This window comes from Aristolochia californica, unplaced genomic scaffold, assembly GCF_029961685.1.
Source record: "Aristolochia californica isolate CCGP_79_NKW_82.1479 unplaced genomic scaffold, dmAriCali1.0.hap1 SCAF_10, whole genome shotgun sequence".
Classification (NCBI taxonomy): Eukaryota; Viridiplantae; Streptophyta; class Magnoliopsida; order Piperales; family Aristolochiaceae; genus Aristolochia; species Aristolochia californica.
In genome coordinates, this window is record NW_027181771.1 from 30,918,828 (window position 1) to 30,989,279 (window position 70,452).

Here is a 70,452-nt window from a genome sequence, read left to right on the forward strand (position 1 = left end):
TTGTGTTAGTTAAAACAAATTATTGTAGTCACATTTTTCGATGTTATGGTGCAGTTAGCAATTCACCTACCACAAAAGGCATTAATATATTGTCTTGTGTAATATCGATGAGAGGTAATTAGTGGTTTCTTATTGTATAGTTGCACATGTCTTACTTTTTTCGTGTCTGTCCTAACTTGTGTCATTCAAATAGGTTTCTACACAAGTTGAGAAATACAGTATGAAATAAAGCTTGACCTAAAGGCTCCTCTATTAAAGCATATATTTATAATGAAACATCAATTTTTTATTTAGTATACTTGGATTGGGTGAAAAGCATATTCAACTGGTTTGATCAAAATTATGATAAGGATCCTAGGTGCGAAGGATAAGATGTTAGTTTTCTCACACACAATGTACTAGTTGGAGATGACCTCAACTGAATACAAGAAGATGGTTTGGGTTAGATTGAATGATTACAATGATATAAAAGAATATCTCTTATAAACAATTTTCCAAATCCATGAACTTTTATATATGTGTCGGATAATATCCATAATGCAGATGATGAATAATGCACATAGAGATCTTCTTGTTTAGGAAAGAGTGATGGGTGTGGACAAACTACATGAGATGTTGTCTGCAAAGTAGTTAACAAATAATGTTAGGTGTATACTAATGTCAATGTATAAAAAATAGTGTGATTTCATCTAATTATATTAATTTTTACCTATCATGTGGAGACATCAATAAACCAAGGTCCATTTAGTTTACTTAATTTTTTTTAAAAAAATTCCATTTAATTTCTTAGTAAAACACTAATAGGCTTTTATTTGAAGATTTATTTGAAGTGTGTATCCTAATAAAAATATTTCTAATTTTTCCTAAAATACAAATCGAGAAGGTACATGAACGATGACCACACCCTTCCCAGCCACTTGCTCGGCTTCTAATGTTTTACCCCCCGTTTCGTTTAGCATTATTGTTCTTTCATTGCGAGTCCATTTTCAACGAATTAAGAAATATATTTGTTGATAGGGAATCTCGAATCATCCCCCATCTTCTACATACGGTCAGCGCCTCCTTGCTCATTGGTTTATGAGATTGGATCAGAGGTTCCTTGGCCGCGGCCATGGCTGCTTCTGACCAGTACTCACCCAGCATCCTCCAATTCATGGACGATCTCTGGTTCCGCCAAAACATCGTTCTGAAGACAACAAAGGGGATTATACAGGCACCCACATCGGAAATCCCATCGCCATCGCCGCCGCTGCTGCAGCTGCTGGTGTCATCTCCGGCAACACTCATGCAGCAGAGCAAACTACCGCTCAACTACGACGTCGATACTTCTTCCGATTCCAAGGTAATAACGAATTTCTGTGGGAAGAATTGTCGAACTGTACTTCAGGAATTGTTGAATTTACAGATACTAGGCCATGATTAATTAACGACTGAAAACTGATGAGCAATGACGATTGGTGATAAATTATTAGGTGGAGGAGCCAAAAACACCCGAGAATTCTGATTTTGTTATAAAGCACCGACGGATACATCTGAAACCAGCGTCTTCCACGAGCAAAAGCGTATCCTTGTCTTCGTCGCCTGGTGCGCAAGCGCGAAGGAGGAGAAGACTACCGACGATGAGCAGCTGCAAGACCTTTGCGGAGCTGGAGAAGGAGGAGGTAAAAGGGTTCATGGATCTGGGTTTCATCTTCAAAGAGGACGAAGAGCCTGACCATGTGACGAGTGTGATTCCCGGGCTGCTGAAACTTGGCGAGAAGAAAAAGATAATAACGAGACCGTATTTGTCAGAGGCTTGGCTAATCAACAGACCCAACTCTCCGTTGCTGAATCTGAGGATGCCACCGATCTCGGAGGCATCAGGAGCGGACATGAAGAAGCATCTCCGTTTCTGGGCAAGGACGGTGGCTGATGAGGTCCTGTAATCACCAATAGTAAAATTCAGTCTGAACATGGAAGGTATTTAGGGTTGATCTCAGTGGCACAGAGGGCGCTGCAAGTCGGAAGAATGGAGGCCGAGAGTAGGGACTCCATGTGAGCCAAAGGTAAAGATCCAAGTAACTAATCACTTGTAATCAGTAACTGTAAAAACTAAAAAGTGAGGATGCTTTTCAGAAAGGACGAATTCCAGATAAGATCGAATATTTGTTTGATATTTCCGCACAGACGTGAAAAATAAGACAAAACTGATCGATCATCAGAACTCTAAATCTTTGAAAAAAACAATCATTGTGCTGCGGTCTCCTTCCTTTTCTAGTCTGTGGCAGAATGATTCCGGCTAATACGGTGCAGCCTGGTATTGAGCCAAGAAAACTTCGAGCAAGATAAATTCTTCTATGAAGGGGCCATGGTTGATATGGTACCTGCCTACTCTCGTCGGGCTTCAACTTCTTTTTCAATATATTTAAGGGACATTTACAAAAATACCAAAATAAAAAACTTGTTTAAAAAATACCATATTTTAAAAAATAGGCATTGGTCAACATGCCACGACAGCGAAATAGGTCTACGTGGCATCATGTCATTTTTTTATTTTAGAGTGAAATATTTTACAACATTATCATTATATTTTCCCACTCAATAAACCAAAATGAGATATATTATGTGGTTCCAATGATAACAATATATTTTCTTTAATTAATCATTATATTACGATAAAAATGATTGTATTTGGAAGTTTAAGTGATCCAAACCATGACTACCCTTGTTATTATATAACAGTCTCCGTCTTCTTTGCACCGGACACTATCCCCCACATCTTTTGTGCTCTCAAGAGCGGGCCTAGTTACTGGACTGCGGTGGTTCCCGATTCATTGGTCGATAGCCTTCCTCTTGGTGTTCATAGTATATCATAGAGGATTTCCAACTTCTCTTCCTCTTCTTAGCTAGTGATGATAGAAGATCCACATTTGCAAATGTTGCCAAAAAGAAGGTTCGAGTACACTTGATTGACTGAGTTTTGACAAGAAGAAACGCCGACTGTGAAGCAAATCAGTGACAAAATCAGCTCTGAATGACGTCGAAGGCCGATGTTTTAGTTTTGGAGGTTGGGGATGTTGAAGGCAAGCTTTTCCTTTTTCTCTATCAAATGAAGATGATGCAAATTGTATATTGATTGGTCCATGAAAGATAGAATACAATGTTAGACACAGTTCAAATATGACTCATTCTTAGGAAGTTGTTTTCCTTAGATGTAGGAAGAAGTGGATAGTTGTAACTGCCCACTAGTTACAACTTCTCCTCTTTTAATGAGAAAGATGAATTAAAGTTCCACAAATCTGGTCTAACAAAGAGAATGTGGCTTTCCATAGAGGAACCTCTACATAGACAAACCAATTTATGTTCTTCTGGAAATTGATTGCCATGACTGGAGGTAAGTGACTGTTTACATTTTCCTTTACAAATTATGAATTTCATGTTATATTTAGAAATCCATTTAGTCTAATATTTGGTATAAGAGTGGAAGTTATAGTAAGCTTATTGACATTAAGTTCTTAGCTATTCGATAATATATCAAAACAAACAAAGTGGTTGTGGAACACATCAACACTGTATTAATGATTATTGATTTATTGACAAAGGTCTACCTACCCATTGCTTATAAGGGACATGTGGGACTTAGTTCTATTATGTAATTTTATGTGATTGAGATTCCTTTTATGTTTGTATCGCAATTCTTCTCTTATTTAGTTGTATACATGAAGTTTAGAGAATGACATTGTAAGTTGATCCTGAATGAGCCTTTGAGAGTACATTCATAAAGATATTTGTCACATAAGGTTCTCATTCAAAGGAGACACACAAAAGATCCAAAAATTACTGAACTCTCCCATCTAGACGTTTGGGTAAAACTAGAGAATGTCCCACTCATCCTTTATATGGAGACAACAATCGCAAATATTGGAAACATAGTTGAAACTTTTATGGAGAGGGATGGGGATATTTCAGGTTCAAGGAGGGATGGTGAGAGCAGAAATGAAGGAGGATGGGCGAGAATTTAGGACAACCAAAAAATCGTTGAAAGAAGAAATCAGTGACAAAAATGAAATGAAGAAGAGAGGATTGGTAACTTAAATGGGTCTGATACTAGGAAGTAAGTAGCAGGAAGGCAAAAGCAAGTAGATAGTGGGCATATGGGCTAAATTGTTAGTAAATGTCCTAACTTGGCCTTCCCTTTGTTCTTTGTTGAAGGGAATTGAAGTATCTATAGATGGGTTTTTGGGAGTGTATGGGCATGTGTAGGGAAGCGAGACTTGCCTAAAGACCCTTATATGCAAGCGTTTGGGTTGTTGAAGTAAAAAATTGGTTGCTCTTGTAATTTTCCATTATTTTCTTCTATTTTCTTGGATTCCGCTTTATAAGGAGTTTGTTAGAAAAATAGTGAAATTATGTTAGTCACCATTATTTTGATGATAACAAAGTGGGTAGATTAAAAATATGCTACTAACAATATTATCAATGTATTTTAGACACATGTCTTCCGACACAAATATTATGAGGTCTATGGCATAAGCTCAAGACGAAAGAATAATCAATCAAGTTGGCAAGTCAAGAGTGAAAAAAAAAAAAAAACACATTGAAGATTATTACTGAAGAAGAACTTATACAAGGAAGAAGATTGAAAACTTGAAGACCTAGAAACAAAGTCAAATAGAAAATATCAATAACTCTAGCTCTATAAGTAGATAGCCAACCAAACTTCAATTCCTAAACATATTTATGTTATTGAGCTCTAGGGAATGAAGTATTTTCAAAATCATCTTTTAACCGAATGCATACAAATATTTTCCAATGGTAAATCTCTTAGAATGCAATACAAAATAAATTATACGACATGATCGATCATAAAGAATGCTACAAAAAAGATGTTTTAAAGCATGATTGATCAATCAAACCAATTTGACTGATCAATAAGTTTCGTAAAAGTTTAAAAACTCTTGGATTGATGACCTGCTCAATCAATAGGCTTGGGGAACCTTAAAATATGGTTGTTGTACATGGTTGATTGATCATACCTTTTCAATGATTGATCAACATATTTTGCAGTTTGTTTCTAACAAGCAAAAAATGACTAGTTTGGATGAGAAACTTATAAATAAGCCCCCAAACTCTTAGAGGATCAAAAGTTGAGCTTATATACCAAATCTCTAGAAAAAAAAATTTGAGCTTCAATTAAGATTTTACCCCTTTGAAAAGAAAAGCCTAAGAAATGCCCAAATCTTCCAATCTTTCTTCTAATTCTTTGTATTCAAAGTTCTATCAAGTTCCTACACATTTCATCTATTATGAATAACATTTGGAGGCTTGAATCTCACTTGGAGAAGGGTTATCTCACCAAAAAGAAATTTTCAAATTTGATTTTATTTCTTATATTTTATACTTTCTTTGATATAGATTATCTAGTACCTTAAAACTAGAACAAATGGTCTTTTAGAGCCTGGAATCTAAAAAGCGAGTACCTACTAAAGTTAGAATGTAATCTATATTGAATCTCTAGAGACAAATCAATTTGTGTAATTAGAGACTACAAACAGCTTAAAAAGTGCATGAAATCTCATTGAATTTCAGCAAATAGCACAAATTAATGGAGTTTTCTCGAACAAGGGTTCTTGGGCAGTGACTACCATTAGGATAACATCAAGAAAAAAATCATTGTCTCCTATGACTTGTGTTGTTGACTTAGAGTTGAATATCATCTAAATTTTGATGATAACAAAACTTAATAGTGCTGATAATTATAAATTTAGCATTTAAGATATTTTTCCTTCTAGAGACACAATTTTCAAGGTCTTTGTAAATGAACCAATAAACACATCTCAAGACCTCAAGTTTAAAGATGTGTTAAGTCATCTTGAAGAAACACCTACATAAAGAATGGAGACTAGAATCAAGTCAAGTAGTTAAAACTCAAGAACTTGTCCATGTAAGAGAATTATCAACAAAATTTCAATCCAAGGTAAAAGAAGACTTTTAAGAGCTTTATGGCAAATACTTTTCAAGACATGTTTTTCAGATACATATTAATATTTTCAACTTGTTAGAAACCCTTAGGACCAATTTTATCATGCTTAGAATCCTAGTTTAGAAATTTGGCAATTAGATTATTAGTCATACTACTGGTAAGGATCAGTCATCCAAAGTGGAAACTGGCAAACAATATAAAGAGTGATTGATAATCTAGGGTTATCTCAGAATGAGCCAAAAAGCATGATCTATTCACCCCACTAAATTGATCGATCATACCTAGTCCAGCCATTGAAAAAACATAAGGCATATTGATCAATGCCGTGTTTGATTAATCAGTTAGACAAAACCATACCTTTGAGGGGCATAAAGCATGATTGATTAGACTTCTTATAATGATTGATTTTACTTAGTTTTGCTCTAATAGAGCTTCACCGAATGATCGATTAATCATATCAACTTATTTTTTTTAAGGCTTCAAATTGCATTAATCAATCAATAAACCTAATGACTCAAAAAATAATGTTGTTACACTCAATTGATTGATCATAACTTTCTATTGATCGATCATTGAGTGTTTCAACTTTATGTAAATGGCTATAGATGACTAGTTTAACAAGAATTCTAATAAATACCCCATAAAACATGCTTTAGACAATTGATTGAACATTTAACTTGAAAATTTTAAGCATTCAATAGCCACCTACTTGAAATCACTTTTCAAACCCTTTTTTGAGAGAAAACCTCTATCTTTAACAAATCTTCATCATTTCTCTCAAAAATTTTGAGCATCCTAGTTAATTCAAGCTCTTCTACACTCTCTATTGTGTTGATAGATTACAAATTTGGATCTTGCTAAGAGAAGATTGACTCTCCCTTATGCAAAAGGTGTAAGTTCACCTTTTTTTGGGTATATTTTTTTTCCTTATCTTATAGGTTCATTAAGAACCTGAAATCTAGATAGGAAGGCTTGCTAAAGCTAGAATCTAGTTGTACAATTTCATGGGAGATTTATAAAAATCTAGTATTGAGCATTATATGAGGCTTAAAAGATAGCCAAATCTCTTGTGTATAATTATCCATCTAATAGAGCTTATTAGTAAAATTTCCTAACAAGGGTTCTTGGGTGGTGAATATCAATAATAAAAATTGTCTCTACTCAAATCTTGTAATGTGTGCATATTTATTTAATTGTGACTTTAATTTTTACTTGAGCAATAAAATTTTAAATTGCAATATCTCAATTCACCCCCTCTTGAAAAGCTACCTGAGTGAATAATTGGTATCAAGGCAAGCCATTAAATTTCTAAAATCAAAATCTCACTTGATTTTATCATTTAGATTTCATGGTTTCTCAAAACAAATTGCTTATTCCCAAAGGACAATCAGTCAACTAACCCCCCATGTTTAATAAAACGAACTACGGATATTGGAAGGTAAAAATATAATTTTTCCTCTAATCCATAGATTTAGACATTTGGCATATGAGCAAGAATAAGCCATTTGAGCCACAAAAGTTTGAAAATGGTCACTTGATCTCAAAAGAGTACAATGATTTAATATGAAAGATAATGACCAACTTAGCACAAACTCAAAGGCCATAAATTTGCTCCTATGTGTCTTGGGTCCCAATGAGTACAATAGAGTCTTCACCTGTAAGACCGCCAAAGAAATTTGGGAAAGTTGGAAGTGGCCCATGAAGGAACTACAAGGGGAAATGACTCTAGGATTAGTTTACTCTACACCCAATATGATGAATTCGAAATAAAATTGGGAAAAATAATAGCTAGCATAAACTCTAGGTTCATCCACATAATCAATGAGTTAAATCATGGGATATGATGAAGATTGCCATTTGCAAATGAGAACTTTAAAACAATGAGCTCGAAAGAGGTACTTGGCATCCTCCTCATTTATGAGGTGAAACCAAAAGAAAAAGATGAAGAGCAACCCAAAAGAAGAAACATTAATCTTAATGCCAAACCCGATGAAGGGTCTAGTGAAGACAGCTCCAATGAGGTAAGCTTTATTATCTAGGCATCTTCAAAAGATATATAGAAAGAAGAAGAATTTTAGGAGAAGCCAATTGAAGGGTCAAAATAAAAAATCGCTTAAGAAATCTGGTGTTTGTTATGAGTATGGTAAATCAAAGCATAGAAGAAACATGTGCCTAACCTTAGGAGGCAAGTTACCCATTCACAAGCAAAGATCCAAAGAACAAGAAGAAGAAAGTGTTGCTCTTAGCTTGAGATGCAATGGAAGATGAATCTAGCCTCTTTGAAGAAGAAGAGAGTGATGTGAGCCTCATGACCTTAGAAAATAAGATTCCACTACTTTGGAAGAGGTAAGCGATTCTGACTATGAGAATGAATTAGAACTTTTACTTGAAAAACCTATTTCTAGTCTAAATGAGTATAAGGCAAAATGCAATGCTCAAAGATATGAGATTGCCAAGCTCAAAAGTGAGTTTGTTGCCTTGAAGGAAGATAATGAGAATCATGTGGCTTATGCTTCAAGGCAAAAAAGTGTGATAATTTTTTTTTCTTGTGATAGATTGAGTTTTGAGAAAAAATAAGAACACACCTAGGAAGAATGTGGACAAGAACAAAAAGAAGCTAAAGCAGAAGTTCAGTCCCATTCCTCACATCTACTGTTGCTATTACAATGAATTGGGTCATTATGCTCATATTTTCTAAATTAAGAATGCAAATGGTATAAAACAAAAGTGGGTACCCCAAACAAACGATAAGGTTGTGATAATTCACAAGTCCTTGGGCAAACAAACTTGGATGCACAAATAAATTAGTGGAACAAATGTTTTCCCATAGGGACCCAACTTCATAGGATCTCTAAGGGGTAGTCTTTTTTGTGTTTGTAGACATGCCTTTGAGCTAAAATACAAAAGAATGTATGAATTTTGGATATTGGGTGTTCGAGGCACATGATTGGTGATAAGAAGAAGTTTAAAGAACTTGCACAGAAAGATAGAGGTCATGTTACATTTGGATGGCAATAGTAAATGTACCATCAAAGGAATTGAAAAAATAGGTACCTCCAACTCTCTTATGTCACATGTATATTTTGTTGAAGGTTTCATGCATGATTTACTTAACATTAGTCAATTTTGTGATAAAGGGAAAAAAATCATTTGAATAGGACAAGTGCTTTGGAAAGTGAGAATGATGAACTAGTTCTAGAAGGACATAGAAATAGAAATCTCATTGTTGTGAACAAAGTTAACTTACTGTCAACCAGTGTTGTTTGTTTAGGTAAAAAATTGTTGAGTCTTGGTTATGGCATAAGAGGCTAGGACATATAGGAATAAATTCCTTGAATAGATAAGTAAGGAAAAAAAATTTGAGAGGACTACCAGATAAAGCTTTTCTAAGGCATAAAGCTTGTGATGCTTGCCAACTTGGAAAGTAACACAAAAAATCGTTCAAAGCCAAAAATATAGTCTCTAGCTCTTGACCTCTACAACTAATCCATATGGATTTAGTTGGGCTTACTCGAACCTTGAGCCTAAATGGAAAACATCTCACCCTAGTGATTATATATGACTATTCTAGGTTCACATGGGTAGATTTCCTAATTCACAAGGATGATGCATTTCCAACCTTTACAAAATTATGTGTGAGAGTTGTTAAAAGACACCCACATGTATAGGGGTGGTATGACTAGTAAATAAAGAGAACTCACATAGAGATAACATAGAATTTTAATTATGCAAGTTGGTGTATGTCATCTTATATCATTTTCCTTTTGAAGGGAAGGACATTGTAGTAGTTGTAAACACCTTTCCAAAACTATAAATACAACCTCAAGGTATGGGGTAGAGCATTCAATCCTCTTCCACTTAGCTCAAATTCGTCCTTACACCTCTCTCACTTTTCTTCTTCTTTCTATCCTTTGGTTTTTTCTCTCTTCTCTCCTAAGAGCTAGAATTCTTCTCTTCTCTCCTTCCCTTGAGGTCTCTTGTGTTTTTGTGTTGGCCCTAGAAATCAACAAGAGTTAAAAAAAAAGAACAAGGTTGTAGCATTGTCAAGATTAGGAGTGATCATGGAGAAAAAATTTAAAATTTACACTTCGAGGATGTACACAATATGGTATAGACCATACATTTTCAGCTCCTCGAACTCCTCAACAAAATGGTGTTGTTAAGGAGGAAAACAAAACTCTAATTGAAATGGCAAGGGCTATGTTACAAGCATACAATTTGCCACATAGACTATGGTCTGGGCCGTAAACACAACTTACTACATCGTAAACCGAGTAAGCATGAGGCTCTTCTCAACAAAACTCCTTATGAGTTGTACATAGGCACCCTTCCTAACATAACATAATTTAGAACCTTTTGGATGTAGAAATTTGTACTCAAAGAACCAAGGGAAAATAAGGGAAGTTTACTTATAGGGCTGATATAATAATATTTCTAGGTTATTCATCTCATAGCAAAACTTATAGAATATACAACAAGACTTCTATGAGAGTTGAGGAGTCAGTGCATGTTGAATTTGACGAATCTAATTCATCAAATCCAACCCCAACCCCAACTCCAATTTCTAATGACGAAGAGGAAAACCCCTTTGACTCATCCATGAAATTTCAACCCCAAGAACAAAATCTTGGATGAGAACCCAAATGACACAAATAATTAAGAAGAGACTCCTATGTAGCCAAAGAACATTAGGCTCATGGCAAATCACCCCTTAGAACAAACAATTGGTGACCCTCAAAGCAGAATTGGAACAAGAATAACAACTCGTGAAGCTATGTCCAATAATACCTTTGTTTCTCAATTAGAGCCCAAATGCTTTGCCAAAATGAAAAAAAGGATAAGTTTTGAATTATGGCATTGCAAAAGAAGATAAATCAATTTGAAAGAAACCAAGTTTGGACCTTTGTATCTACACCCAAAAATCAACAAGTCATAGGGACCAAATGGGTTTGTATGAACAAAGCCAATGAAGAAAATCAAATTGCAAGAAATGTTAGTTACCAAAGGATACAACCAGAAAGACGAAATAAACTTTGAAGAAACATATTTCTAGTGGCATGACTAGAGGCAATTAGAATCCTATTAGCCTATGCTTATCATAAGAAATTCAAGTTGTACCAATAGGACATAAAAAATTCATTTTTAAACTAGTGCATTCAAGAAAAAGTTTAAGTAGAGTAACCTGAAGGATTAGAAGACATGAACAAGTTTGATCATGTATACAAATTGCACAAAACTTTATATGGGTTAAAGCAAGCTCCTAAGGCATGGCATGAAAGACTCAGTAAATTTTAGTAAAAAAATGGCTATAAATAAGGTAGTGTGGATAAGACTTTATTTACCAAGAACCAAGATCAAAATCTGATCATTGTCCAAATCTATGTGGACAATATCATTTTTGGTTCCAAAAACACTTTATTATGTTAAGAATTTGCTAATGTGATGAAGAATAAATTTAAATTGAGTTTTTTGGGTAAATTCACATTCTTCCTTGGACTTGAAGTTATGCAAATCAAGAATGTGAAGTTTCATAAATCAGTTCATGTACACTAAAGGATTAGTAAAAATATTCAATATTGAAAATCTAAAATACCCATGAGTTTGTCTTTAAAGCTTGATTCGAACAACACAGGTAGGACCATACATAAAAACAAAATTTAGAAGTATGATAGGTTCCCTACTCTATTTATCAGCTAGTAGAGTAGATATCATGATTCCAATATGCCTATATGCTAGATTTCAATCTAATTTTAGAGAATCTCACTTAGTGGTCATGAAAAGGATTTTTCAATATCTACTAGAAACTCCAATCTTAGGACTTTGGTACTCCCAACTCCTCTACCATCACTACTGAGAGATTCCCCTTCCTGAATATTCCAACTAATTGGTGACACGTTTGACCTATTGATTAGCCCAAACAAGTTCAACCAACTAGTCCAATTCGGGTTTTATAAGACTGGCTACAATTCATACCAAGGACTAGTTCTCAACCACCTAACCAAAATGGAATGGGGACCATATATCTTGAAACAGATAATAGATCTATTCATATGAAGTAAATAGACATCCATTCATCCAACCAAGAAGAGCTATATATCTCAAAGCCTAGTGATTCCTTTTACCCCAATGCGAATGAGTCTCACTTGAACCACCTGTTTCAAAATATCTATTTCTTTTTATTTCTGCACATCCTAACCCTTTCTTCACTTTCAATCACTGCAAACTGAATAATTAAAATTTGCAAGATCCAACTGCTTGGCATTGATACGTTAGCATCAAACCACCACCCACTTTTTTTCTTCCAGAAAAGAGCTCATCCACCACTCTAAGCAGACTCAAAGTCGTAAGGAGCATGACGACTCCTGCTGCCGCTGCTGCTGTGATTCGATCCTTTCCACAATTCCGCGCTTGATGGCTACTAATAATTGTTGATTAAGGCATATTTTATGTCATTTGTCACCTCAACAGGGCGTATCTCCATGATTACTTCAAATGAGCAAGCTGGATCCTCCAAATTTCAACAGAGAAGCGGCAGAGGAACCGGCGTCGAAGGTTGCATACAGGAGAGATGACGCCGACCTGCCAGATCCTAGCTACTATATTCAGAGGCTTTAAATAAACACCTCAAGAAGTACTTTTATCGTCGTGCTGGCTGATACCATCCTCCTGTTAAGGTAGCCTACCGTGCTTCCATTAAATATTCAGCGAAATCAAAGAGCAGACAAGGATGTCTCTCTCTCTCTCTCTCTCTCTCTCTCTCTCTCTCTCTCTCTCTCTCTCTTTCTCTCTTTCTGTGTGTCTGTGTGTCTGTGAAAAAGCTAAACGCTACAGTTTTGTCGAACCTGGGCTGACAATCACAAATTTGCAGACACGTTAAAAACTTGCTCGACTGGTGCCAAGGTTTGCAGCTGATTCTCTGGCTTCACTCTAGCAGTTTGGAAACAATCTGTAGCTCTTGAACTCAAAGTTCCATGTGGGAAGAAATCCGGCTGGAATCCCTTTAAGAGACTTAGCTACTAATCCTAGTATCCTCTAATGAAATCCCTTTTGGATAAAAAGAAATCATAATTCCAAATTCACCGAGGAGAAAGTTTGAGAGGTTCTCCCTTTCAGTCCCTGTCACTGAATAGGATCCAACTGCTTTGTATTGATACGTTGGCATAAAAAGTCCATCCACATTTTTTGAAAGGAGCCTCTCCACCAATGTTTGTTTAGAAATAAACGCAGAGAGACCCAGACAGGCAGAATGACGTCCGGAGCATGACGATTGCTGCTGTTGCGATTCGATCCTATCCACAACTCCGTTCACTCGATGGCTGTATGTTTAATTAATGTTTGGCATAATTTATGTGGTTTGTCGTCACCCCAGCGAGGCGTACCTCCATGATTACCATAAATAAGCACAATGGCTCCTTCAGAATTCAGCAAAGCACAGAAGAACAGGAGTCGAAGGTTACCTACAGGAGAGATGATGCCGGCCTGCCAGATTCTGGGTAGTGTTTTGAGAAGCTTTAGACACCTCAAGAGGCACATTTTTCGTCTGGCAGGCTGGTATCATCCTCCTGCTAAGATAGCCTGCCGAGTTTTCATGTATCAGACCAATGAGATTTCAAAGCCAGCCTCTCCCTCTCTCTCTCTCTCTCTCTCTCTAAAGAAGCTGCATCAGACCTTTATCAGGTATAAAAATAATTTATAACAGAAGAGGGAACTGATTCTGTCTTTTGCTGATTTAAACTGTTTTATGTGTAGAAAATCAACGGTTCTTGAAATCAGAGTTGCAAGCCTTGATAAAGGTTAGAGTTTTCAATCCATATCTGCCACTTAAAATTGCAAAACAAAAGCCTAACGCAGACTAATCTTGTACAATTTATTATCATGTAAAATCATCAGGCTAGCAGTTTTTGTTTTCTGTGCCATTTCACTTGTTTCTATTTAGTTAAAACAGACTATGGACCGACAACTTAATTGAGCCAGACATTAGATTGTAACACTATTAGATAATATTCAAATTTGTTCATAATATCCCCTGGAATGGCCACTGGGTTAGGCTTATTTATCTGGTCAAACCCGTCGTTTAGGTATAGCCTCCCAAGGGTTGGTAGTTTCAATGGGTTACTCGATGGGCATGATTAGGGTTTAGGTAATTTTTAACTTCTAATTAATATTTATTGTTTGGATCTGATCTCAGGCTCGGTTATCAAGTTTCTTTAACAGGTTGAGAAGGAGACATTAAGGTTATTGGGTAGGAGTTTCTTATCTCACATTTTGAATATATGAAAACATCACAAGACCAACTGACCATAGATCATTCACATGTCAATCCTTCTTAGCAAGGCCAAGCATTTAAGTTGATTTTCCCACTGCCTTTTTTTCTAACCAACTTATTGTAGACAGCTTAGATTTATACTTCAGCATTTGATCTCTGAAAACAGAGAAAGGAATATATATTACATATGATGATTTACAATGGTTCTTATTTTAACACCAATGAGCATATCCACATTCCAGAAGAAGTTTTTAGATCAACTAAACTAAGCTGCCTAATCCACAAACACTGAAAATCTGTGGAGTCAACATCTAGCCTCAAACAGTCACATGCAGAGATAATTGAAGAGATAATGGTAAAATAACATCAACCAATGAAATTTAAAAAAAAAAAAAAAAAAAAAGGATACATGGTAGAACAAGAAAATAACATATGAAATTTTTTTGTTAAAATCTGTTCATCTGAGGATCCAAAAGAAAGACATAATATAAGAAGGGGAACTACACCAGCTTTAACTGCTGCTTCAACAGGAGGCAGATCAGATCTTGATAATATGTGTCTCAAGTCTTGAAGTAATTCCACTTTCTTTTGACCAAGAACCCTTCCCCTTACGAGTTTCAAAACCAAAATCAGAAAAGAAAAGTGGCTTTTGCCAAAAAGGAAAAACAAACAATGTAAATAAACATGTATCCCATGCAATTCAAGCAAATATTACATTGGATTACTAAAGCATTTTAGCTGTCCCTAACATAAAAATGAACAATAGAAGCCTTCACCAAAGCAGGTTGATAGTATGATTAGATAAACAACATCAGCAAGTATGAGAATCAATAGCACAATGATAGTAGTTATTAACCAGAATGACCTTATATTCACCATATAAATCACATCCCAACACCACAGGCTACTTTTCTAATAGAAGGATATTAGAATGCTGATTGATTGTCCATGGATTGGACCAACTCCTAGATAAGTGACTGTGTAAAACTATTAGAGGCTTAAAAACTACATAACCATCCACGTAGTATCATGGCAGAGGTGGCATACTGAATCTTAATAAAAAGTAAGTCACTAGTTCAGTCGATAATAGAATGTCTATGATGCACATGACATCTTCCATTGAAATAAGGAACAATAGCAGCATAAATGAGAAAACAGTTTGTCACAACCATGCGTGGTAAACAGCAGTCAATTGAAGCAGAAAAGATCAATGGCCAGAATCAGAAACAACATTATCCCAAGAAGATTAAGAAGAAAACAACATGCAGATATCCTGTCTGAACTTTCTGAAGCAAGCTGATGTATCATTAGATAATTCCCTGCAACAGCACATACAAGGAAAAAAACAGATAAAGAACTTAATGAAGGAGAATTACTGATTTCAATTCCTCAACAATTTGAGAAGTTTGAGCATCCAAAACTGACTTTTTTTCATCAATGGTCATATCTTCATCTTGCTTACTACCAAGACCTTCTCTGCAGAAGCACTTGAAGCCATTAAGGTTTCTCTTCGTTCTTTTCAAGCATTAACTGCATACTGTCTCCGCGTACTCACAGCCTTGTTGCCAACTGGAAACATGCATAGACACTGTTCACATAATTATCCAGAGCGGTAGCAGCTAAAACATAACAGACTGAAGATCATCAACAGCTTCTAAAAAGATTCACCAGAGGAATACAATTCATTGTAGATGAAATGAAGACAATTTTTTAAACTGATTTGCATTGATGGCTAAGGAGTCTTGGGCCATCATTGATCTACCAGATTGCATGGTCTTTAATGGAAAATTGTTTGTCAAACAACAGAGCAAGTTTGATGAGTTTATTTTGTTTTAAATTTATTTAATGAAATGTGTTTGTTTAGTGCCTATGTTTATTGGCATATGATGTTAGTAATTTTTAATATTTTTAATTTTATTGCACTTCTAATTTGTTTATTAACTTTTAGTTTTAGGAGATTTCCACATATTAAATTGATAAATATATTTATCTTTTATTTTTTTTCAGATTTCCAATTTCAAAATGGAAGAAGAGAGAGACAGAGGACGATGAGTCTGCAAGTCTACTCGAGTAATAAAAAGAAGAAATGTGGAGACAAACAATGGATCTTACTCTGTTTAAATATGAAACCAAAGGAGCAGCTACTCCATCTCACCGACCCTGATCATCCTTTGCTCACTTCCGACTCCCATTACCTCATTCAAATGCTCGAGAGGGTTCACTATGCAGACAACGGAATTCCTGATCTCACTACATTTCCATCTCTTTGATCTTCTTCAGCCATACTCGTTACACGTTATTACCAGAATCTGTAAGGGAATCAAATTGTCAGATTGTTTATAGAGGCAGAAACCAGAGACATAACTTCATTTCTTTTCTTTTTCTTTAACTAGGCGATAAATGAGCCATCATACCCACCCATGCCACTGACAGAGACCTTGGAGCAGTTCGCAGTGATCACGTTCCGGAGTAATGGACGAAGAGTAAGGAGAATCCAGAGACGATGGTTTCTCACGTACGAGCAGATGAGGAGAGACTTTGACGTTTCATTTGAAGAAACTGGCGGATTTCTTGGTTCTCGGAGGAAGAGAGGCGAACTTTAAAAGCGTTTTTGAATTTGAAACGCGCGCGAGCATGAAAATCACGTGCGCGTATTAAAAAAGCCATATTTTAAATTATCATAATAATTAAAAGGTATAATCATTGTTTACTCACTAATCAACAAATCGGAAGATTCTCTACAAAGTCACTAGATGCATTTTTGTAGGCCTTCGAACCTTATGACCTCTTCTAAAGTCATTAGTTGAATGGTGGATTGCAATAATTCAAGGGAATTGTTTTTCCCTTTTATGAAATTTCTTTCGAAGATCATCTATAGATTGTTGAGCTTGCTAATCGGCAAAAAAATTGTTTAGAAACAAGTTGTTTAACATCTTTTTTAATTATTTGTTTAGTTGCAATACAATCAATACGAAGAAGGAACTTAGGCTCTTTGAAAACCACTTGAATATGACATGAAAGCTTTTGAATTTTCGTAGATGGAAGTCGTTTTTAAGGCTAGAAATTACTTGGGTATTTATAGGACAAAATCCAAGAACAAAAAACTAGTCGTAGAAAAAAATTCAGATTTTTTCTTCCTCTCATAAAAAATATTGAAAATTAATAAAAAAATTATCAAATTATCTTAAGATTGCTAATCATTTTGATCTGACATAATTTGGAGACAAATAGCCAAAGTTATGGCTTATGGAATATCTTAAATTTTCATATCTATAGCTTGGAGTCGATTCATTTACTTTGGGGTCGAGCAAAGGCTTTTTTGAGGATCAAATCCTCTGACTGACTTAAATTTCATATCTTCTATTTCCTATCGAAGTCGACTCCTTTTTGCATGGGTTGAATCCTTCCTATTCAACTGCTTCAGTTTGGGTCGAATCTATTTGATGCATTCGTTTTGCTACCTTTTTCTGGATATGTTTAGTTATGGATCTCATATAACTTGATCTCAATTTCATTTATTTCTTGAAGTATTAGATTTTGAATTTTTGAATTCGGTGGGCTTCTTTTTCCATATATACTCTACTCATTTCATGTGGAGTCAACCTGAAGCTAATCTATTCACACTTAGAGAAAAATCATCAAATATCTATGTGTGTTATCTTAGAAATCTGGGTACTCTATGAGCTTCTTTTTCTTCACTAATCACAACTTCAATCTGATTAATATTCTTCTAAATGTTCTAAAGTATAAGGGTCATAATCTTCTTTAGATATATCAATTTCACTAAAATCTAGTGATTCATTATAGTTAGTTTTTAATCATTCTTCAAATTGGAGCTCATTAATCTTTAAAATATTTTATCTTTTGTTTTTGGAAAACATTTGGTGGCATAGTGCCCATGTTTCTACACTTTAAACATTTTGAGAAATTTTTAGTATTTTCGTAATCATTTCTTATTATTGTTCCATTGGTCAAATTATCCCATGGAATACTATTAGTATTAGGACTTCATAAAAAAGTTCTTAATTCTTTGAGCAAAAAGGGTAATTGGGAGCCCTATTAAATACTAATTGCTTCCCGTATGAATTGTTGGAGTTACAAAATTCATAACTTTATTTATAAAGATATCTTTCTAAGATCTAAAATGTGTCAAAGAAGAAAACCTAATGTTTTGTAAATGAATTAGAGTGTTGATCAATCGAATGTAATGACTATTTTTCTGTTAGAATGTGACTTCTTGATCGACGGTATGATTGATCAATATCTTCTCCTTGGGTCTAACATTTTAAGTTGATCAATTAATGTACATGATATGACCGATCAATCAGAATTTCCTCTGGCAGTACATTGCAAGTAAGATCGATCAATGATCTTCCTATGATCAATCATGCTTTATGTCTCTGATTGACAAAGTTTTGTATGATCGATCAGTATCAGAGGTTGATTAATGAATCAACAAGAATTTATTTTGCTTGGATAGTATCGATCCATTAGTCCAAATGGGTTTGTCGATCATGCTTTTAGCACAAATTGGCCATTTTCTAGATGATTGATCAATCGACCTTGGTTGATCGATCATGCTTTATATTTTTGGATTGTGCACTTCTGGTTGATCAATCATAGGCAAATGTTGATTAATTAGTCCAATGCCAGTTCATCTAACAAAGTTTTCAAACATAGAAATGGATGATCCTAAATGATTCTAACATGTGTGTATGTGTTTGTGAAAACATAATAGGAGGTGATTTATAATTATTCAAACTTAGAATAAAATATAATATTTATAAAAATTCATACTTACATTTTGTTCTTCAAATCCATCAATCTACCTACCTTCATCATACAGATGAGTAAGTTAAAATTACTTAATATAAGAGAAATCAATACCTTACATATTTATAAGGATACGTGAATGTAAATATGTTAGAACAATGTTACATTTCAAATAAAATATACTCTAAATAAAACATATATACCATCTCCTCTCTTATGTGCATTAAAGACTTTGATTCTGTGCTATGTTGAACATTTTGTTTTCTAACATTTTTGACATTTACTCCAGAATGTCTTTATAAATGAAAATTATACTAGTAAAATAAAAAATAATTAATTTTTAAAAAAAATAATTCAAATCTAATTACATTGTACCTCTCTCCCTCAAATATGTTAATGCACATGCATCGACAATCCTCGAGGGAAACCCCTCTATGAGTAGCCACTGTCATAGGGGTGGCCTTTATCCTTCTTAGACTACCTATGGATACCAATTCGATGTTGTCCAAATCCAGCACCCAATATAGTATGCATGACAGCTTGTGATGTTGCATCATAACCTATGACACAAAACACTACCAAAGTTAACACTGTAAACTAGAAAAACTAAAAAGGAAATCTAATTGAACAATTTGTAGTTGTCAGGATAAGTATAGACATAAGCTATTTGATCCTCGGTGTAGGATTTGAACATTTCCACTTTCACCTTCATAAAAGTTCTTAGTACATGGGGCACCCAACGAGTGAAAATGGCACTATGGAGTCCTAATGCCCATCTCAAAACTCCATTGGGATCCTCCTCCCCTGAGGTCTGCTACCAGCTCATCAACTCAGGAGCCCTTGGTCAATATTTGTGATTGCCTCATATACGAGGATGCAGATGGAGCCGATGTGGATAGAGATGATATAGATGTATCTATATACATAGAATATAAATTACCATAGGAAAAATATAATTTAACATAAATGAGTTGTGTTTAGTTAACTTTAGCACTTTGTGTTTCTAGGACACGATCATCCCTCCTACGTAAATCACTATCATGCTCTCACATGGTGGCAATGTTGACACTATCTGGAATGATACAAAAAAGTGTGGCCTGTTTGTAGCCTAGGTGGATGAGGAGGTACGATATCATATAAACATGCATATAGAGTATTTTTATAACATCAATAGTGTTATATGTAATAAAAATAACATTAACGATGTTTAAAATAAATAATTTAAAAAATTAATGTTGAAGACCTGTGAAATAAAAATTTTGATTTATTATCGTTTATGAAACAAATTATAAATTATAAAGAATGAATAAATAGGAAAAAAGGAGAAAATAGAAGGAAGAAGAGAAAAAGAAAAGAAAGAATAAGAAAAAGGGAAAATGGAAAAGAATAAGAAAAGAAAAGAGGAAAAGATGAAAAAAAAGGATGAAAAAAAAAGGAAAAAATAAGGGAAATAATGAATCTATATTATTAACTATTAGCTGATTAATTATTTTATCAATTTTATTTAAATATATTATGTAATTGCTAATTAACTAACTAGTATTAGCTGTGATCAAATAATATGTAATTCTGGTTGTTCCTACCTACTCCATTAATCCTTGTAAGCAAATTAATCGAATCGATTAATTAGTTAATTATTATTAGAATGTGAATTTTTCAATTTCGTTGGGAGAAATATAAACTAACAATCTTTACCAAATTTGTTCCCTTCTTTCACTAGAAGAGAGAGAGAGAGAGAGAAGAAGAAGGAGAGGAAGAGAACAAAAGAAGAAGAAAGAAACATCGTAGGAAAAATTTTTAAAAAATTGTAGCGAATTTGTCGATTACTTGGGAATTTTTTCAATTTTTCCAATTTAATTCTCTTATTTCACAATGCAAAAATTAGAGAATATTATAATCTGGGTTTAGGGTTTAGGGTTTCTCGTAGTGAATTCATAAAATTCGTTGAGAAAAACTTTCCCAGGAGAGGGAAAAAATCGCGACAAGTGCTCTTCTGAGTGATTTTTTTAGACTAAGTAATGTTATGTTGTTTTCAATAAGTTTGATATCAGAAGCATTTTTCCTTTTTAGTAAGAGATTATTGACCAAATCATTTGTAGGTAATTGGGTAAAGGGGTAGTAAATAAAAAGGTTAAAAGAAATTTAAACTATAATACATAAAATAATGTTAATCATTAAAATATTTAAAATAACATAAAATAATATAAAAATCAGTAAAACATTAATTATCAATTATAATTAACTTATAATTCTTTCAATTAAAAGAGTCTTTTCTCTCACACTTATAAGAAGGGGTGAAAAGGTCGTAAAAGAGGGGTCCCACAATTAGTCTCCTATATTATTTTTAATAATTCTTTGAAAAAAACCTTTTTTCTTTGGGGCTTCAGACAGCACCTTACATTCCTTTCATTATTCCCGAAGACCGGAGGGAGCTTTTATTCTCGTCTATCCTCTGCGGGTCTCTGCTTTAAATGCCTCCTTTCTCTCACAAAAAAAAGAGATCGGCTCAGACTCTTGGCTCCTCTCTTCAAAGCCTCTCGGCTCCGAGTCTTCTCTCCTTTCCGTGACGGCAAAGCCCTCATCAAAGTCTCTCAGACGAGAATGGAGACAGTGGTGAATCCTCTCACTCTTACCACTGCCTACGGCCTTCCTCTCTGTGCTACAGGGATCACGCATCGTTTTAATGTTTCTCAGCAGTATGTTTCTTTCTTTCTTCTGTTAAAGTTTGAAGCATAGAAAAACAAAAAGGGGAAAGGAGGAGAAGGAAGAAGTTTTCTGTCTGGGAGATCATGATGATCTTAGCTTTTCGCTTCTTTTTTTTTTTTATGTTAAATTTTGTAACTTTTTGTTGTCGTGCAGGGTATTAGATCACGAGCACCGGAGGGAAGCATTGAAGGAGAGGAGATCTAGGGAGAATCTCTCACCGAATGGAGAAGTGGGTTTTGCGAGATTGCTGGAAAAAGTGATGGAAGAAGCCTTTGGTGAAGAACTGGAGCTGTGTTACAGGCTTTCCGCTAGGGCTGCCTAGGGTTGATCGTGGATGACTCCAACTTGTTCCCTATTTATTCCTTCCTCCCCTTGATATAATTATGATTTTTCTTATTTTTCTTTTTATATTGCTTTATATATTCTGATCTGGGTTGTCTAGATGAATCTCGCATACTATTTGGTTCTGATTATTCGCCTTGTAGACATCTCCTCTTCTGCTGCAGATGGCATAATTTCTGAGACACGACATACTCTCGGACACCCACACACTGGTCTCATCTAAAATAACTGTCCTCGTAATCATATTAAAACTTAAGCTATCTCTAACAAAAAGGAAAAATATAAAACCTCCTGAACTGGAGTGGGCGAACTGTATGATAGGCTTTCTTCTGGGTAAAGAAAAGAAAGGTGTGAGCTTCCTTTTCGTATAAAAAGGTTGATGAAGCCTCCATGGTCCCCACGGAAACGCGAACGGTTAAACTGAGATTTCCCTTGTTCCCTAGCTTCACCATATATGAATCTCTGGTAGTTTTTTAGGATCTGTTTGTTTGAAAGCATCGGGCTATTCAATTCTCGAAGTGCCTCTCGTGTGATCTTACCCCTGATCTCTCTCTACCCTCTCAGTGAAAACATGAGAATAAGCGAGAAGAGAAGAAGAGCTCCAAAAGGAATATATATCAGCCAAGAGGCTAAGGGAATACCAGGAGAATCTGCCCACTGAAAGGAATTGCTAAACCCGCCTAAGATGGCCTGAGAAAACCCGTCTTCTAGAACGGGTAGTGACCACTGTGTATTGTAGCAAATACATGGGAAGAAGGAACGCCCTTCTCCGAAATCTGAAATCCCGAATGCTTCATCAACTTCTCGCTAACTCTTCAGTTTTCATAGCAGCTACCAGGTATATTTCCCGACTTTTACCTGAAAAGACAATACTATGGATTCCATGCCGTACCATTGGAGATGCCTTTCTGTGATGCAGACGCTTTGCTCCAGCAGACACATGACAGGTATACATTCCAAGAAAGCAGCCACTACTATCATCATACAAGTAGATCGATAGACTCTTCACCCGAAATTGGAGAATTTCGGGAGATGAAAATTTAACACTCCTCGTCTGTTATAGTAGGTGAGACTTGTTATTTGATGCTTTCAAGGTATATATGCAATCAAGGATAACGGTTATGGATGATATGCCCTAACAAGGTACCCCCCACTTAGGGCAGACAATGAACCGAGCCAGTTGGCGAATAGCTCAAGATCGGTGCGGTTTGGTTTGGTTTGGTTTGGTTCGGTTTGAATAAACCCGATCCCGAATCGAATACGAGATCAGGTTTCAGGTTCGTTTAAGTAAATGAACTGAACTCGAATGAGTGACGGTTCAGTTTGTGAGCTCGCGACTTGACTTGTTTACGTAAACTAGCAAGAGCTAGAAGGGGCAATTTATAGTTTGGCTTCAGGTCTTCCGCTTTGGGCATATCTAGAACAAACGAGGTGTTTCAAGTTTCAATGGAAGAATAGGGCAGCCAGACTACGCTTTCTCCTCTTTGCCTCTGAAAATCGATTCCTCGACCTTTACCACCATGTACATTTTCCAGCATCTGCAATTTTACAAATTGGGCATTGGCGATGAAAGTCATAGGTAAGTTTGATTTCCTTAAACATTATTCTTTGCTCAAATGTGAATTGCAAAAATTCTTCAACTTTGGTGTTTGCAATTTCTTCAACTTTAGTGTTTTGCAATTTTACATCTTTCCTTCAACTTTGGGGTCTGCAATTTCTTCCAGCATCTAACTAATTTGGGCACTATTGATGACTTGGGCGTTGTCGATGGAAGTCACAAAATCAACTGGTATCAACCTTACCCATTTTATCTATAGACCATTTTGATTTCTCTTCTATTTTTTATTCCTCTCTTTTCGATTTTTCTCTTTGAATAGAGTTTGGTCTGATAGATTAGACAAAGAGATTCGAAAGACAAGCATGTGTTTTTATCAGAAGCTTGATTGTGAGTAGGCTAAGGGGAATCTAACAAAAATTGAAAATCACCCTTTCTAATTTGTCAATTTAATCATAAATAATTTCCCCAAATCTGGTTTGACCCAACAAGCGGATTGGACCATGCTAGCACATCTACTCCACACTGTGAACTCCCATGGCTTCGTGTCTTCATGCATGCTAGTATTCATCGTTGACTGTTGATCTCTATTAATTTCTAGGGACAACACATAAACAAAAGAGATCTCAAGGGAAGGAGAGAACAGAGGAACTCTAATTCTTGGGAGAGAGGAGAGAAGAAATGAAGGGACAGAAGGATGAAGAAAATAGAGAGAGTTATATGGACAAATTTGAGCCAAGAGAAAGAGGCTTGAATGTTTTACCCCATACCTTGAGGCTGTATTTATAGTTGTATGAAGATATTTATAATGACTACAATGCCCTTAGGGCTACATGCTTCAAAAGAAAAAAAACAAAAGAGGACATACACCAGCTTGCATTTTACAATTGTATGCCATCTCTACGAAAGTTATCCTTATTTATTAGTTATGTCATGCCTACACACATGGGTATCTTTTAACTTTCCCCCTCAAACTGGTGTTTGTAACTCCACTTTGCAAATAATCTTGGTCAAGAAACTTGTGTGCTTGAAAAGAAGCTCCAATCCTATTTGGCTTGATTTTTTATTTTTTTTTTATTGTCTTGGTTTGATTCATCTTCTTCTTTGTTTATATCTTGTTTGTAGTCTTCATCTTGTTCTCCCCCTTCAATATTTTAGTCACACAAAATTTGATTTCAACAACATTTTTTATTATTGCTTACCTCTTTCTTGTACTTCTTCCCCTTAAGTTGGGGTTTTCTTTGTTCTTTACCAAGAGACCCAACTTGCACAACATAAATGTGAGAGAAGAAAAATCACTCCCCATATGAAAAAAACTTCATACACTAGTCAAAACGGTCATTGTTTGAAATAAATTCCGATCAATTTCTATGGCGGAAAAATAGCCCAATTTTAGAGCATAACAAAGAGACTACTCACTTTCTAAAGGTCCCTCAAACAAAAAACACCTCTTGAATAAAACGATTTGATTCAAGCTGGATGTTGGAAACACATTTTTATACATTTTAGGTAGTGGGTCTATAAGCATTACTCTGAAGTGATTTTTAAAGTACTTTGAAGAATTAAGGGTGTGAATAAAAAGATAGCAAATCTCATACTTCAAAAAGGAGGTGCACGATGTAGTTCTTTATACTTCCAAGTAAGAAGGAGGTGTTTTTAGACCAATAGATGGATAAAAAGGGACCATATTTTATTCAAGAGGGAGGTAAAAAAAATAATTCCTCTATGAACATGATGATTTAGAAAACTTTAAAAACCCAATAAGAAAGTTTTGAGATGCAACATAATAATAGAAACTTTAAAAAAAATAGACTTCTCATATAAGACAATTACTTTTTAACACAACTTAACTAATTTATAAAGAAAATATTCAAGAGATAATTCTGGAATAAGGGAGATTTAGAACACTTATATTTGGAATTTAGAATGAGCAAACAAGACTTTCTAATTTAAAATTTTCAGACTTTTTCAAAAAAGGAAACTAAACTCATAATGGGAAAGATTTTTCTTAAATAAACTAATATAATATGAGATCATTAAGGGAAGGAAAGATACTCAAGGTGGTAAAATTTTGAGTAGATTTTGAAAACAAATAGGAAACTTCACCAACGTTAGCAACTCAAAAAGTGAAGAAAACAATTCGGTTTAAATTAGGATTTTTGCATCCAACAAAATACTAGCATGACCTTTGATTCTTCCAATGTGGATATTTATCTTTAAAAATATCAGATTGATAAATGGTGTATCGAGATAGAAAGTATACTCACATAACTTTATCTTGAGATATAATTTTTAATATAAATTCCCACTCATTTTGGTCCAAACAGTTCAAAAATTTGAGGCTTTTTGCTGCTACTCGAAATTTTTCTGTTGCCTCAGATGTCAATTTCTCTTTCTAAAAAAAATCTGATATCATTGATTTTTTTTATTTGGAAACCAAACCCAAAGTTCTTTCTAATGGTATATAATTTTTTATATGAAAAATATTCTAAAAGAGTGAAACATCCACTGAAAACTATGAATTGGGATAGATGACATAAGGAAAAAACGAGAAACTTCTTTTTTTTTTCTTTTTCTTCTTCCTCCCCTTCTTATCCATCTTCTTTTCCTTTTCCATATCAGATCTTTGCCCTCTCTGATTCCATGTTGATTTTTAGGGATAACACATAAACACAAGAGTTCTCAAGGGAAGGAGAGAATATAGTAAATTGAGAGGAGAGAGGAGAGAAGAAAACAAGGGAGAGAAGGAAGATGAAAAGAGAGAGAGAGGTGTATGGACGAAATTGAGCCAAGAGGAAGAGGTTTGAACACTCTATCTCATGCCTTGAGTTCGTATTTGAAGTTGTGTGAAGGTATTTACAATGACTACAATACCCTTAGGGCTACATGCTTAAAAATAAAAAGACATCCGAGGACATATATCAGCTTACATATTTACAAATTCTATGACATTTTTATGAAAGTTCTCCTTATTTACTAGTCATGACATTCTTACACACATGGGCATCTTTTAACAACTCCAAGCTACTTGTAAGCCTAATTCCTTTATTTTCCCTGCCTGATACGAGCCCATCGTTCGTCTTCCACTCACCACAACATACAAGCGGGGGAGGTCTACATTTGATCACATCTTAAGCGTTCTAGTCTTTAGAGCTACTACGTCGTTGATTTGTTATTATTATCAAGTAACTTTTCAAACTTCTTTTATTTCTCTTTTTCAGTAGTTGTTATATGCAGTATGTTACATCTGATCACATCATAAGTGTTCTCATCTTCAAAGCTACTACGTTGTTGATTCATTATTATCAAGTAAGTTTTCAAACTTCTTTTTTTTTTTTTTTTTAGTAGTTGTTATTTGTGGTATGTTTTGCTGATTTTCCTTTATTAATTTTACAATTTAGTTTACCAGTGAGCTGGTGTGTGTCTCCAAGTTTATTCCGCAACAACCTCACTGATTAATGATGATTTGCTATAATTTGGGGAGAAAATTATTTTTTCCTGTCTATAAAGTAGTCTTGTTTTTTACTATTTGATTAAAATTTTGGTTTCAATGCAAGAAGGATTTAACTTCTTTTGGGATTTGGGCTTTGTTGACAGAAGTCACATAATAGAATAGACTAAGTACAAACAAATTTTATGTAGTAAAAATTTGTAAAAACATGAGAATGGTTTGACAAATTTGTTTCAATGCTCATGTATAATTTTATGCAGAGGTTATGCACAATTTTAAGTAAAATTTATGCATAATTTTATGTAAAGTTTATTTGACATGTATTTTATTCAATTTTAAATATAGATTGGAGCTCGAACCCAATTCTAACTTGAGCTCAAACTCGATTAAAATTCTTGAGCTCGAACTCGATTCTAATTTTTAGCTCGAACTCGAGTTTGAAATATTTAAATCAATTCCACCTCGAACATATGCAGGTTCAAACATGGCTTGACTAGATGCCACCTCTAACTCCACAGTAGGACTCAACGACTCATTCAGAATAGAGACCCATTACATGTTCAGTGAGGTTCAGTGACGGAGGTAAGAATTAAAAGGTAAAATTATTTTTTGGTAAAAGAGAAATTGCCAACTGATATACAATCACTGCAACTACTTCAGATATAGAGGACGAGGTATTGCTACAAATATTAAATAGACCATGATAAAAAAAAATAATGCAATGAAATAGAATAAATGGCACAATGGATGAATGTGGATTATTCATCCTTTTAGTGACCACTCGATCCATACTCTAATTAAAACAAGTTAATACAATCTAATGGCCATATGGATAGAGAAACAACAAAAAAAATGTTCCCATGGAGGCCAATAATTCATCGCCCTCTACCCAAGAATTGGAAGTCACCCAACTAGATGCTTAGTGTGGCATGCACCACATTACCATATTTATGCAAAACTACAACAACAATGCAAAGTGTGCAAAATAATGTGTCAGGTGGGTGCAAAAGTAAAGGCTAGAGTTGCCCTTAACGAGATGGATCGGTTATTGATGTAGAATTTTAGTTACATCGGCTTTAATACCTCGCAAGCGTACGAATCGTTCATGTAATCTAGCAGTAAGCGAGGGTCATATCCACAGGGAGGATTGAATTTTGTGTATTCTTCAGTCAACTAGCCTAACCACATATGATGAATTAATCTGAACTAAACACTAATTATATCCTAAATTATCAAGCAATAATTTAATTAACTACTTGCACAACAGGAAACGTCAACTCTGGATTTTACCGTGATTCGTGCCTCTCTCGAGCGCCACGTAACCACGAATCCGGATTCTCAATCCTTGCGTCTAGCCCCTCTCGGGCGCCTAGAGTTAATGACAAAGATCGGATTACAATAGAATGCAGAGAATCAATTTCCTATTGTGATGATGCTAAAATTATCAACTTTGGATTTTACCGTGATTCGTGCCTCTCTCGAGCGCCACGTAACCACGAATCCGGATTCTCAATCCTTGCGTCTAGCCCCTCTCGGGCACCTAGAGTTAAAGACAGAAATCGGATTAAAATACCAAAATCCAACCTCAATTATAATCTTACCCTAATTAGCTAATTTAATCAAATATCAAGAAAACAAATCTTAAATAAACCTTAATTATCAAATCAGATTCAATTAACATTCAAAACCTAAGTTCAAACCATATGAAAAATTAAATTCAATAATGACGAATTACTCCCCTTCTTCCTCCTCTCGCTCGGGCAGCAACTCGTTCTCACGGGTGCCGCGATTTCCGGAAATTGGTGGCGTCGTGTAGCAATAGTGAGTGGCCGGAGGTGGAGACGACGCCGGCGACGACGGTTAGAAGCCGACGGAAGGAGGTAACGTCCGGCGAAGAGCGAAACAGAGCTGACGTTCTCTAACCGGCTCTCTCGAGTCTCGGTTGGAGTCGGAATGGCTCCGGGACTGGTCGGAATATGTAAACGACGCCGGAGGATGGTTGGAAAACGGAAGTGGCACCGGAGAAGCCCTCTCGGATCACTTCTCGGCCTGGCGAGCGACTGTCGAACTCACCTCGACGGAGACTCTCTCGAGCTCTCCTCGGGTTTGTTCTCAGTTGCTAGACGGCGGTGGACGGCGGTGGACGAGGGTGGCGTGGCGAAAGGTCTTGGCCGGCGAACAGCGATGGGGAACTCCTCTCGGGTCCTCCCCTGTTTCAGGTCAAAGTCCTCCCTTTTGGTCTCTGCTCCTCTTCTCTTTACGCTACCTCTTCACGCTCCTCTTCTCTTTAAATATGATTTTCTTATTTTAAAACGATTTGCCCTAGAAATTACCTCCATTTCACTAAGGGCATTTTGGTAAATATCTTCTTCTCCACCCAAATTCTCCTGAAATTCCATAATTGAATCTATAAAAAACATTTCAGGAAGAAATAAGACTAAAAAATAATGAAATATAATTCAGGAGAGAGAAATATGCAATATCGACAGTGATTAATGCCAAATTCAATAAATGCTCATTTCATTTGAAAACCGATAAGTAACTACCTATAATACAATTATAAAGGTTATTCTATTATAATTAACCTAGTTCTCATGTCAAAATATGGCATCTATCAGTTACAAAGGACTCTCACACGTTGTGTTCCCCCAAAGTGTGATGTTGGGCTCAATCTAAGAGCAGCTAGCCATAGTAACATTTAAAGCCGCAGGCTCAGGATAAATTCTATATGGGCCTCCAAGAAAATAGCATGGGTTTATGAGGGTTAATTCGCTCGAACGAGAAAATAAATCTTGAAGGCGCTCAAGCAAATAGGTGTTTTCCAGGGAGCAATACCATAATATGCTTATAATAAAGGGGTAGAGTGTAAAAAACGTTAAATTTCACTCACTTGCAGTTGCAGGCCTCCTGTGTGCCGACTGAGGTCTAGCAGAAAACCCTAAGTGATATCCGCGGCGCCGAAAGACATAACGCCGCTCTTTGAGCTACGGTGAGTTTCCTCGCTGATAGGCATGGAGACGGCGAGAACAGTCAAGGACGTTTCTCCTCACGAGTTCGTGAAGGCCTATGCGTCTCATCTCAAGCGCTCCGGGAAGGTATATGATCCCTCGCCTGTTGTGGTCCTTTCTCTTGTTTATTAAATCATCCTTCTACATCTACGTCTTTACTAGCTTTCTAAGTTGTTGATCCCTTTCTTCCCTCGTTTTAACTTTTTGTTCTTTTAAATCGTGTGTGTTTGCTTTGAGGACAGGTTGTTTGCATTATGGTGCAATGGTCTTAATTTTTTAGGTAAAGAATGTGTGCTTGCATTAAGGACTGGTGGAATTTACCTCATCAGTTATTTAGTAGAGCTACGATTTACTGTTGTTGTATGGTCTGCCTGTAGAGTTTGATCTTGAATTTTATGACACTATAGGCATCTGCAGTGGCACTTTTTATTTTCTTTCAAAATTTCGATTAATACCTTTTTTGGGTATAATGCTGGCTGAAATTTTAATTTGTTAATTATTTTTTTCAGAACTCATTCGAGCGGTTTATGTGCGTCTGGTTCTCCTTTTTGTTTTAAATGCATATCTTTTAATGTATGTATTTTTTTCAACATTTGGTGCTCCGATTTTTTTTGATAATCTAATTATATCCATAAAGTCAAGTTCTGGGTATGTGATTCTTTTAATTATTTGCGTTATCATCTTGAGGTTGAAATTGGTTAAAAATAGCAGTTGAACCTAATCGATGCAATTAGAACTTTTGGTCAGTTGTCCATGGTCTCACTGCCTGACTATCACTCGTGTTGATAATTATTCTCTGGTTAAATGAGAGTGCTTGTGCTTCTTTGACAATTCACGTTGGTAAAGTAAAAGTTAGTATGGTTGTTGTAACTTTTGGGTGGTGAGCTTAGTTGGGCTGTTCTATTTGTTAGTGTGGACATTGGATATAATGAGTAGAAACAGCTACTTCATTCGTTGCCTATTGCAAAACCAATCTTTTTCTCTCTCTGATTTTAAGCATATTTAATATTTGTGTCTTGTTGCAACTTTGGAAAGTTATTGTTTTGTTCTCTTTTTTTAATTCGTCTTTTTATTTTATTAAAACAACTGTGGTCATTTTTTCTTGTTTGCTTCCTTCTTGCAACCTTCAAAGGGATTAGATGGTCAGCTGAATCAGATAAGTCTCATGCTGGGTGAGTATGTCCACTACACATAGGTTGCTGGGTCTGAATGTACAGAATTTTATTTGAATCTGAACCTTTTACTAAATTGTATGAAAGCAGTTGTGTATCTGGAAAAGCAGAGTGCTGATGATGCCTTTGATATTCTTAAAAAGACATGTTACATCAAATGTAGTGGGTTATTTCTTTTATTGTACTTATACTCTATAAACTAAGTTGTTTGAATATCTTTGACTTCATCTGAATTAGCTATTTGCTACCGTCTAGAAACCTAAAACTTTTGGAGTACTAAACTCAGAGGCTTTTTGTTCTTTTCTAGTTGAGGGTAAAACATGTTTTTCTTTGTCTGCAAATGGGTTCTACTGTTGCAATCAGTAGATGGTTTAGAATATTACTTGACATGTCTCATTTTTGTTACCTGTGGTATTTTGTCAATTTACATACACAATGGTTTTTCTGTCTTTTGAACTATACTGTTTTTGAGTTTCATCTAGTTAGTGATTATTTATTTGTTTAATCATGTCCATTAGATTGAGCTTCCTCACTGGACTGACATTGTGAAGACTGGAAAATTGAAGGAACTTGCTCCGTATGATCCTGATTGGTATTATATCAGGGCAGGTGATTGTCTTGTCTCTTCCATTGTTTCTACAGCACTTTTATTCGCTCTTTTCTGTTCATTGTGGGACTTTCTAAATGAGTGGTTGCCATGCAGCTTCAATGGCCAGGAAAGTCTACTTGAGGCAGGGAATTGGCGTCGGAGGTTTTCGGAAAATTTATGGTGGACGCAAGAGAAATGGAAGCCGTCCACCTCATTTTTGCAAGAGCAGTGGTGCTATTGCTCGCCACATCCTTCAGCAACTTCAAAGCATGGGTATTATCGACCTTGAGCCCAAGGGGTAAGTGGTCATGGTCTGGATTTACAACCCATGAAAGTAAAGTACTGTTGTTAGCTAACTATGGCATTTATGGATTATGAAGGTTGCATTTTTAATTTAATCTGCTCAAAGAAGTTGTCTTTATCCCTGCACGTCATAAAAGAATGAAGAGTTTTGACTCTAAGCTCTCCTTGCCACTAATATTCACAGAGCTCTTTTAATTTTTTTGGCAGCGGAAGGAGAATTACATCCAACGGACAGCGGGACCTTGATCAAGTTGCAGGACGCATTGTTTTTCCTTGAGCAGATGATCTCGAATTTTATGGCTTTTCTGTCTTTTTAGTTTTTCAGTTTGGTTTGGCAGTCCGTCTGATTCGATTAGTTGTAGAGCTTCTTACAACTTTTTTGACTTTTTTTGAGTTATGAAAACGAATTAATTGAGCCATAATTTTTTTCTATATGTTTTTGGATAAATCCTATATGGCCTCTTCCCTCTTATAAGGTGGAGGCTATAGGAGTCTAGTAGGAGCACTTCAATATCTTACTCTTACATGGCTTTTAATTTTTCTTATTCCGTTCACCTCACCAACCAATTCTCATTTCACTCTTGTTAAATGAATTTTATGATATTCAAAAGCAACTTATACTAATGGTTTGTTTGTTTTTGTAGTAAGTCACAATCTCTTGATGTACTTGTTTTGTTGGGGGGGTGATGTTGTCCTTTGAAAAAGTGGTCTACAACAGGTTTTGCCATATTTCTTGAACCCAATTTCATCTCATGGTTTGCAAAGAAACAACCAACCATCTCCCTGTCTACTACTGAAGCCAAGCACAACTTCCACATGCAGGTTCACTTTTATTAATCTCATCCTCTTACCTTCCTATTATTGATTGGCTCCAATTCATTAGCAACAAGTTGGTTTGGGGTATGGATTTTGCAATTCAACTTGATGGGAACGTGAAAATATCTATTATTTCAACCACTTTCATGTAAGGCTCTCAATGTAAAACATAACTAAGCCATGCACGCCAACTTGAGTTTTCACTTTTTATTTATATCTCGTAAAAAAAAAAGTCAAGGCAAATAGATTATAGTAAAATGAAAATTTTGGAGTTTGTGTATGGAAAAATTTAAAACAATAACAAATGTAAATGAAGAAAATTTATTCACACAAATGAATTCAAAATTTTGTTATCTAGGTTTGGGAAATTTTATAAGTTCAAACTTAATAATTTGTAATTTTATAAGAAATAGATTTTTAATTGATTCTACACTTGTTTTAAATACAGATGTTATATGTTTAAAATATGTTAAAGATGCAAATGACATGTGAATCCAAACTTTATTAAATTCTCAAGTGAATGTACAGTAGGATATTTACCCGAGTCAAATAAGTTATTATTTTGTCCGTTTATAAAAAAATGGAACTAACAACTCTAGATGAGGTCAATGGAACTAACAACTCTAGATGAGGTCAACCATGTATAATGCGCTATATTTCATACAAAAGATAAATCAGCTTTCACTTTAAAAGTAAGATGATTCTCTCCATCAAAATCTTGAAAAGGAGAAAGAAGAAATAATACAAATTGCTTTCAATCAAGATCTCAATTAAAATCCTACAAATCACTCAAATATAACTTGAAAATTTAGAATTATCTCCTAAGTGATCAAATCTCAATAAGAAAGTCAATCATTGACTCTCCCTAAAGACTTGTACTCATCTTCACATGTTGTAATTATTGCTAACAAACATTAAAACAGTAAGGCTACCAACCCATCTTGCCAGCCTTACGTGCTCCCATCTCATTCGAGGAGACAAGAGTTCAATTCAACTAGGTAGGATAATGTTTCTCCATCAAATGTTTCATCAAGTACTGAGAGTCAAACCAGAAGGTTATCCAACTTTGAATTCTGAACCAGTTTCATCATCTCCTTTAATGGAGATCCACTAATGTTTGCGTTTTCAAAGCTCTGACAGAGAATTGTGGTGAATTTGTCCAGAAGGTTATCATAGGAAGCTGATGGTACATTTGTCCATTCCATAGTTCTTAAAACTACACTTGTTTGGTTCTAAAGGTTCAAAATCTGATCTTTACCATCTTGGATTGAGGCCTTGATCAAAAGATATTTTAAATTTCAGTTCTCTTGTCTCTTTGTTTGCCCACCCTTTTACCTTCAATTTTCCCTTTTTGTCTTTTTTCCCCTTTCTGTGGCTCCATTTTTGTTCTGCAGAAGGAATTTCTAAAAGTTTTACCGTCCCAAAGATTGTGATTCTGCAATAAAAATGGGTCCCTTCTTGTTCCCCTTCCCCATTAATCTTTCTTCATTGATAGTAACCGGACGCAGCTACAGCTCACATGTAACTTGAACCGTGATTTATTTTCACGTGAACAGAGTCATCCTCATCACGGCAATCCCATCAATGTCTCAGAATCACCGAATTAGTTACCATAACCGGCGAGTGGTTGAGAATTGGAATTTCGAAATCGAAAAACAGACTTAAAATGGGTTTAATCGTCGTTGTTTACCTTGTTCAGACATCTGGTTCAGTTTTTTTTTTTTTTTTTTTTTTAATTTTCAGCAGTAAGAGAAGGACGAAATCGAGTTGAAAGCCGAAGAAGAGGACTCGGGATTTGACTGGGGAAGCCGGGGAAATTTTAAGCGCTGTAATAATGGTCTCCCTCGTCTAATTGAATGAATATTGATAGGTGCTCAGTTAAAATGGAAAAGTAAACGAGGGACAGCTCCGTTTTGCTGTCAATGCAGTTGTTTTATTTGGCAGACCCACTAAGTCCTACCAATCTGTCGCCCCCAAAAACCCAGCTGTTTTTTTCTCATTTTTTATCATCATTGAATTTTCTTCTCAAGATCTGCCTTGTTCTTCTGTTACGAAGAGATTCCGGTTTTCTGCAACGTTACGATTTGTGGATTGAAGGGGAGAGATATTTGCAGTACTCCTGTACTTGAATCGCCTAGTATGCTCTTGTACCTTGCTTTGGATCTGCGACAGTGATTGCTTTTGTTTTGGGATCTTTCCGTTGGTCATTTTGCACCTTTTCTTTCGATCTTCTTTTTCTTTATCTGGGTTTTTCACAGCTTTCCTTTGCGCAGTTTTATAGAAGTTGTCAAACTTTGTTGGTTGCCATGGTTTTTTGATTTTTGGAAGATGACACAGTTCCGGCATGTGGGTATTTGGGAAAACGTCGGTTATGGATCTGCTGAAAAGCTTGAATTTTTCGAGTCCTCTTCGTAGAAAGTTAAGATGTCGTTGAATTGTTTAGTGAAAGTGTTGCTGTTTGGGAATCAATTGCTGGTTTTGGCTTGTTTTTTAAACATTTTTGCTTGGTATCTAGCATTTGATCTGTATTTGTCTTGCTAGTTCTCTCTGTTTCATCTTGTTATTACAATAGATCCCTACTAAAAATTTTGTTTCTCGTTTTTTCTTCATCAGATTTTGTACTTTTGTGTTTTCTTGTCATTTCTGAACTCAGTCGGACCGAATACAGGAATGAGAAGAAGATGGGCAAGAAGTTAAACTGGTTTTCTGCCGTAAAAAAAGCCCTCAGCCCTGAATCTAAAGAGAAGAAAGAACCGGTAGGTCCTCTTCCTTTCCTCTTGATTATATTCGTACAAATTTAAGATGTCTGAAGTCCATACAGGTCTATTTTTGCTAACCAATTCTTCTATTTCCTATAGAGTACAAAGAAATCGAAGAAAAAATGGGCTTTCGGGAAATCGAAAAACTCCAATTCTTGTTCTTCTTCGCTAGAAACGGTTTCGGTGCCACCTGTACCCACCGAGGAGGTGAAACTGACTGAGGCAGAAAATGAGCAAAACAAGCATGCTTACTCCGTGGCCCTTGCAACCGCTGCTGCTGCTGAGGCAGCCGTTGCTGCAGCTCAGGCCGCTGCTGAGGTTGTTCGGCTCACCACTGTAACAAGATACTCTGGTAAATCAAAAGAAGAGGTTGCTGCGATCAAAATTCAGACAGCTTTTCGAGGATACTTGGTAAGATTTTTACTATTTAAATATATCCTAGCCATTTCCTTCTGCATTACTGGAGTTTCTTCATGGATATCCGAAGGTAGTCGTTAAAAAAGTTGAGCAATCCTTCACCAAGCTATGGATTGGTTATTGACGTTGTCTCGCTGTCTGCTGCATGTGTGAGATAATGCTTATCTGCGACGTGATTCTGGATTGAACTTCTGAACTTTGTTCCAAAATTCTCGTTTTTATACAGTTCCATTTTTCTTCTGAACTTGACTTGTGTAATCTCTGGATATGCTGGAGTATTGGGAGTCCAGCATCTTATCAAACAGCTTTTATAACTTCTACTAAAAAAATTTATAGTGTATCACCGATCCTTTTTCCCACTTACAAACAATATACTGGTTATTAAAGCTCATGTGGTTTTTAGGCTTTTTGAAGAAAAATAGATATTCTCTTGACTGTTCAATCACACAAAAATTTACTTGGCCTTTGAAAGTTGATCACCTATTGTAATTTATTGAAGGGGGTAGGCAGAGATTAGCAGTTTGGCTACAACTAGACGTGGATTAATTTCCTCTTTCCCCCCCTAGCAATGGGTATTTTGCTCTAATCTTTTCTCAAATTAGTGTATTTAGCACTTTGATGGCATAGGCGTGTGCTCATTGTCTTTCTTTTTTCTTTCCCAATCATTACCGTCATTGATTTATTCTTAGTTTCAAAACATAAAGGAAGGTAAGACTTAACTACTCTTAGTACACATCACTAATTTGTCATGCTAACTGTGATTTTTTGTATCCTGGTTGAATTGCATGATTTAGTAATTTGATTCATATTTTTGCACCTTTTTAGGCACGGAGAGCATTGCGGGCACTAAGAGGACTAGTCAGGTTGAAAACACTTATACATGGAAATTCTGCCAAACGCCAAGTTACAACCACACTGCGTTGCATGCGGACACTTGCCAAGGTTCAGTCACAGATCCGTTCGAGGAGGATTAGGATGTCTGAAGAGAACCAGGCTCTTCAAAGGCAACTTCAGCTTAAGCATGAGATAGAACTTGAGAAGCTGAAAGTAGGTTTTCCTTGTGACTGTACTATTTGACATAGTTGATTGGTACCTTCAATTTGATTTACTCTTTATTCACTTTTTAATTGTTTTGCTACCCTTTCACTTTTTAATTGTTTTGCTACCCTTTCCCCCTTTCTTTTCTTTTGTGAATAATATTTTATGAGAATTTGATTCATCCATCTTGCCTTTCCTATTGTCCAAAGTCTGGATTGGTTCGTGTGGACTTAACTATTCATTTAAGACTGATCTGTAGAAAGTGAAAGTTTGTAAATTATGTTAGCAAGTAAGATATAGATGGTTAAGAGTTGTCATGCCAGAAAATTCAGGTTTCAGTGTCCTCAAGGTTAACTTGGTGAGTTAGGCGACGATCCGGATTAATTTTTATGCATCTAGATAAAAATTGATGCTATTGCCAGTTACTAGGAAGGTAAATCATACTTTTGTCTTTTGATGTCTACTGCAAACTGACGTCCAGATCGTTAGGTTGAAAAATTGATGCCGCTGTTTATTAAAGTTTTGGTATTTGGTGTAACTCGCAAATTTTAACTATCTGCATTATGGTCTAATTATCTAATTGAACTCTGACACTTCTTGATGTGAAATCTGTTGTGGGACATTTTGTAAAGAATATGACTTATATGTTTCTTTTTATGGATAGCATACAACAGATTCCCTCTTGTATTTCTTCTTCTTCCTTCTTTTTCTGCTCGGTAGGAAATTAATTAACTGGCTTTGTCCTGGATATGTTTAATGCTTGCTATGGCAATATTAAAGATAGGTGGTGGAAAAAGCCATTAGGATTTTGTCTGTTGCCTTCCAACTTTTCCCTCCACCAGAATCGCATTTGAAGTTGAAGGTTTGCTGCCTATCTAGAAAAGGACATTTCAAATTCATTAGGTTAATTAATTTACTGCTTTTCCTTCTCTTGTGGATTGCCTCCAATTCCTCTTCTGTCTCTTTGCCTAAGAAGATAAGGCTTTGGGAAAAGCTTTTTCTTTAAAAGGAAGTCTCAGATATCACTTTCCTTTGGCAACTTTTACTGTTCTGTTGAACAGCTCGTTCCTTTGCCTCATTCTAAGAAAACTGCTGAATTAGGCTGGATACAACATCCTTTGTTTGAACAATCTTACAATAGTATAGTGAAAAGTGACTGTTATTTTGTTTTGATTTTGAATTAATACCTTCTACATGTATTGGTACTCTGTTACAGCTGGGAGAGGATTGGGATGACAGTCTGCAGTCCAAGCAGCAAATTGAAGCAAATCTTCAGAACAAACATGAAGCTGCCATTAGAAGAGAGAGAACTCTTGCCTATGCATTTTCTCATCAGGTGTCTAATATCTCTTATTTTCTCCCTCCTATTTGTTGGATATAAGATTTGTCTGTCAGGCCTCTGAGCAAATTTAATGGTTTTCAGCAACATGGGAAGAACTCGAACCGGTCCGTACACCCCTTATTTACAGATCCACACAATCCACACTGGGGTTGGAGCTGGTTAGAACGATGGATGGCTGCAAGGCCATGGGAGACACGAACTGTAACTGAGAAAGATCTCAATGATTCTCACTCATCAGTAAAGAGTGCACCTCGAAGCACTGTTGGAGAGGTAACCAAATCTTATGCTCGCCGTGATCTAAGCCATGATAAAACTTCCCCTGGGATAAATAAACCAAGCCGCCAGTCTCCCTCAACACCACCATCCAAGGCTTCATCAGCAGTCACTGGTAAAAGCAGAATAGCTAGCCCACGAGGCGGCTGGGGTCCTATAGAGGATGACTCACGGAGCATGATGAGCTTGCAGTCGGAGAGACATAGACGTCACAGTATTGCCGGTTCTTCGGTGAGGGACGATGAGAGCCTTGCCAGCTCCCCTTCTGTGCCGAGTTACATGGCACCGACAGAATCAGTAAAAGCAAAGTCACGACTTCAGAGCCCATTGGGAGGGAGCAAGATTGATACTCCAGAGCGAGGCTCGGCAGGGTCTGCCAAGAAGCGGTTATCTTTCCCACCCTCTCAGGCAGGTCCTAGGAGACATTCCGGTCCACCCAAGCTGGATGCCAGCTCTATCAAAGACATTAGTGTTCAATCAGAGAATATAGTTATTAATGGAGGGAGCAGGTAATCAAATAAGCATTAGAAGGAGAACAAAGTGAAAACTGGGAGAGATGGAAGAGTTCGGTAGTGATCTTCTCTCCCCTTGAAAAGGATCGTATCTATTTAAATTGGATTTATTTGGTCATGAGAAGTGTTTTATGAAGGTCTTTTTGACTTGGGTTGTGAGAGGATCAGAGGATGCCGTTCCCCTTTTTCTTTTCCACTTGTTGGGGGTCTTGAAGTTGTGGATGTTCTTCCAAAAGAAAATGATTTGTTCAAATGATTGTGATTTTAGCCTCTGTTCCTTGAATTCTTTTTTCTTTCCCCCATTTGACAAGGACCCAGAAATTCATTATGTACTTGTCACTAAGTTTGCTTGTAATGTTAGAACTTTAATATCAATGGATGAGTTTGTGTGTGACCTTCGGACTCTTTTTTAACTCCAACAAACCTGGCTGAAATATTTAAGCACCATGAATTATATTAAGAGAAAAAATCAATATAATTCATAGTGCTTAAATATATTTCATAATCATAATCAATAAACTAACCTAGGTTTGCAATATTTAACCAAGATTATGGGATAAAGCAATCAATTGCTCCATGAGAAAATAATCGACTATTTATCCTAACCTAATGTTATAACATAGTATTCAACCATATTATAGTGTATTTCATGTTTATTGTTTATCATAATGTCAATGTCAAATTACATACACTTGTTTTCATTAGTCACCGTAAAAAAATTTGCACCATACAACATTGATAAATAATTAACAAGTACACACCTTAAGGAGACATTGATTTTTTATTCTCGATGTTCCCCCGATTGGTCGTCACCTCCCAAGAAGCTTTGCTCAGGAAAATTTCACTAACATGCTCTATTAGCTGAAAATTACAAATATATTGCAGGCTCTTTTTAAGTCAAGTGTAATCTCCAATCACACAAATTGGTCTCTCCGTAAGAGATTCAATACAAACTAGATTTCGGCTTAGTTGCACTCTCTTTTAGATTTCAACCTTTAGAATGCCAATTCTTCTAACTTTAAGGTGTTAGAGGACCTTTAACAAAGAAATTAAAAAAATACAAGAAGTACAATCAAATTTACAAGCACGTGAATCTTATGGAGGGAGATCCAAGCCTCCAAATATTTAAGCATAAGAAGTGAAATGTATAGAAACTTGATGAAAATCTGAATAGAAAAGAATGATGAGAAAATAGAAAACTTATGTAAATATGGACTTTATCTCTTTAAAAGGGTAAAATGAAAACATGAAAACTTAGATTTTTTATTTTTTTTTGTTTGAGAGGTTTGGTATAGCAATATATGCTAAACTATTTATTCTCGGTGAGTTTGAGGACCTATTTATAAGTTTCTCAACCACACTAGCCATTTTTTGACCGGTTTCAAAAACCTACACAAAGTGTTGATCGATCAATAAAAAGATATGATCGATCAACCATGTATAACAACTATATTTTTTGTGTTCCCTAAGCTTATATTTATTTGGGCATCAATCAACGATTTTTCAACCTTTAAAAAAACTCATTGATCAATTAACACATTTCGCTTGATTGATCGTGCTTTTATAAAACTAAATATGCAGAATTGTGTATCATGTAACAAGGGATGATAGATCATGTTTTATAGCATCTTCCTGACAATATTTTGTATGGTCTATTATGCTTGAGTTAATGATAGACCATATTTGACTCGATGATCAATCATGTTCTATAAGTTATGCCAGACTACATTCTAGATGATTGATCATATCCTTGTAAGTTGATTGATCATGTCATATGCTAGTTTACTATTTCGATATTTAAATATGATATAAGTAATTCTAAGAGATTTACTAATATAAAACATTTATATGCATTTAATTAAAACATGATTTTGAAATATTTCTTGCCCTAAAGCTCCAGAACATAAATGTGCTTAAGAATGAAAGTTTACTTGGCAATCTACTTACATAGTTAGAGGTCTTGAGATTTTCTATTTGACTTTGACTTAGGTGGTCAAGTCTTCGGGCTTCTTTTTTGTGTAAGTTCTTCTCAATAACAATCTTCAATAAGTTTTTGCTTCGGGTCTTAACTTGGCAACTTGATTGATCATTTTTTTGTCTTGAGTTTTTGTCATGGACCTTTTGATATTTGTATTGAAAAGCAAATGTGTAAAATACACGGATAACATCGTTAATAGCGCACTTCAAGCTACTCATTTTGTCATCATCAAAATAGTGGAGACCAACATGATTTTACCATTTGTCTAATAACAATCAATAACATTGTGTTGGATTTCTAAAAACATAGTATCTTACTAGTGAGTCACATAGTTCTGGGTTTCTACTTAACACAAATAACTATTTCACTAATAGTCAACTTAAAAAAAATAATAATTCATGCTCACTATTTCTAGCATTGTTTCTGGAAGATTAATCAATTGCCCATTTTAAGATGGCTCTAAAGTAGTCGACTACATGGCCTAAAACAATCAACTATTTTTTCTGATAATTTTTCCAATGTTAAGCTCCAAGACATAAGCAATTGATTGCTTCATTTATAGTCAACTATTTTAAGACAGATACTCGATTACACTTTTAGAAATAACTGATTGCTAGAAATAGAGAACATGAGGATTTATGAAGTTGATAACAAATGTCTTGGAGCTCAACCTTGGACAAATAATCATCATAAGTAGTTGAATTTTCAAAAGCAATCGATTGCTAGAAATAGAGAGCATGGGTATTTTTTTCTAAGTCGACTACAATTGAAGCAATCAACTATGTTAACCAAAAATAAAGAACCATATCCCCATTGGTAACATACTATATTGTTAGCAACCCTAATATTTTATTATTGACCGCCATGAAACCATATTGTTAGCAAGTTAATTAAGTATCTAGGCTATAAGACATACGGAGACACGTAACCTTATGCAACATTGTCAAGTGAAATTTTTTATTGGTGGACAAATGACACCATGAGTATTGTGTTAAGCAGTAAACATATACTCCATTACCCTTTCTATACATATTATATTGCTAAATATCCTAATACTTTGTTATTGGTTGCCCCATGATATTATTCTCAACATGTTTCATTTTGGTCAATTTGATGGTCTTAGGCTATAAATCCGTGTGTTGTAACACACATAATAATGTGTTACATTGTAAAATGCAATTTTTTTATTGGTGATGACCGGCAACAAAGATGTATAGTTTGACATTGACATTATAATAAGTAACATACATGAAATATATTATAAAATGGTCAAATATTATGTTACAAAAACTTTTCTTGATTCAAATGACCATGGAAGGATCTGGGTCGATTTATTGTGTTTTTTTTTTTTTTGCCACTTTCGAATCGTGAATGGGTAGAGGACCGAAATGAGGGTATTTTCCTCAAAAGATTAACAAATGACAGTTCCAATAATAAAATAAATGAATGATAATATTGACATAAGTATATTGATACATAGTAAAATTTTCTTCTCTAAACTTACATTTCTTGGGCATAAGAGACAAAAGTTCCTAATAACGATTCTACTTAAACTAAAACCCATTTAATTCAACATGAAAGAAGAGCACATTTTGAAATTTTAAATTAGATTGTCGTGTCACCAATGTGCTCTGAAGTATGCCTTCATTCGTTATTTTTCAGCTTTCCTACACAGAAACTGCAAACATAGACATTTGATAATTTTACTCTTGAGTGTGAGCAGATTGGCTTCAATTTCAAAATTTTAATAAAAGTAATCAGCTCCACATTAAAGTTGTCGAGTACACAAGGAAGAAGAAGCTCATTGCACTTAAAATTTTAAGATCTAGCACTACCAGAATTTTACTGAGTCGAGCATATTGAACTGTATAGTTCGAACATAGATAGAACATTGGTTTTTCATAGTAGATATTCTAATTCTACAGGTGGGAGTAGAGTAGGAAACGGAAAACAAATCAGCAGAGATGTAACTGTGAATGATGAGTTGGTAAATCATGTCGTCGAGAAACAGAAGAGGGATAGCAGAGAGACCGATCACTGTTGCTTGAAACAGAAAACCCTAAACATATAAGCAAAGTTTAAAACAAAGCAGAAACATAGAACAAGCCTGGAAACAAGATGAAAAATGCAAAATATAGAGCAGAGACCGGTCGACTCTTTCTTACGAGCCGTCGGCCTCGTATTTTTTCCATTTTCCCTAATCAGTTCATTAACGTTTCTGAATATCTGTGATTCCATGCTCTCATGTAAGAACGATACCCATTACGTTTGGTAAAAAAACGAGGAAGTAACCTTATCGTTTGGCTCTACTTTGTTCTCCCCTCTTCTTACGACGGTTCGTCTTCGTCCTGCAAAAAAAATGAAGAAAGGGGTGGGAAAGTAAGCTTTTCCTCTCCGATATAGATCGAAATAAGCAACAAGGCTTTTGTATACATGGCCAAAAGAACGTAAGAAACGAGACAGAAAGAAAAAAAAAACTTCCGGTTTTGATGACCAGAACAAGGAAGAGAGTTCGGACCTGGTTTAAACGTAAGCTGACTGCCAATTCCCCTTCAATTGTTTGTAGGTGTATTAACTGGGTGGCAGAAAACAAAGCACAAAGGGGCTATCTCCGAAGGAAGATGATGCCGGCTGGCCGAGCGAAATTGATGGGGAGGACTCGTGTACGCCGGTATCATCTCTCCTGGGAGGAAACCTCTCGTGCTTTAGCCTCCAGAGGAGGAAGAAGAAGAAAGAAGAAGATCTTTCCATTGAATCGACCCCCTTCACCTCATGGTATATTTTATTTTGAGAAATGGGTGGCAGCCAGCAGCCTCGATTATGGAAGAGCTTTTGTCAAATCTCTTTTGGCATTTTTTGCGTCATGCCTCCTTCGTCAGCTCTGACAACTTGGGACTTTTGTTCTGTTTATTTACCATTTATACCCTTAAGGAAATGGATGAAGGCCAGACGAGATATCTGAAATGTTAAAATTAAAACTACATGAATGGCTCGGATGAACCACCATTCATGTAATTAACTTGAGAAAACAACCCATAATTGACAGAAAAAGGAGATCATAAACCCAAAATTGAAACCCTGAATCTGGATTAATTCAAGCACAAAACGGTTCAGAGAGAGAGAGAGAGAGAGAGAGAGAGAGAGAGAGAGAGAGAGACAGTTTGTGTACCTTGGGTAAAGGTCAAGCAGGGAGATTACAGGCTTAGAAGCTGCAGGGGTCGCAGGTAAAGGAGGCATAAGAGGTTACCTGCGCAGGAAGATGATACCGGCGGCCGCCGGCGAAGCTATTGATAGGGCCCTGCTCTTGCACCTACGCAGGAATCATCTCTCCTGCGAGGAAACCTTCGACGCTGGACCTGTTTCTTCAACCGGACTGGAGGAAGGCAGACGGCCCAAGCTTTATACTGATGTTTTTTGTCGTTTCTTTCTACAGTTCCGAAAGCTGGTGATGATGATGTGTAAGGTAATAAAGGATGCAGCTTCTCCCAATCCAAAGCTCTTCCGTTTTTTTTTTCTGAAAAAAGAACCAGTGTCGACCATATTTAACAAGATTCGTCTGTGGATGAAGGCTGCATGTTTCTGCGTCCGGGTCCCTTCATCAGTGGAGTGGCTTTGAACTGAACTGGCTCGCGAGTAGCTCGAGTTCGGCTCGGTACCTGCTCGGTTCGATTAGTTATCACTCAAGCTCGAGCTTGACCGAAGCCAGGTTCACCGAGCCAGCTCGAAGTGAGTTGGTATCGGGATCGGGATCGGGATCGGGAGTAGGGGGGGGGGGGGAGATTTTTCCTCCCCTCGTCACCATCAATCCCCTCCCGTTGGTTGTTGTTGTCGCCTCTATCGCTGTAGATAGTTGCTCCGCCTCTGTGGCCGTCCGTTCGATTTCTTCCTCTCCTCACCGTCGTCGTCGCAGCCGTCATCCTTGATGACAGGTCCTCCTCGGTGCCGTAATCTCCTTCCTTACGCGTTGTCTCAGCTAAAAACCAGAACCAGTAAGTTCAGGGGAGAAATTAGGAGAGAACTCCCTCGTGCGAAGATGATTTCGCACGTGCGAGATCATAAAGTGAAAAAAAAAAATTCCTTAAACTCTCATTCCTCTTAGCTCTTGAACAAATTAAAAATACATTTAATAGAAATAAGTTTCGATGAACTATTAGTATCTCATGTTTTTTGTAAATATTTTTTTAATTGCAAATTCTTATTAAAAAATCATATAATTTTCTAAGTAAGATTTTCCTACTAAGAGGGGGTAGAAAATTTTTGAATAAATATTTAACAGTTGATGCTGAAATACATTTAGCATAAAACAATTTTCATTACAATTTTGTGTTTGACATTTTATTTGATTAAAAATGTATCGATAAGTATAATAATATATATTAGATTGATTATTAATGTTTATTTATTTCCCTAGAAGAGGCAATAAGAGGTCCATTTAACTTTCCTAAGAAAAAATTAAAATATTTCTTATAATTTTCTAGTAAGTCTCTAATAGTAATAGGATTTTATTTAAAAGATTTATAGTTTTTATTTGGGTGATTGTAAATTGATAGTGATATTTCATTTAATTTTGTTATGTTTGATTATTGTGTGGAGTTTATTCATAATGTTATACAATGTATGGAGTGTTTAGACTATTTTATGGAGTATTTATGCAGGTATTATGTAAATAGATTATGCCTAATTTTAAGTAGAGGTCATGCCGAATTTTATATAGGTATTATATACATAGATTATGCTCAATTTTAAGTAGAGGTCATGCCCAATCATATACATGTATTATATATATATAGGTTATGCCCAATTTTATGTAGAGGTCATGTAAAATATATACATAATTTTATATACAAATTATTTTATATATATATATTTTTAAAAAGTTTTAAATGTATGTTAAAGCTCGAGCTTGGCTCGAAGCTCGGCTCAAACTTAGTTAAAATTTTTGGGCTAACTCGATAACAATTTTAGGCTCGAGACCAGGTTGAACTCGAAACTCGGCTCAAAATATTTAAATCAAACTCGGTTCAAACATAGACAGGTTCGGGCTCAATTCGACTCGATAGACCCCTAAGTCACCACAGTGACCTATGAATTATGATGACAGTCATCCTCGGAGATAAGATGGGAGCGAGGAAAGGAGACAAAAAAACGTAAAATTTTTAGGAAGGTAGAATGGAACAAGTATTAATAAGGGACGAAGATTAGTCTCATGGATTAGTGAAAATGACCGTCATTTTGGATCAACTTTAGGGGATGAGTAGTAATCATTCAGACCAAAGAAAATAAGATTTCAGTAATTTTTATTGGCTAGGAGACGATATAGGCAAGACTCCATGCCTATGCTTCGGTACACATCAAAGACTTTTGAAGAGGCCATGGCAACATTTTCTGAAAAAATAATTACCACGCCAGTGAAAGATTCTCATCTCTGTCAGTATCACTCCGTCTCTATATTCTACTTGGAAAAGGATGTGAAGAATACTCGGCTTCTCTCTTTTCATCTCTCCCCTTTCTTGTCGAGTAGAGTAATTTTTTTTACAGAATTGCAGCTGAATCCTCTTCATTCACAAGATGTTATTGAGCTAGCCTACCAAAGAATTACACAAGACATAAACCATGATCTTCCCCTGATAAAATAAATAAATAAATAAATAAGCAACCCAGTCGTCAGCCATTGAAACTGCCAGAGGATGAAGAAGTAGAGATCCTGACGATGCCGTTGTAGTCAGAAACACTGTCCTCTAAGCTCATCAAAAGGCTAGCAGTATCAAAGCTCAAACAAGGCTTGGAGATTGGGACATAAGGCAGTGCAGCCTCACCTCCCAGCATCTGCACCACATTCCTCATGCTTGGCCTCTGATTCGGGTCTGGATGTGAACAAATTAGTCCCACCAGAAGCACCCTTCTCATCTCCCCTTCCTCGTATTCGCCTGCAAGTCTCGAATCTGCCGCCTCTAACAGTCTCTCATCTCTGTACAAACTCCACACCCATTCAACCAGGTTGCCTCCATTGTTGGCATTGCTAGCCCCCACGTCCTTCTCTATGGGCCTTCTCCCACATACCACTTCGAGGATCACGGCGCCATAACTGAACACATCGGTTTTATCAGTAGCTCTCCCTGTGAGAAGATACTCCGGTGCAAGGTAGCCCATTGTCCCGGCTGCAATGGTCGCCTCTGGTGATTTGTCGTGCTCCACCTGCCGAGCCAACCCGAAGTCTCCCAATCGAGCATTGTAGCCTTCGTCGAGCATTATGTTGCTTGCTTTTACGTCTCTGTGGATTACCTGGTTCTCGCACTCTTGATGTAAATACGTAAGCGCTGAAGCGACGCCCGCGAGGATCTTGCGTCGGTGAGTCCATGGCAAGGGTGTTTTTGCTTCAAAAAGGGCCTTATCGAGGCTGCCATTGGGCATGTAGTCGTAAACAAGAAGGATTTCCCCTTTTTCATGGCACCACCCACGAAGCCGGACTAAATTCCTATGCCTTAGTGTTCCAATTATCGAAAGCTCTGATAGGAATTCATCCCTCCCCTGAGCTCCTCCATGGCTGCATCTTTTGACGGCAACAATGGCGCCTGTATCGGGGATTATACCTTTGTAGACTGTCCCAAAGGCTCCATGACCGATTATGCGAACAGGGTCGAATCCCCTTGTTGCAAATTTTAGCTCCTTGTAAGTGAACTCTCGTGGGCTACGGATTACCTCAGAAGGCAAAGACTCTGCATTTTTATCCGATTTGAGTTTTTTTGAGAAAACCCAGATGAAGACTCCGGCTAAAATCGCCAGAAAGAAGGTCCCTGCAGTTACAACACCCGCGACGGCTGCAGGGTCCTTTTTGCAGAGCTGGTTATGGCAAGATGAACGGCCAGTGTTTTGTGGATTAGGCGGAGCCGAAAGCGGAGCATAAGAAGGTGGCGTCTTTGAAGAGTCTCCAGCAGGGCTATAGTAAAATGTGGGCTGTGGAGGCGGCGGCGGTGGCGGCGGCGGTGCTGATTCTGACGGCGAAATCTCTGTTTTCTCCGACGAGAAGCTCCACCATTCAATGCTATGAGTTTCGGTACTCCCTTGCGTCGACCCCGAAAAACCCACAAACATATACTCATTGACATACTGATCAAGACTAAGATTAAAAGATAAAAGGGGACTAACCGGCCGGATATTGGCATACGAGACGAACAACCTGCACACCTGAGTCGCGCCGTCATAATCTATCCACGCATTCACTAAATTTCCGCTCTTGAGGTTCACATCGATGGAGTCCAAATCCGCCACTTGGGAAGAAACCAAACTGTTAAGGTCAAAACCGACGTGGTTCCCATTTATGTCTTTGAATTCCACATCCATCAGCGTGTCAAACTCCAGCGCAATCGTAACCGCAGTAGCATCCGTAGAGTTCACCAGACCCAGGTAGCCTCCAGCGTCTCCAATGGATTGGTCATCGGAAGTAACGATGAAGGCCAGTCCGCCGCCGATTGAAGAGGGGTTGAGATTCGAAATGGAAAAGGAGAAGAAGGTGGAGAAAGAGATGGGGACTTTGGAGTGAAGGAATTTGATGGGTTTGGCGTAGAGAGCTCTTCCGGCGCCAGAATTCGGCACCGAGAGGTCTCGAGTCAGCCGTATTGTGCTGTTTTTGAGGTGGGCGTCGCCAAGGAGTTTCAAGCTACCCAACGTCAGTGTCCCGAAATCGAACTCCGTCCCATGGGCATGACCGGAGGCACGGAGGAAGAGAAATATAAGGAACCAGAGACCAGAAAGCTTCCACATTTGCTAAAAATTCCGGCGACCCATCTGAAAAACCCCCACCACAGGCACGGAACTCAGAGACAAATAAGGGGAGTACTGAAAAGCCAATGTAGTCTCGCAGAAAGGGACTCTCTCACAGAGCATGCGAGTTGTATATTCCTAATACAGAAAGAGAAAAAAAAAAATGAGAGACGAGGAAGAAGATAGTCGAGAGCTTTAATAGCAGCGGTAAAATTCAAGAAAGAGAGACTACCACAGAGATTGAAAATCGGGAGGAGATGAGAATGGGAGAAAGGGGAAGGAGGAAGAGAGAAAGCGAGAAGAAGCGAAGGAATCCAAAGGAGAAATACTGACGACAGGTGGCTGAGTGCGTCGAAAAGATGTCATGCCCAACGGTAAACTTGGAATGATATCTATGACATACTTTTCCTCTACTTTCTATTAAATTCCCCATTCACTTTCCAAACTCTCCCTTCCCCTCAGACCACCCTAAGACGCCACCGTCTGCTATTAGTAAATTTGATCTACTTTATATAAATATTATTTTTTACATAATCCGTCTGACATGCAGCTCATGTTAATATCCTGGCACCGGACTGAATAAAACTCGAACCATGTGGGTGGCGTCACCGTACCTAGACTTAGCCACCATTCAATAGTATCTCCGCGATCAAGACTTGTTGGCACCATCGGAGGCTTGGAAAATACGCGGAGTGCGTGTTACGCATCCCCCCACCCTTTACCTTTCTGCTGACGTGGCAGTGAGCAAATGGTGATCAGAAGGACGTATCATGAAAAACGTGGGCCCTGGTCACGTTTGTAACCGATCGGAGAGGAATGATGAAAGTGGGTCCGAGGGTGTTCAGTTACAACTGCCCTTGCTTACATGCAAAAGGGCAATTGAGATAGTAATAAGCTCAATCAGCCACTGTCTCCCCCACGTTACAAAATAATATGAGGTAAATTAGACTTAAAGAAACATCATACCACTATGACCTGCACATCATTGCTTTCACTTTAAATCACATACAAATTTTGAGATGCCAATCTAATGCTGCTTATTAAGTGCCCAAATGATGTTCTTCATGCAATGTTCACTCTGCGTCGAGCTAAGACAAGTTCGAACCTGTATATATTCGAGTTTGATTTTAATTGTGATGAACTTAGTATCATTGAACTGCAAGCTATCATAGAGGAGTCTACGACTTTGCAATGGATCATATTAATATATAATAACTAGTTTAATAGACATAAAAGAAATTACAAATACTTTCATCGATAGTATTTATTTCATTGGCAAACAACAACATTAGATGTTGAGGAACCCAACAGGGTTGAACTATCGATGGTTTTTTAGGTTTGAGGTAAATAAGAACAATTATCAACTAAAGAGAGAACTGACGAGAACAATTAGAGTAATCGGCTCACTAGTTAACAATCTGAACTTGAAAAATCTCGAGTTTAGCTTGTTATACTTATTTTTAACGAGCCGTCCCATTTGCAAGTGTCTCTTATAGGCTTTTACTACCCATAAGCCAATAAGAGCTGATCAATTCCAAACTGGATTTCCATTTCCACTCTCTTCTCTCCTCTTTCTTTCCGTCGTTCCAAGATCCGTCCTTCTCTCTGCATTGGCATTTGCTTCAGACGCAAGACACGATGTTAAGGTTTCCTGGAAAAAAAAGCAACCCCCATCACTCTCCCTCTTTTCTCTTGTCAACACGAATTTGGGTTCTGATAATTGAACGACTTTGACAGGAATGTGACACCAACCGAGTGCGTTTTTTTTTTTTTTTCATTACTTTGTCTTTGCTTTTCAGACGGATCAACCTCCTTTCACTGGCTACTAAGGGTCAGTTTTCTTACTTTTTCTACTCTAAAATCTACAGTGAAGGCACCGGTGGAAGAGATCATTTTCATTACCTGTCTCGAGCCTCAAATGCTTTACTTCTATTTCATGGCAAAACTGAAAAAAAAAAAAAAAAACAGTATATTGTCTGTCACCGAAAGTTAAGCAATGACGGCCACTAATCCTGTTCAATTACGCAAGATAAGACATTCATGTACCGGGGAATTTGCGGCAGTAGGGATGTGACATTTTTTCTCTTCTTATATGTGTATGGGTTGAAGTATTATTGATCCAATATTAAAAACCATTTAGCATGAAACATGCCTGAACGACTATCTTAGCAAGAATAGCCATTGATCGGACGGTTGAGATAGGCGTTGATTATGATCAGATGGCTAAGATGGCGTTTTGCATGTTTCGCATCAAATGGATTTTTCCACTTTCAAACCATGAATAGTTAGATGACTGAAATGAGGCCTATCTTTGTCAGAAGATTAATGGATGATAATTTCCAAAACCGAAATTGTCAAAAGCCCTTGTTGATGTAAATAATCTCTCTAATTTGAAAATATAGATGTACAATACAAACCAATAAATGTAACTTTGTAATTGTTATTTTCAGGATTCTATGGTGTTAATGTCTTCGAGTTAAAGTAGTGAAAGAAGGAAGGATGAAGGAGAAGAAGAGAAAATGAGAAGGAGAGAAGAGAAGCCGAAGATTGGGATAAAAAAAGAGAGGAGAGAAAACGTTGAGAAGAGAGGATGATTAGGGTTGTGAGCATTGAATGCCTAATCCTCCCTCTTAAACTTTATTTATATGTGCAAATTGTAGTAATTATATCAATACCCTTTATCCTAATTAGTGGGAACAAAAGACACAAAATCGTAGACTTATTATATCAATGCCACCTATTCTTACACATATCTTCTAACACTCCCCCTCAAGCTGGTGGTGAGAAAACATCGTAGATTCCATACAACGGAGAGAACCTTTGAGTTAACTAGTTTTGTGAGTAGATAAACTACTTGCCTTTGAGATGTGACATGTTTGAGCCATATAGTACCTACTTGCACTTTCTCTCTAACAAAGTGACAGACAACTTCAATGTGCTTTGTTCTTTTATAAAAAATTGGATTGGAGGCAATGTAAATTGCAACTTGATTATCACAATAGAGTTCCATATAACTACTTTTATTAAATCCCAACTCTGCCAGGTAGGATTTAATCTATAGAAGCCCACTTATTGCATGTGTCATGGCCCTATATTCTGCCTCGACACTAGATCGTTGATTATGCTATGATGCCAACAATAGATCTGATTTTGACTGAAACTCCGATTTTGACAATTGATGGACTATTTTACAAAACCTCTATGCTTTAACTCATCGGGTGAAATGACTTTGACCATTAGTAGAGATCTTGATCTTTGACTTGTACCATTGACCAACTGATAATCAAATCCTTTCACTCTTAACTATTGATCAATGTAGATGATCTAGACCGTCCATCAAGGTTTTAATTTTTATGATTAATTTTTATGCCTATAATAATAATAGCAAGAAACTAGTAAATATAATTTTTTTAGGAGAGAAATGGTGAAAACTTTGCGTTTAGACTATAACTTTTGTTGTTGTTGTTGTTGTTGTTATTATTATTGCTGTTGTTTTTGTATTTCTATCGATTTTAAGGGTTATTATCCCATAAAAGTTGAAGGGAAATAGGAAATTGAGTGCATCAGAAGAAAACAATGAGAAATTAAACCGAGAATGTATAAACACAAGAAAATTGATCGAAGAGAATATCTTTTCTAATAGAAAAATTTTCAATAAAGTTAATCTAGGATTAACAAACACAACAAATTACATGGTAGATGTTTGAAAGTGACTAAAAAGTAGTCGACTTTTCCTCTTAAGTAGGTGTGATCTTAGTGGAAATAATCCTACCTAGAAGGGTCCAGTTGATTAAGAAATGACTTCGACCTCATCTAGTCAATTTTTTAGATGAAATTTAACCCAACTTTATATTGGTACTAGAGGAGATCATCTACCTTATTAACCTTAGTTTTTAAACCCATTCTCTAGACATAAAAGGGGAGTGAGTGTTATTAGGAATAGACCCACATAAATAAGTTTTAAAAAATCCTACTAACTCTTCCACTAATGTACCATTAGTCTTCCAAATATCATTTAAGCACCAATCACACTTCTTCCTCCTTTCATTGTAATCCGCTTTCTATGATATCCCTGCAGGTTGTTGTGTTTCAGTGTTTCTTAAGCAGCATCTCAGCATTGAGAGGAAATTAGATTTAATTATTCGTCTGAGACAGACAAATGGAATTGAATGATCGTAAACACTTGGAGATGGAAGGGGAAAATATGGAGGAGAGAGAGAGAGAGAGAGAGAGAGAGCTGCATTTAAGGCCGTCGTGAGTGAATAGAGAGGACCAACATTGTTGAAGCTGGAGCTTTCTGATGGGGAGTGAAGGTTCTAAATTTTGACAACGGAAATAGTTAAAGAATTTGTTGAAACTTTTGAGTTCTGAACGCAGTTGACAATGCGTACGATGGCAGTTTAAATTAAAGAATTTGATCCCGCGCATTGTTGAATTGTTTTCACGACTTGGACAAACCATTTGTCTTACAATCTTTAAAAATCTATAAAAGAAAGCGTAGAAAGGCGAAACAACCCAAATCGAATTGAAAACGTTGGAGCAAAAAGGAAGCTTTTTTGACTAAAGAGGTGGTGTTTATGAGCATGAACAGGTAGGTAAATACCCTCCAAATAAACGGTTTCTGGCAATCGATCGAAATACATTTTGTTCAGATGTCTTACTGCCCCTTCAGACTTGTTTCAAAGCTTTAACCAGCAGCTTCTTAATGAGAACAGCGGCATCTACCACCAGCTGTTCAACTAATTCTAGGTATAAGACAATTAAAATCCCACCAGGAAGTCGCTTTTCTGATTAAACAAGAGAATGGGTGTCTCTTAAAAAAACTCTTTTATGATAACAAAATGAAACATGGAGAAGGCCAGAGTTTTTTTTTTCCGTAAAATCGGCGTAAATCAGAGATGGGGGAGGGTTCGGCCGAAGGTATGCATCGATGGTAAAATACGGGCATCCTTAAACGCGTTGGGACCCATTTTGTGTCATTTACGATCGGATTCCGACCTGATAATGCTCTGTTGGGTATCAGGTAGCTTCTTTTTCCGGCATTCACAGCTGCCCTGCCACCGTCCATTTCTAAACTATTCAGATTTCTGTCTTTCTGAAGACTTCATTTTTCACGTTTCACAGTCAATTCTTATTATTTTGAAGAAACAACAAGCTTCTCTTTACTCCTTTGTTTGATTTTTTTCCAGAGTCTCCATCTGTCCTCTCTCCCGCCGCCGCAAACGAGCTGAGATGAACTGTTGAGATTAGGGGCTCGCGGATTCTGAATCACGACTTCTCAAGTGCGTTATTTATGAAGTGACGAAAGCCGAGGTGATTAATTGGATGATTTGGACTCTGGAAACGCCCGCAGAGGACTGGGGACTACTTCCTCGAAGTTGACGATTCGCGACTCCGTGGCAGATAAATTTTCCAATTTCCAGTGTGTTGACCGGAAAAAGGAAACTACCTCGTATATGCCGTGCTCCTCTGTTACGTGAGAGGCCCATCAGAGATCTTTAAGTCATTTAGTGTTCACTCTGTTAGGACTTTTGTGGTTCTCTTATGTGCATCTTACATATAAGTCAAGTCTGCGGACCAGAGGGTCTTCGGCTCATCACAAAACTCCAAAATATAAAAGAGCCCGAGAGGGTGTTTTATCGTAACTGAGTTTGCCTTCCGCCCGGCCGCCGCTGACGAATTCTTGCTTCCCGTGTCCCTCGTTAATTCTGAGACCATAAAATTTGACCACTTTAGCTTTCATAATCTTTCAATAAAATCACGTTCTTCCTTTTCAGTTTCTGGATTTCTGCCTTCCCCTTCCACGAACCCAGTCCCCTTACGTTCCCGCATTTGTCTATTACCAAATAAAAGTCCTCTCAAGCCAGTCAGCCACGCGTTCCCCTCCTTCTTCCCCCACGCCCTCGTCCCCGATGAAGGTTCCCCACGCCGCACCACCAAGACCCAGATGACCTCCCCCGCCCCCCTCGTCCTCTTCCTTGCCGTGGCCGTCGTTTTCTCCTTCCTCGCCGTCGGCGATGGCCTCGGCTCCGGTTCCACTCTAGCCGTCGTCTCTGGCACCGGCGTCGTCTGCGGCATCCTTGCCGGGAAAGCTCCTCAGTCTGTCTCGTGCGTGCGAGGAGGGGTTATCTCCCCCCTCGCGCCTAACATGTCATTTGAGTCCATTGCTGGAGGACGGAACTCGATGTGTGGGCTGGTGTCTGGTGGAGTTTTACTCGTTTGTTGGGACTCCATTTTTCGATGGAAACTGATCTATGATGGCCCTGCGCCCCTGACGAGCCTCAGTGTCGGAGATGATCAGGTCTGCGCGGTGGAGAACGCGACGGGGATTCTGAAGTGTTGGAGAGGGGGAGAGGCGTTTCGGCGGGTTGACCCTCTCGTGCTCAGGTCCGTTACGAGTGGGAGGTTGTTTTCTTGCGGAATTTTGGCAAATGACAGTCGGGTTGCTTGCTGGGGAAGTAGCCAGATTGCCGCGCAGCTGCAGGCAGACTTTGGGAACTTTTCTATGTCCACTCTTGTCGCTGGGGATTCTCATGTTTGCGGTGTTGATGTTTCTGGGTCTTTGATTTGTAAAGGTAATAATACTTCTGGGCAGCTGAATTCGCCTTCAGGTGAGTTTTCAAGTTTGGCGTTGGAGACAAATCGGAGCTGTGCTACTCGAACAAATGGTACACTGGTTTGCTGGGGAGGAGGGGGAAGCACGAGCGATCCCACGAATGATACCCAATTGGAAACCATTGTTTCTGGGTTTGATTCTACTTGCGGATTATCCAGAGTCAATTTGTCTTCAATTTTGTGTTGGGGGTCGAATTTTTCGAGCTCGATAGTGGTTATTTCGGCAGGGAAGATCATTCCAGGCCCTTGTACGCAAGCTTCTTGTGGCAGCTGTGAAGTGTATCCTGATTCGGAGAATCTCTGTTCGGGCTCCGGTCGGATTTGTAGGTGTGAAGCCAGTTCAATACCTGCCCCACCGCCGGCATTAGAGCCGTCGCCCCCACCTCCACCGTTGTCACCCCCAACGTCATCACGTTCGAGAAACCGGTTAAACAGGGGTCTTCTGGCTTTCGCCATTATCGGGTCAGTTGGAGCTCTTTCAGGTATTGGGACCATCATTTACTGCATTTGGACAGGAATTTGCTGTGGACAAAAGAAAATTCACAACTCCGTTCAACCTACCATCACACCTGCTGCGGCAGCTCTGCCGCGGTCAAACTCTTTCAGCCCAATATCGAGATCAATCACCATTAGGCGCCAGAGTTCCCGAGCGATGAGACGGCAAAGGAGTGGAACCTCATCAAAGCACACTGATAGAGCTGAAGAGTTCACATTAGCAGAGTTAGCTGTAGCAACAAACAATTTCTCTCTCGAGAACAAGATTGGGGCTGGAAGCTTTGGGACGGTCTACAAAGGGAAGCTAGCCGATGGGCGGGAAGTTGCTATTAAGAGAGGTGAGACAGGCACGAAGATGAAGAAGTTCCAAGAAAAGGAATACGCATTTCAATCAGAGTTGTCATTTCTTTCTCGACTCCATCACAAACACCTCGTGGGACTGGTTGGGTTCTGCGAGGAGAACGATGAGAGGCTTCTTGTTTATGAATACATGAAGAATGGAGCTCTCTATGATCATTTGCATCGTAAGACCAACTCTGAGAGTGGGCAAACCAGTTTATTAAATTCGTGGAAGATGAGAATCAAGATAGTACTGGATGCTGCCAGAGGGATTGAATACCTCCACAGCTATGCTGTTCCTCCAATAATCCATAGGGATATCAAGTCTTCAAACATCCTGCTTGATGCAAATTGGACTGCCAGAGTTTCAGATTTTGGGCTCTCCTTGATGGGGCCAGAGTCCGACGAGCATTTGTCGATGAAGGCAGCCGGCACAGTAGGATACATGGATCCGGAGTACTACGGTCTCCACCACTTGACTACCAAGAGCGATGTGTATGGGCTAGGAGTGGTGCTATTGGAGGTCTTAACAGGCCGGAGAGCAATCTTCAAGGAGGAGGGTGAGGCAGGGCCAATAAGCGTGGTGGATTATGTAGTGCCAAGGATTGTAGCAGGGGAACTAACAGCAGTGTTGGACCCAAGAGTGAAGCTGCCGGAGCTGAACGAGTCGGAGGCGGTGGAGCTTGTGGCTTACACAGCAATGCATTGTGTTAATTTGGAAGGGAAAGACAGACCCACCATGGGGGATGTAGTGGCCAACCTTGAGAGAGCACTTACACTGTGTGAAGACAGCCATGGAAGCATCTCCAGCTCCAAATTCTCTCTTGCCTCCGATTAACCGAGTCATAACGAGAAAAATAATGATTCAGAGCTCTCTTGCTAACTGTAAATGCAGTGATTTTTGGGCCATGCAAAGTCGGGTGATTGGATCTGCTAACATAGATTAGGAAAGTTAGTGACTAACACTGAACAGTGAACACTTCTTTTGTTCTTCTCATTGCATCTTTCATTACATTTTGTGAGTGTAATTTAATGTTTGGGTGATTGTGGCCCTTGATTTTAGTAAACACTAACAAAGCATTGTGATTGATACAACAGAGGATTTTTTATTTTTTTTGTTTTCAAATTCATCTTCCATTGCAAAATGTCTCGACTTAATGTTTTCTTTATTCACAATTGTTATGCTCCAGTGCTTCTTGATACTTTCATTTGCTTTGTCAATGGTGAAATCAACTTTTTGTTGTTGGGTTTGGTTAGATCTGGTGAAGACTTTCTGCTTCCTGAACTTTAATCGCACAAAAAACTAGCACAGGAGTGTAATCCTATCAAACTACGACCTACCCAACAGAGAAGAACATGAAAGGAAAAGGCTAAAAAGAAAAAATTGCACCTTCCCCTACAGACCTTAACCCTTCGTACCCAGAAGCGATTGGAGGAACTTCTTTGTAAGTACGTGTCGCCCATATCCTTTCCAGGCGACCCAGTAAAGCTCCGGCATTGATACTACATCTCATGTGCGTTGCTTTCACTTCAAACGAAACAGTAAACAGGGGCTAGGCTGTCATCTTTTTGTGCCATACTCCTGTCGTCCTTCAATGGCAATCCTTACCCAAGACTGCCTGGCCTCTGTCTCTCAAAGCTCAGGTCCTATACGAGATGGGTCCCCTTTCCTCCAATGGTCGGAAATGCCGAATGGCAGTGGAAGGTGAGGTGCGGCCACAAGTGACCGACCTCCCATCTCTGGTTCCGTATCGGACGCCGGTGCCTTCTCTTTATCTCTTCCTTGTCTCTTTCATCGGGAACTAGGAAGCAGTGATCGTGTTCCATCCTGGTACTGAATGACTAGGCCCTTTCCTTTCTTCCATTTTTCCTTTCCAGTCCATTCAAAGTATGCAAGGGTTGTTCGCCATCATTATTGCAAAAGCGTTTCATATCTTCTTTCTCATTACCTTCCAGGAGTGTTATTGTTCAGAGGCAGCACGTGAACGGAAAACATTAAATTGAATATCCTCGATGGAATTCTTTCTGCTGTAAACCATGTTTTATAAATGAAAAAGGATATAAAAGTGTGTACGAATGTTATTAATCTATTCCTCTGACGCGACTTCCGCTCTCTGAGATTTCAGGAATCCAGTTAACAACAGCAGAGAACATGGACAAGCTCGTATAAGTCTCAGACCTTCCGATATCCTTTGTCGACACGTACTATAGGTATCTAAAAAATCTCTCTGCATCTGATGGGGTTTCATTTTCGCCAATAAAAGATCCAGCTGTGGACGACGGAGGAGCTGGAGCTCTCAAGTTAAAACCACAAACCCATAACTGAAATCTAAATTCTGAATGACCCACCCAAGAAGAAGAAAGTTTGCCTCCACTTGAGCACGATGGGAAGGAAACAGTTCCAGTGTCATTTTACACTTCAATTATGGATCTTCCATTAACGATGGGTGATGTGTCTAAACTGTTGCTGACATTGGTCCCATTTGCACGTCTTTGGTCAAGAGCAAGGCAGGATGTTCATTGAAAAACATAATAATACCCTTGCCCTCTTTACACCTTTCAAAATAATTTTCTATAAGAAAATACTTTTTTAAAACATAAGATGTATGGAGAGAAGATAGAGGAGAGATGTCAACATGGAGTAATTAAGTTTAAGCAAAACTCTTCGGTTAAAAGGAAAATTTTCTTGAAAAAGTAGGACTCTCGGGGAAAAGGAAACTCAATTTACGCCAATGTATGGAGAAGTTATAAGAGAAAAAACAATGAGAGATTTTTAGAAGAACTGACTTTTGCTACTTTAGTTATAGATATCTCCCAAAATATAAACTTGGAGATATTTAATTTGATACTCAATTTGATTTACAAAAACTTTGTTCTTGAATCCTTTATGACCGTTTGCTTTGCTTCATATGTAGTTTGACCCTTACAAACTCCAAGGAGAATGTTTTCTTACAGAAAGATCGAATTGACATGAAAATTGTTCGTTATGAAACTAAACTTGAATATATTTCATTAAAGTATTATATTACTATATAAAATATACTTATTTTGAGGGTAATAATCAAATAGATATTAGACTTTGCAATCTGGTCATACTGAGTATTTTTTCTTCTTAGGTGAAGTGAAGGATTGTTCTAGTGCTAAGTATTTACTCTTCTGATATTGATATCTCTTTAGAAAACTCTGAGTGAGAAACTATTTAATAGGTTAAAAAATAGACTCACAAATCTTTAGTTGAAAAATAGTTTTCTATATAACGTCTTGTTTTTTATGTCTCCGAAAAATATTGTTCTCTTTAAAGTCTCAAAACCTTCCTAAAAAGTGGCCCTAAAACTTCCATGATTAAACTCGGCCTAATCACTGAGTTAAGAGTTGAACTCGAGTTAATTTGGACATGATGGGTCTTGTATATTGCCGGTTTTGATAAAAAAAAAACAAAAACACTTCACTAGGTTTATAACATATTCGAATTAACTCGTCCGAGTTGCGGATCAATTCGATGAGTTTCCCATCTATACACATCATCACTATATTAAAAATAACTAATATACTGCCCATTTCAAGCAGCTAACGAATATTGCTCATTTTAACCTCTTTCTTTATTGTATCCAGGGAAGAAAAATTGAAGCAAACAATAAAATATCTTGTCCAATGTACTGCAAAAAAAAAAAAAAAAAAGAAAACGATGTATTTGAACCATTACTCAGTTAACCACATAAAACAAATAAACAATGAAACCTGCAAATTTTCTGGGAGCTATGGAAATCTTGAAAACTTATTCTGCAGCCTTTTCTCTTCAACCTCGTTCATCCAATCGGAGAGCCAAAATAGCCCCTTATAACTGTAGTAGAGAACTGCCAACACAGCGGCTCCTATCAATAGGAAGCTAACATATCTCAATGTGATTGAGATGAATGCCTGCCATAATTAAAAAAAAAAAATAGCATTTGACAAATAAAAACCATTAGAAACAGAAAGTGAAAAGAAAGAATATCATCTTGAATCAACCTATTCCATATTAAGAATACATCACAGACCTGCACTTTGGATGTCTCTTTGGATTTCTGTACCCGTTCTCGTCTTTTTCTTCGCTTAGGCCCAGGTAAAGCATCTCCCACCTGCCTCTGTTGGAAGGAAGAAAACAGCGATAAGTGTCACTCGGTCACAAATAGCCACAACATAGTTACTTCAGAAGCAGAGTTACCACCCACTAAGAACAATAACTTAACAGTCAGAGAACCCAATAAGTAACATATTTGCAAGGAGAAAGGTAGCTTAGCAAATTGGTTGATGTGTTTCAAAAGTTGAGGCACTTATAATTGAAGTGGACTTTATGTTTGTTAAAACATAGCCAGATCACAATCCATAAACCCTTAAAACTTTCAAAGACTCTTAGAAATGAGTCTGAAAAGAATGTAGGCAATTTCTGGGCAGCAGAGTAATTATAGTCACTAAGGTGATTGAATCTGGCAAAAGTACAAAGCCAAAGGAATAAGGGACGACCAATTACAATCATTTCCAGAACGACTTGATAGGAGAAGGAACAAACTCTGACAAATATCTTACTTCTTTCCACATAAGAAATTTATTTTCAAAATAGAGACAATGAGAAGTGACAGAAATTTGATGACTTCCATCAAGAAGGTTGAGTAAAATAGAAACACCACTATAGCTAGAGCAGAGACAAGAATATGGAGTTCAACGCGATAGCACGTGCCAGAAATGGTGAATGAAAACTCTCAGAATATGACCACTATTGAGACTGTTTAGATGAATGTACAGCTGTCAGAGAAAGATATAATTAGAAATGGAAAACTTACTGCTTGAATATCAACAAATAAAAGACGGAAAAAGGAGAAAGAGAAAATCATTAAGTGGGTAAAATATTCAAAATAGACCTAGTAGACCACCACCAAGAAGAGTTTCAACAAAAACGGATGGAAACTATCAGGATAACGACTCTAAGAAGGCTGCCTAACAATGATGGGTCAAAATAGTGGAAATGAATTACCAAAAGCAAAGAGAAAAAATATGCACCACCAACTTATGAACTCAAATTAGCTGTCTTCTGTTTGATTGCGACAAAGTAAAAGCAAACAAATTCAATCAACCATGCATGTAATCACTACCAGAATGTCGATGGTTGGATTAGGACAAGTAGGCCGACTACTGCATAATGCAAGCCATGTATAACAACTAATACATGAATAAGTAAAAACAGACACGAAAAATAGTTTAGCCTTGTAAAAGTAAACAAAGAAAGAAGATAACCAAGCAATCGCTTCTTCAGACGTGCTACATGTATAAGTTTAAAAAGTTGAGTATGAATCATTTAATGTTTAAAACATTTCTGCCTTAATCATCACAGAGATGTAAAAATGTTGCATTCTGCCCAAGGCCACATACATCTTTAGTTATTCTGCACTGAACAATTATATTCTTCCTCTAGAACAGTCTGCGATTTCTTTTTTTATAGGTCTGTTAAATACAACAACCTCTACCAATGGTGAAGTTGGCATAGAATGAGATGTAAAAATGTTGCATTCTGCCCAAGACCACATACATCTTTAGTTATTCTGTACTGAACAATTATATTCTTCTTCTAGAACAGTCTGCAATTCCTTTTTTTATAGGTATGTTAAATACAACAACCTCTAGCAATGCTGAAGTTGGCATAAAATGAGGTGATACCCTAGATGCATATGGTAAACACCATCATGCCCAGGTTGAGACATACTAGGTTTCAAAAGACCAGAATAAGATAGTTGAGAAAATGACCTGATTCACATTCTTGCTGACATTACAAATAAATAATCATAATAATAATAATAATAATAATAATAATAATAATAGTAATAGTAATAGTAATAGTAATAATGGTGATGATAATGATGGATAAGATAATAATACTAACAATAATAATTGTAATAATGGTGATGATAAAGATGGATATGATAATAATACTAACAATAATAATAATCACCTCTACTGCTTTAGGCTTCCTTAGCTGTACTTCTGAATCCACAACCTTTACTTTACTTGCACAATCTGAATTGCATGGAAGAAGACCAAGGCCAATCTGAGTTTTTGAGATATCTTTAGGATCACGGTCAGTACGACGGTATGCAGCTTGAACCTCATGACATTGCCATTCCTTCTTGAGGTTTTGGCATGTACACCGAACAGTAACCTTGAGAAATTATTAAAAAGCATAAAATAAATCATTCTGGAATGACATAATTTCTAGAAAGAACAAGCTGGAATGAGGAGCGGGAGAGAGAACCGGAGAGAATGTAAAACACCAACTAGGGACTGTTTTTTGAGGATAATGGACAAGGTATCAAATTGCATTGAGTGACAATCGGTGAAGAAAAATTATAAAAAAATATGACTGTGAAGCAAAACTGATAATGTTGAATCTTTAGATATTTCACCTTTTTACAACATTTCTCAGGTGATGAGCATTGTCCAGGATGGCATATTGCAGGGCAAAGGTGGTGGCAGTTCTGAAGTTTCCTGTATAAATACAACATGCAATAAAATGAAATATAAGAACCACCAAATGTTGAAAATACAGAAAAAAACATACGAACTCCTTCCTACCACACTCCTAAGTTCTACAATCAAATGATTTATTGTACGCCTATCCATGAGCTTCATCCTTTCAAAACCTCTTTAAGCTTTCTAAAAACATTGATTTACTAAGAAAACAAGGAGATGAATACTAAGAAAACAAGGAGATGAATAGAAGCATACAAAGGGCCATCATTAATAAATTACATCAACTGCAAGTGAAGAACAAGAGGCTGCTGATTACCTATGGCAGGGTCCACCACATGATCGAACTCTTTCTTTCTCTTTGTCAGATAGTTCATTGTAGAACTTGCATTCAAAGACATGGACCAAGGATCCACAGTGACAGGATCTTTTGATAAGCACTTTACAAATGGGACAATTCCTAGTATGACAAGGCAGTGGGCACGGATGTGGGCAGGGTGGCTTCCTCTCCTGAATAACAATTTTAGTTATAAAGAACTAATTATTATTCCAAAAATTGCATTATGAGACAAGTTTGGTTCATAAAAAACAAGAGGACGCTGTTAAGATATCTTTTTTTTTCTTTTTCTTTTTTCTTTTTTAATGAAGGTACATAGCTAGCAGAATGTAGTCAAACCTTTTGGCATGGAAGCTCACACTCATCACAGTTCTCTGAAGGTTGATTAGATTCTGAATTAACAACACGATGGCATGGTTTCCCACAATAATGATTGCCGCATTGAAGAAGGTTTCCACACAAATTTGAACAGGAAAATGTTGCTATATCAGAGCATAGCATCTGGAGACAACCAACATAACCCTTGTCAGTAAATCTAAGCATTTTGTGACTGTTAAATCACAAAAAAGAAATGCCGTTTAGGATCAACCCTCTTTCATCATAAATTCACATCCTTCCATTCTTTATAACACTTAAAAAAATAATGACAAGAATAAAATGATCAACACTTGTGGCAATATTTTAAAGGAAATCCAACAACTAACCGGCCTTTCCGCTCCTATGTGTTGCCCGAGGCAAGACCTCAAAACTATTTCTTGACAAGGAGAGCATGGTGTTCCGGGCTTACATTTCGGCTGCAGGTGTGGTTTGATTTTCTTTGGTTTCAATGAAAATTCCAGGTTTGGAGCAGGCTTTGGACCATGACACCTGATTACAAAAGGCAGATTCATATTATAGAGATAGTACACCTTGTAAACAAAAAAGAGTATACACCATACCTAAATGATGATATTATGAATTAGAGATCAAGCAAATCAACCTCAGTTTACACGCATGGCCACATGGAAGTTCCTCTTCACATATTAGTTGACAAGAAGGGCATGCTCCATAATGGCATTTGTGCGGCTGTACAAGGATAAATAATGGCATTAGTAGAAGAAGTTTTCTCCACCATTTTTTTTCTGGATTACCAGGACAAATTCCTTTTCAGCCCAATTTAACTTTCAAAGGATTAAATATCGACAAACACATGAAACTTTTAACAAAAGAAAAAAGCTAATGAAAAGACCAAATTTCATGAAGGAGTGAAGATATCTCAATATTTTCTTGGAACAACACAATGTATTTCTAGGTTTTTTCAAAACATGTCTACATTAAAGCAGGATGTTCACTTGGCCTCCAATAGTTGAGCAAATATTGCACCAATAATACACACACTGCATCAGCATATCTAGAGCTCTCCGGAGGGAACTTAAAATAAAAGAAAATACATTGTTACCTTGCATCTCAAGCCATGCCTACACAAAGGAGTTACAGTGCATAGTTTGGAACACCTAGGTGGTTTTTGTCCTGCTTCAGTCCCACAAGGAACCTGTCACAAAAATGATTTTTAAAATCCCAGTTTGGACAACAGGAAACCTGTGAAGCTATTTTTCTAAAATTAATGGAAAAAAATATCTGGTACAAAAATGCACCTCAAAGTGTGTCTCCCCACAAGCACATGATATGGACACCATAATTGGACAAGGAGCACAAGCGCCTCTGAAATAATCCAGGTACAACAAAAGAAAGAAACAAAATGTCACAGAGTACTCAAATACGTAGCACACATGCATAAATCCATATGGCATTGCACTACAAAATATGTGTAGTAAATTGAGAAAATAGCACGACATGACCATTACTAAGAGAAGGATGAAGACTTCAAAAGGAGTGGCCATAAAAACCTCCAAAACGAAAGTTCTTCAGTAGCCACAACCACCAAACTGAAGTTTGACTGTGTAAAGTGATTCCAACTAAAAGTTTGGAATTTTTACTTGCCAAAAAATATGAAAATACATCTTGAATTATCAGCATCAACATCCAGAGTTATTGATATAGAAATAGTTAGATCAAGCAAGACTGCATCCGATGGTGACGACCAAATTAAAATTTGATCTTACACAGCAAAACATCTCAAAGAGTGGGCAAATGTATTATAGAATATTTTTTCAACAAGAAAAAATGTAAATATGCAATGAATTAAAGTGGTGAATCTTATAACATACCTGTGACAAGGTGAAGGGCATTTGTGGTTGTTGCATCGAAGTTTCCTGCCACAAATCTGAATTTTCAAACTTAGTGAGATACACACTCTTGAAGAGGCTCAAGCAAATAAACTAATGGAAGTGAAGTTAGAAATGACATAAACCTCGGAGCAAGGCGGGCAGTCCCCATCACAGCATCGACGTCTACAGGCATGGCGCCCACAATCCCGCACTCGCTGGCACTTCCTCTCACAAGTCAAATCTTGATAACAAGGAACCTATACAATCTTTAGCTCACAATTTCATATTCAAGATAAAGAAGAATATAGAAAGCTATTAGCAGGAGCAACCCTAGTACAAAGTCTTACAAACAAATGATACAGCAAGAACTATAACAAAGGGCAGGTAGTGTAGGCCATAAAAAGTTATTGCCATCAGATTAGTGGACCTTAAAATTTTTACCAGCAAACTACTGAAACTGGTATTGCTAAAATGTACTCTTGCAGCCCACAAATAGCCAAATTTGTATTGTTTCTAGACGGAGACCGAAACACTTATAAGTGGTTTCCAGTTGACCTAGTCCAAATACGGCCAATAGCTAACCGTTCTCCACTATATAGATTTAAGTAAAAAGAGGTCCACGCCGCCTTACCTCTTTCTTCAAGCTACCACAACGGCAAGACTTCAAGACAACAGTCCTACAAGTTTCAATGCAGGGGCCGCGGTGACAACGCTCGGGGCAACTGTGGAACCCGCAGTTCAGCATCTTCTCACAGGTTGAACCGCACGTTGGCACGGCCACGTCGCACGCCATGCCTTTGTATTGAACCTTCCCACAAGGACAAGCTCGCTTTCCCTGGAGCGGGCAGTCTTCACAGTGGCCAGCATGACAACCCCTGTTACAGAAGTGCTTACCGCACCCAAGCATTCGATCACAGGGTAAGTCACACCTAAATTTTCCGTCACAGCATTCTCTGACCTCCTCCCTCTTACCGCAAAAGCAACGATGGAGCCCTTTCTTCCTACAGGGTGGACAGGGTCCCTCATGGCAGCTCTGCGAACAGTGGTGGAGCCCACATTCCAACAATCTCGAACACAGCCCATTACAGGAGAAGCTCTTGAGGTTACATCTCCGGACTTCTTCTCGAGCCGCGCAGAAGCACCGGTGCCTGACGAGCTTGGGGCAGGGAGGGCACGGTCCAGGGTGGCATAAAACGAGGCATCGATGGCCACAGTCTCCTCGGAGGGCCCGATCACATACCTCGCCACAGGAATGAGGAAGGATCCAGGGGTCTAGAGTGGGATTTTCGACTTTGCCACAGAAGCATAAGTAGAGACGAGGGGTTTGCGATTTGGTGTACTCGAAGCGGCATTTAGGGCAATGCCAATCTGACGACTCCGGGGCGGCGGGAAAATGGGTTCGGGAGAGGCGAGCAGCAGCGCGTTCCGCGGCAACAGCGGAGGCCTGACGGGCCCAGCTTTGGATACACAGAAGGTGGAAGACGGCGTAGCAAGAAGAGGAGCATGACCAAGTGTGATCGATCGGTCTGATCTTCTCGAGGCAGATAAGGCAAGAGAGTGCCCCCGACTGATAGGAGAGGAGGAAAGATCGGATTTTGGAGAGATCCGGCACGGAATTGCCGGAGGTTTCCAGGTAGGCGCGGAAGATGGAGTCGTGGAGGGCGAGACTGGAAGCACCGGTGGCCTCGTTGCCGCTGTCCGAGTCAGAATCGGAGAAAGAGAAGGTGGTGTTTGTTGTGAGAGACGGTGTGGAGGCCATTGGGGGAGGGGGACTGGAGATCGCAAGAGAATCGTTTGGGCGTACCCTGGCTGCAGATCAATGTGTAACCGACATTCAAAAAACCGGTTCGTTAAAGCTCGTGTAGCACGTGTGGGTACGGGTCGGGTTAGCTCCGGGATTTTCTAAAACCTGAACTTCAACCCGGAACCTCAAGTATGAAACCCGAATCAGAAAAAAAAAAAAAAAAAAATTCTCAATCTTTCAGCCTCGTGCCTGCGTCCTCCCCAACTCAATCCTGCATCCCCCGTTAGTTTCTTGCCCATTAACACCTCATGCGATTAATTCATAAGATAATGGCCCATTAAAAACAAGATAATGGCCCATTAAAAACATCTATAAACTTGTAAAAAAATTACAAATGATGATTCTTAGGATCCCATTAGTCTATTGTAAGAAGGTTATGAACGGAAGAGAGAAGAAGAGAAAGACAAAGGAAGAAGAGGGAGTTAGAGAAACGAAGCTTGAGAGGCTAAATAATGACTCTAATCCTCCCCCTATAAGCCCTTTTATAATCAAATATAATTCAAGAATAACATCAATGTTCTTAGGTATGAGAGCTATACATAAGGCAAAAATATAAAACAAATTATAATTGTGCCACTTTGCCTTTTGTCTTCTTACACTCCACCTTTGTTAAAGACATGGAAAAGTCTAGGTGTTGTTAGGAATTAGACGCCCTAATTCTTAATTAACAAGAGCAATAATAATAATCATGGAAGAAAGGAAAAGCAAGCACGAAAAACAACAAGATTTATACAGGTTCGCCTCAAGGTGAGACTATGTCCTGTCTTTTGTCGTTGTAGTAATCCACTATAAAAATGAAATAGTTTACAAGAAAAATCGTACATATGTTTTCTCTAACCTCTCTCGGGCTGCAACTCCAACTCCTCGGTGATGATCAATGATTAAACCCTAAAAGACTCCCCCCTAATATAAAGATAAAACTAGGGCAACCGCTTTACAATAGTGAAATTCCCAAATTATCCTTCATGAAACAACAATTAATATATCATACTAACTCAGTATAGGGAGTTGATTAGGCTCCACAACTTAACAATCTCCCACTTGCATACTAATTCATCATCAACATCTCCTCTACAATGGCAACAACTTCTCAATTCTCAAAGACAAGTCTAACTGAAGTTGCACACAACTTCAATTTCTCAATTGTAACAATCTTTGTCAACAAATCAACCAGATTCTGACTTCCTTGAATCTTCTCAAGTACTAAGACTCCATCCTCGAGAGCCAATCTTATTAAGTGATAACGCACTTGTATGTATTTTATTTTGGCATGACAAACGGGATTCTTTGCTAAATGCATAACACTCTGACTGTCACAATATAACACCTTCTTCCCATGGTTGAGACCTAATTCTTCTTAGAAAGATTGCAGTCATACCATCTCTTTGTTGGCTTTACTCACGAAGACATATTTTGCCTCAGTAGTGGAAAGAACAATTATCTTTTACAGCTAAGAGACCCAACTAACTGTTGTACCATCCAATGTGTTTACATATCCAGTGGTAATTTCGGTGGGAGTGATTGACTCTATCTATTTTGGTTTATGCTGAAATGACTTGGGAAAGCTACGTATTTCTTCCCTTTTTTTTTAGTTCTTCCTTTATCTTTCCTTCAAAAAATTATGTTTCTTTCATGAAGTTTGTAAGGAAAAATTTGGAGTTCTTTTATTCCATGCAAGTTGAGTTATCCGTTTATGAGAAGACTGTTATTTGTTTGGTTTAAAGAAGATTGTCACTGCAGTGCGTCATACACCCTTTTTTTTATAAACATATGGCTGGTTGATGATATTATTCTTGGAAAACCAATGGTTTAATCTATTACTATTGGATGAAGTTTGTTTTTCATATACCTGCGTTGAATCATTGTAATATCAAATGATGAACTAGCCTTCTATCTTGTTCTTCGTTGCAAGCAAAGGTTTTTTTGAGCTTTGTAAATCTGGACGAATTCAAATAGTTTGAGCTTCCTTTTCTATAGCCTCTTTGAACTTGGCATCTTGGTATGGGATCTCCCCTCTTTAGAAACAATTCCTTATTCAAAGTGTTGCTAAGTAAGTCAAGATCTATCATTAGAAAATTTTTGTTTTTATTCAACATAATTTCGAAAGTATCTCAGATAAAATATTTTGAAACTTCTTTTTCCTAAAAATTTTCTATGATGAACTGATATCTTGAACCAAGTAAAGATGCTTCCTACTTCTAAGATATACACTTACCAAAACAAGACTCACTTTTCTTTACTGCTACTCAATATGAGGAAACTATTTGTTGTTTCTCTTGCGTTAATCTTGAATTCAGAACTTGTTATAATTACTCCTCATAGATGTCCATCACAACAGCAGTAACGAAGCATCAACTCTCCATTCCTTACTCCTCTTAGACATCCATCACCACGGCAAGACATCATAATCTTATAAGTTGTAGATTGCTCGATTTTAGAACTTGTTCTAGTTCTGTAAATATATCTCAGAAACACCAACACAGCAACAACATCAACGTGGAGCTTATTCAGAAAGAGGAAACATATTATATTTTGTCGTTGGCTGCTAATCAATTGAATTAATGTGGTTAGCTCTCGGGTTCTAGCTCTTCGTATGGAGTCTAGTCAAGCTCTCCCTCAACAGTGCCACAAAGGGTCCTTGCAAAAGAACCAGCAAATGCATCTTAAGACCTCAAGCTTGATGCATGTGTCAAGTCATCTTGAAGATTAGAGTCCAAGTGGTATAGAAAAGTCTCAAGAACTCTAATCATGTAAGAGGGCAACACCAAAACTTTAAATTTGAGGCACAAATGAGTTTTCGGATGTTTAGGACATATTTCATTTATAATATATTTTTTCAATACATACCAAAGTTTTAAACTTGTTAGAAGTCTTTAGGATTTTTTTTATCATACTTAGAAGCCTAATTTAGAAAACTAGTTACGACATGATCGATCATTATTTTGTAATGCTTGATCATCTAAAGTGTAATCTAGCAGAAAATATAAAGCATAATCTATCAATCAGATAAAACTATGCCAAAATGAACTATAAATCATGATCTATTATTTATTTATTTATTTATTTATTTTACTATTTATTACTATATTTTAGTTGCCTAAAATTGATTTTCTTTTTCTCTTTCACTAAAACTA

General features: G+C 37.3%; 6 protein-coding genes and 2 long non-coding RNA genes across 13 annotated transcripts; 5 read left to right on the forward strand and 3 right to left on the reverse strand.

The window, feature by feature from the left end:
• The first annotated feature begins 951 nt into the window (after positions 1 to 951).
• On the forward strand, positions 952 to 2,155 carry LOC137942713 (uncharacterized). The gene is made up of 2 exons (XM_068788448.1): positions 952 to 1,342; positions 1,473 to 2,155. The coding sequence occupies exons 1-2, from the start codon at positions 1,112 to 1,114 to the stop codon at positions 1,923 to 1,925; spliced, it is 684 nt and encodes a 227-aa protein (XP_068644549.1). The 5' UTR covers positions 952 to 1,111; the 3' UTR covers positions 1,926 to 2,155.
• A 12,295-nt stretch (positions 2,156 to 14,450) lies between these two features.
• LOC137942715 (uncharacterized) lies at positions 14,451 to 16,777 on the reverse strand. 3 transcript variants are annotated; one of them, XR_011110583.1, is made up of 4 exons: positions 16,647 to 16,777; positions 16,341 to 16,537; positions 15,605 to 15,797; positions 14,451 to 14,835 (listed from the first exon to the last, which is right to left on the reverse strand). It is a non-coding gene; the product is annotated as an uncharacterized lncRNA (long non-coding RNA). The 3 variants fall into 3 exon arrangements; XR_011110582.1 differs by having other exon boundaries at positions 14,451 to 14,874; XR_011110584.1 differs by lacking the exon at positions 14,451 to 14,835 and adding an exon at positions 15,396 to 15,547 and having other exon boundaries at positions 15,654 to 15,797.
• A 4,644-nt stretch (positions 16,778 to 21,421) lies between these two features.
• Positions 21,422 to 22,148, forward strand: LOC137942745 (uncharacterized). The gene is made up of 2 exons (XR_011110589.1): positions 21,422 to 21,697; positions 21,861 to 22,148. It is a non-coding gene; the product is annotated as an uncharacterized lncRNA (long non-coding RNA).
• A 7,791-nt stretch (positions 22,149 to 29,939) lies between these two features.
• On the forward strand, positions 29,940 to 32,557 carry LOC137935979 (small ribosomal subunit protein eS19x). Its single transcript, XM_068780446.1, has 4 exons — positions 29,940 to 30,150; positions 31,754 to 31,844; positions 31,939 to 32,122; positions 32,335 to 32,557. The coding sequence occupies exons 1-4, from the start codon at positions 30,067 to 30,069 to the stop codon at positions 32,402 to 32,404; spliced, it is 429 nt and encodes a 142-aa protein (XP_068636547.1). The 5' UTR covers positions 29,940 to 30,066; the 3' UTR covers positions 32,405 to 32,557.
• Positions 32,558 to 32,744: 187 nt separating this feature from the next.
• On the forward strand, positions 32,745 to 39,673 carry LOC137935959 (protein IQ-DOMAIN 3-like). 4 transcript variants are annotated; one of them, XM_068780436.1, is made up of 6 exons: positions 32,745 to 32,949; positions 35,612 to 35,699; positions 35,802 to 36,113; positions 36,945 to 37,166; positions 38,374 to 38,493; positions 38,581 to 39,673. In XM_068780436.1, exons 2-6 carry the CDS (start codon positions 35,625 to 35,627, stop codon positions 39,283 to 39,285), a joined length of 1,434 nt encoding a protein of 477 aa, XP_068636537.1. In that variant the 5' UTR covers positions 32,745 to 32,949; positions 35,612 to 35,624; the 3' UTR covers positions 39,286 to 39,673. The 4 variants fall into 4 exon arrangements, with proteins under 4 accessions (XP_068636537.1, XP_068636527.1, XP_068636510.1 ...); XM_068780426.1 differs by lacking the exon at positions 32,745 to 32,949 and adding an exon at positions 34,890 to 35,080 and having other exon boundaries at positions 35,557 to 35,699; XM_068780409.1 differs by lacking the exon at positions 32,745 to 32,949 and adding an exon at positions 34,890 to 35,080.
• A 6,929-nt stretch (positions 39,674 to 46,602) lies between these two features.
• Positions 46,603 to 49,364, reverse strand: LOC137935988 (L-type lectin-domain containing receptor kinase VIII.1-like). Its single transcript, XM_068780460.1, has 2 exons — positions 49,256 to 49,364; positions 46,603 to 49,161 (listed from the first exon to the last, which is right to left on the reverse strand). Exon 2 carries the CDS (start codon positions 49,021 to 49,023, stop codon positions 46,927 to 46,929), a length of 2,097 nt encoding a protein of 698 aa, XP_068636561.1. The 5' UTR covers positions 49,024 to 49,161; positions 49,256 to 49,364; the 3' UTR covers positions 46,603 to 46,926.
• Positions 49,365 to 54,657: 5,293 nt separating this feature from the next.
• On the forward strand, positions 54,658 to 57,553 carry LOC137942426 (putative serine/threonine-protein kinase-like protein CCR3). The gene has a single exon (XM_068788063.1). The coding sequence runs from the start codon at positions 54,971 to 54,973 to the stop codon at positions 57,308 to 57,310; it is 2,340 nt and encodes a 779-aa protein (XP_068644164.1). The 5' UTR covers positions 54,658 to 54,970; the 3' UTR covers positions 57,311 to 57,553.
• Positions 57,554 to 60,059: 2,506 nt separating this feature from the next.
• LOC137942427 (NF-X1-type zinc finger protein NFXL2) lies at positions 60,060 to 67,276 on the reverse strand. The gene is made up of 13 exons (XM_068788064.1): positions 66,146 to 67,276; positions 65,658 to 65,771; positions 65,515 to 65,570; positions 64,942 to 65,008; positions 64,746 to 64,838; positions 64,287 to 64,372; positions 64,012 to 64,174; positions 63,647 to 63,808; positions 63,290 to 63,480; positions 62,907 to 62,988; positions 62,456 to 62,662; positions 60,510 to 60,596; positions 60,060 to 60,390 (listed from the first exon to the last, which is right to left on the reverse strand). Exons 1-13 carry the CDS (start codon positions 67,271 to 67,273, stop codon positions 60,229 to 60,231), a joined length of 2,598 nt encoding a protein of 865 aa, XP_068644165.1. The 5' UTR covers positions 67,274 to 67,276; the 3' UTR covers positions 60,060 to 60,228.
• Between the last annotated feature and the right edge of the window lie 3,176 nt (positions 67,277 to 70,452).

Bases quoted from the DNA above. Each gene is read 5' to 3' on its own strand.
- LOC137942713 (XM_068788448.1), top strand. From the start codon at position 1,112: ATGGCTGCTTCTGACCAGTACTCACCCAGCATCCTCCAATTCATGGAC. The intron at 1,343-1,472 runs GTAATAACGAAT...ATAAATTATTAG, and splicing joins ATACTTCTTCCGATTCCAAG to GTGGAGGAGCCAAAAACACC.
- LOC137935979 (XM_068780446.1), top strand. From the start codon at position 30,067: ATGGAGACGGCGAGAACAGTCAAGGACGTTTCTCCTCACGAGTTCGTG. The intron at 30,151-31,753 runs GTATATGATCCC...CATGTCCATTAG, and splicing joins ATCTCAAGCGCTCCGGGAAG to ATTGAGCTTCCTCACTGGAC. The intron at 31,845-31,938 runs GTGATTGTCTTG...GTTGCCATGCAG, and splicing joins TTGGTATTATATCAGGGCAG to CTTCAATGGCCAGGAAAGTC.
- LOC137935959 (XM_068780436.1), top strand. From the start codon at position 35,625: ATGGGCAAGAAGTTAAACTGGTTTTCTGCCGTAAAAAAAGCCCTCAGC. The intron at 35,700-35,801 runs GTAGGTCCTCTT...TATTTCCTATAG, and splicing joins CTAAAGAGAAGAAAGAACCG to AGTACAAAGAAATCGAAGAA. The intron at 38,494-38,580 runs GTGTCTAATATC...AATGGTTTTCAG, and splicing joins CCTATGCATTTTCTCATCAG to CAACATGGGAAGAACTCGAA.
- LOC137935988 (XM_068780460.1), bottom strand. From the start codon at position 49,023: ATGTGGAAGCTTTCTGGTCTCTGGTTCCTTATATTTCTCTTCCTCCGT.
- LOC137942426 (XM_068788063.1), top strand. From the start codon at position 54,971: ATGACCTCCCCCGCCCCCCTCGTCCTCTTCCTTGCCGTGGCCGTCGTT.
- LOC137942427 (XM_068788064.1), bottom strand. From the start codon at position 67,273: ATGGCCTCCACACCGTCTCTCACAACAAACACCACCTTCTCTTTCTCC. The intron at 65,571-65,657 runs GTTTATGTCATT...TTGAAAATTCAG, and splicing joins ACTGCCCGCCTTGCTCCGAG to ATTTGTGGCAGGAAACTTCG. The intron at 63,809-64,011 runs GTTAGTTGTTGG...GGTTGTCTCCAG, and splicing joins ACATAGGAGCGGAAAGGCCG to ATGCTATGCTCTGATATAGC.